The following is a 71,366-nucleotide window of genomic DNA, read 5'->3' as shown; positions in this document are numbered from 1 at the left end:
AAACGAGAGCAGGGCTATGAGGAAAGAGCCTGGGAGTGAGAATAATTGTATAGCTCTTTCAAAGAGCCAGCACAACAGGCACAAGGGGGCGGGGGGGGGGGGCAGTAATGGTAGTGGCACTGGACTACTAATCCAGAGGCCCAGGCTAATGTTTGAGACTCAGGGTTGAATCCCACCATGGTAGATGGTGAAATCTGAATTCAATTAATAAATCTGGAATTAAAAGCTAGTCGAATGGTGATCATGAACCCATTGTTGATTGTTGCAAAAACCCATCTGGTTCATTAATGTTTAGGGAAGGAAATCTCCAGTCTGGCTTCCAGACCCACAGCAACGTGGTTGACTCTTAAACACCCTTGCAAGCCATTCAGCTGTAACAAACCAAGGGCAATTCGGGATGGGCAAGAAATGCTGGCCTAGCCAACAACGCCCGCATCCCATAACGAATAATAAAAAAGGGCCAAGCGGCCTCCTTCCGTGTTGCACAACTGACCAAATAACACATTCAATGTTCAACTAGGATTGCGTACTACAATGAACAGAGGGACTAAGAGACACAATCACAGCTGTGACTGCGCAAGGACAGGGAGGGAGAAACGAAAATCAAAGCCATCAGTTCTAGAAAGCAGTTTCCTCCAATTTGGCCTCAAATAATGAGGGAATCCCACATCCAATTCCTGGTTTGTTTTGGTTACCTGCACTTGGCAGGATAGAAAATGATGATGCTACAACTGGCTTTAACACTCCCCATTACCATGGTTCATACATCAATAGAAGCTACTGTGTGCAAATCAACAGAAGGCACTAGAAGAACAGTATTCAAGGAAACAGAAAGCCGATCAGCTCCTCGAGCCTGTGCCATCGTTCATTATATCCAACTAGGGATCAGCACGCCTCAGGAGAACACTTCTTACCCTGCAATCTTGTTGCGGAGTTTCTTGCTGGGGATGATGGCGATCTCCTCGCAAACCCTCTTGTTTGTGTGGAAGTCATTGCCAAGGCGGGTGTAGTATTTCTCAATGATCACTCGAGCGGCTTTCTTGACCGTCTTAGTCCGGACACGACCCTGACCAGAAGAGAGACAGTTATAATAAGCATCCTCATTTTACAACCCTCATGCCCCCACCCCCCAGACTAACAGCTATTGAACAATTATAATTTAAAGACAATATATTGGCTTCAAAGGAGTTGGGCATCAGAGCCCTGAATACATAATCCTTCTAGCATCGGCCGCACATTAGTTTTCATACTGAATACCTTCTGAAGGCAGTAAAAGTACTGACACACACATTGTTGCGAACAGGCGTTAAGCAGAGATCAATAAACACAAACTACTGCATAGAATGATACAGCACATAGAGGCTGTTCAGCTCATCGTACCTGCGCTAGCTCTTTGAAAAAGTTATCAAATTAGTTCCACTCTTACTCCATATCCCTGCAAATATCTCCTTTCGAATGCATATCCAATTCCCTTTTAAAATTACCAGTGAATCTGCTTCCACCACCCTTTCAGGCAGTGCATTCCAGATCACATCAACTCTCAGCATTCAAAAAATTATTCTATCTTTCCCCCTCTGGCTCTTTTGCCAATTATGTTAAATCTGGATACTGACCCTCTTGCCCCTGGATCGAGTCTCTCATTATTCACTCCTTCAAAACCTCATTTAATTTTGAACACCTCTATCAAAATCCCTTTAACTTTCTCTGCTCCAAGGGGAATCCCATGATCTCCACCCTACTGGATGTACAAACTGATCTAAAGCTTCTCCCAGTCTGAACTCTCCAGCAGCCACGGTCTCAAATTAAGCCTTGACACTGAGTCTAGCCTCAGCTGGGACCCAGGCTCCAGGTTCGGCCTCCACCGCACCCGCAAGGTCGGACAGTAACTTGGGTGGGGTGGGGGGGGGGGAAGCCCGAATCCCCGCTCACAGGTACCACCTGATTTCAAGGGTTGTCCTCTTCCCCCCCTTCAACCGAACACATTGAACCCGGTGACGGGAAGCCTGCAGAAAAGCGCTAGCAGCCCGATCCACTTCCCGGCGCTCATCGCCTGCTTCCTTATCAGTTCCCCCCTCCACCCCACTAATGATGGCGAATAAAGATGGCCGGGCGAGTTATTAACGTGCCCGCACGGCTGCGAGAAGCCCTGCTGCCCGATTTGCAAACGGATGGCAGCAGATTGTCCCGCAGCAACAGATCATTAAACCCACCATCTTGGATTCCGGCCGATGGAAGAGAGCAAAGGTTGCTGGGAGCTGGAGGATGAGGACCCCAAGACCAGGCTGTCTAACGCGCTGCCTGAACCCAACCTCCACCAAACACCTGGACCTGAGACTGCAGGTTGATGCTGTGTTTTTAGACCTGCTTTACAACTAATGTATTTCCCTTTACAAAATAGTCGATAACCCCTCTCTACAGCAGAGTTGCAAAGTAGATACACAGGATTCTTTTTGGGCCTCCTTATCTCGAGAGACAATGGATACGCGCCTGGAGGTGGTCAGTGGTTTGTGAAGCAGCGCCTGGAGTGGCTATAAAGGCCAATTCTGGAGTGACAGGCTCTTCCACAGGTGCTGCAGAGAAATTTGTTTGTTGGGGCTGTTGCACAGTTGGCTCTCCCCTTGCGCCTCTGTCTTTTTTCCTGCCAACTACTAAGTCTCTTCGACTCGCCACAATTTAGCCCTGTCTTTATGGCTGCCCGCCAGCTCTGGCGAATGCTGGCAACTGACTCCCACGACTTGTGATCAATGTCACACGATTTCATGTCGCGTTTGCAGACGTCTTTATAACGGAGACATGGACGGCCGATGGGTCTGATACCAGTGGCGAGCTCGCTGTACAATGTGTCTTTGGGGATCCTGCCATCTTCCATGCGGCTCACATGGCCAAGCCATCTCAAGCGCCGCTGACTCAGTAGTGTGTATAAGCTGGGGATGTTGGCCGCTTCAAGGACTTCTGTGTTGGAGATATAGTCCTGCCACCTGATGCCAAGTATTCTCCGAAGGCAGCGAAGATGGAATGAATTGAGACGTCGCTCTTGGCTGGCATACGTTGTCCAGGCCTCGCTGCCGTAGAGCAAGGTACTGAGGACACAGGCCTGATACACTCGGACTTTTGTGTTCCGTGTCAGTGCGCCATTTTCCCACACTCTCTTGGCCAGTCTGAACATAGCAGTGGAAGCCTTACCCATGCGCTTGTTGGATTATTTTTCTAAAAAGAACAATCAACAGTTGTGAATGTGCACATCAACATGCACTTTCAAATGATGCAGAAGAAAAGTGCAATTTTTATCCACAATGTAGGAAGACCTTATTTCATCTGTGATGAGCTTCAAACTTATGCATGCAATTTAGGTGTTGGGGTCGGCAGTGTGTAACAGCACTGGCTTTTCTCTTCTGGGACCTGATTGGAATCTAACCAAGACTAAAGTAAAAGACTTACATTTATATAGCACCTTTCACGACCACAGGATATTCCAAGGCACTTTGCAGCCAATTAAGTACTTTTGAGAAGTGTAGTCACTGTTATAATGTAGGAAATATGGCAGCCAATTTGTGCACAGCAAGATCTCATAAACAGCAATGCCAGATAATCTGTTTTTGTGATGTTGATTGAGGGATAAACATTGGCCAGGAGACTATGGAGAACTCCCCTGCTTTTCTTCAAAACAGTACCATGGGATCTTTTACACCCACCTGAAAGAGCAGACACGACCTTGATTTAACATCTCACCTGAAAGATGATTCCTCTGATAGTACAGTCTGACAGTGCAGCACTCCCTCAGTACTGGACCAGAGTGTCAGCCTTGACTTTTATGCTCCATCCTGGTGTGGAATTTAAACACACAACCTTCTGACTTAGAGTCAAGACTGCTATCAAGTGAGCAGCAGCTGACACTTAAATTGTGACTATTTAATCTCTATTCTAAATTGTCCCCTCTGTCTTGCTGGCTGTAAGGGTTCTATAATAAATGTGTTTAGTAAAGCTGTATCCAATTGTTGCTACGGGCCCACCGAATAAAAATGGCCTCTAACCTGGCACTAATTGTCCATTAGCCAATCTCATTACATAGAATCTAAACTACAGAAACATTGTCACTTGGCCCAACTGGTCTATGCCAGTGTTTATACTTCACACAAATCTCCTCCCACTCGAATTTTTTTTTTATTCATTCATGGGATGTGGGCATCGCTGGCTATGCCAGCATTTATTGCCCATCCCTAATTGCCCTTGAGAAGGTGGTGATGAGCTGCCTTCTTGAACTGCTGCAGTCCATGTGAGGTAGGTACACCCACAGTGCTGTTAGGAAGGGAGTTCCAGGATTTTGACCCAGCGACAGTGAAGGAACGGCGATATAGTTCCAAGTCAGGATGGTGTGTGGCTTGGAGGGGAATTTGCAGGTGGTGATGTTCCCATGCATCTGCTGCCCTTGTCCTTCTAGTTGGTAGAGGTCGTGGGTTTGGAAGCTGCTGTCTAAGGAGCCTTGGTGTGTTGCTGCAGTGCATCTTGTAGATGGTACACACTGCTGCCACTGTGCGTCGGTGGTGGAGGGAGTGAATGTTTGTGGATGGTGTGCCAATCAAGTGGGCTGCTTTGTCCTGGATGGTGTCGAGCTTCTTGAGTGTTGTTGGAGCTGCACCCATCCAGGCTAGTGGAGATTGTTCCATCACACTCCTGACTTGTGCCTTGTTGATGATGGACATGCTTTGGGGAGTCAGGAGTTGAGTTACTTGCCGCAGGATTCCTAGCCTCTGACCTGCTCTTGTAGCCACAGTATTTATATGGCTACTCCAGTTAAGTTTCTGGTCAATGGTAGCCCCTAGAATGTTGATAGTAGGGGATTCAGCAATGGTAATGCCATTGAATGTCAAGGGGAGATGGTTGGATTCTCTCTTGTTGGAGATGGTCATTGCCTGGCACTTGTGTGGCGCGAATGTTACTTGCCACTTATCAGTCCAAGCCTGGATATTGTCCAGGTCTTGCTGCATTTCTACACGGACTGCTTCAGTATTTGAGGAGTCGCGAATGGTGCTGAACATTGTGCAATCATCAGTGAACATCCCCACTTCTGACCTTATGATTGAAGGAAGGTCATTGATGAAGCAACTGAAGATGGTTGGGCATAGGGCACTACCATGAGGAACCCCTGCAGTGATGTTCTGGAGCTCAGACGATTGACCTCCAACAACCACAGCCATCTTCCTTTGCGTTAGGTATGACTCGAACCAGCAGAGAGTTTTCCCCCTGTTTCCCATTGACTCCAGTTTTGCTGGGGCTCCTTGATGCCATACTCGGTCAAATGCTACCTTGATGTCAAGGGCAGTCACTCTCACCTCACCTCTGGAGTTGAGCTCTTCTGTCCTTGTTTGGACCAAGGCTGCAATGAGGTCAGTAGCTGAGTGGCACAGGAGGAACCCAAACTGGTTATCACTGAGCAGGTTATTGCTAAGCAAGTGCTGCTTGATGGAACTGTTGATGACACCTTCCATCACTTTGCTGATGATTGAGAGTAGACTGATGGGGCGGTAATTGGCCGGGTTGGACGTCCTGCTTTTTGTGTACAGGACATACCTGGGCAATTTTCCACATTGCTGGGTAGATGTCACTGCCGAAGCTGTACTGGAGCAGCTTGGTTAGCGATGTGGCAAGTTCTGGACCACAGGTCTTCAGTACTATTGCCGCAATATTGTCAGGACCCATAGCCTTTGCAGTATCCAGTGCCTTCAGTCGTTTCTTGATATCACGCGGAGTGAATCGAATTGGCTGAAGTCTGGCATCTGTGATGCTGGGGACTTCAGGAGGGGGCTGAGATGGATCATCAACTCGGCACTTCTGGCTGAAGATTGTTGCTTCTGCCTTATCTTTCGCACTGATGTGCTGGGCTCCCCCATCATTGAGGATGGGGATATTTGTGGAGCCACCTCCTCCAGTTAGTTGTTTAATTGTCCACCACCATTCACGGCTGGGTGTGGTAGGACTGCAGAGCTTAGATCTGATCCATTGGTTATGGGATCGCTTAGCTCTGTCTATTGCATGCTGCTTATGCAGTTTGGCATGCAAGCAGTCCTGGTTATAGATTCACCAGGTTGACACCTCATTTTGAGGTATGCCTGGTGCTGCTCCTGGCATGCCCTCCTGCACTCTTCATTGATCCAGGGTTGGTCTCCTGGCTTGATGGTAATGGTAGAGTGGGGGATATGCCGGGCCATGAGGTTACAGATTGTGGTTGAGTACAATTCTGCTGCTGCTGATGGCCCACAGCGTCTCATGGATGCCCACTTTTGCATTGCTAGATCTGTTCGAAATCTATCCCATTTAGCAGTGTGGTAGTGCCACACAACATGATGGACAGTTTCCTCAATGTGAAGGCGGGACTTTGTCTCCACAAGGACTGTGCGGTGGTCACTCCTACCAATACTGTCATGGACAGATGCATCTGCGGCAGGCAGATTGGTGAGGACAAGGTCAAGTATGTTTTTCCCTCGTGTTGGTTCCCTCACCACCTGCCGCAGTCCCAGTCTAGCAGCTATGTCCTTCAGGACTTGGCCAGCTCGATCAGTAGTGGTGCTACCGAGCCACTCTTGGTGATGGACATTGAAGTCCCCCACCCAGAGTACATTTTGTGCCCTTGCCATCCTCAGTGCTTCCTCCAAGTGCTGTTCAACATGGAGGAGTACTGACTCATCAGCTGAGGGAGGGCGGTAGGTGGTAATCAGTAAGAGGTTACCTTGCCCATGTTTGACCTGATGTCATGAGATTTCATGGGGTCCGGAGTCGATGTTGAGGACTCCCAGGGCAACTCCCTCCCTACTGTAGACCACTGTCCCGCCACCTCTGCTGGGTCTGTCCTGCCGGTGGGACAGGACATACCCAGGGATAGTGATTGCAGTGTCTGGGACATTGTAAGTGATTCCGTGAGTATGACTATGTCAGGCTGTTGCTAGACTAGTCTGTGGGACAGCTCTCCCAACTTTGGCACAAGCTCCCAGATGTTAGTAAGGAGGACTTTGTAGGGTCGACAGGGCTGTGTTTGCCGTTGTCGTTTCCGGTGCCTAGGTCGATGCCGGGTGGTCCGTCCAGTTTCATTCCTTTTTATTGACTTCGTAGCGGTTAGGTACAACTGAGTGACTTGCTAGGCCATTTCAGAGGGCCTGTAAGAGTTAACCACATTGCTGTAGGTCTGGAGTCACATGTAGGCCAGACCAGGTAAGGACAGCAGATTTCCTTCCCTAAAGGACATTAGTGAACCAGATGGGTTTTTACAACAATCAACGATGGTTTCATGGCCATCATTAGACTAGCTTTTCAATCCAGATTTATTAATTAAATTCAAATTCCACCTTCTACTGTCGTGGGATTCGAACCCATGTCTCCAGATCAATACCCTGGGTCTCTGGGTAGTCCAGTGATAATACCACGACGCCCCTGCCTCCCCTATTACTTCTTCCCGTCTCTCTATTCCCTTTCCCCTCATATATGCATCAAGCTTCCTCTTAACTGTATCAATGTTGTTTGCTTTAACCAATCCATGTAGCAGCGAGTTCCACATCCTCACACTACAGTTTGGGCAAAGAAATTCCTCCTATATTCTATATTTGATCTTACATTTATGTCCTCTTGTTCTAAAATACCCACAAGTGGAATCAGTTTCTCCACATACAGCAATCATTTTAAAGACTTCCATCAGGTGTCTGCTGAGTCTTATCTTTTCCAGGGAAAAGATCCCAACCTGCTTAACCTTTCCCTATAGTTATATGCTCTGAATTCTTATGACATCCTTGTAATATTTTTTCTCCAGTTCTTCAACACCCTCTCTAGTATGGCAGACTGTACACGGTACTCCAAGTATAATCTAACCGCAATGTTCTACATAAATTTAACTTTACCTTCCTGGTTTTGTATTCTTATATTAAGCACCTTGGGACACTTTACTATGTTAAATATGCTATATACTTAAAGTAGCCAGAAGCACTGCACAAAGAACAGCCAGGCGCTGTGCAAATGACTACTGGCAACACCTATACAGTCGTATTCAGCTGGCCTCCGACACCGGAAACATCAGAGGAATGTATGATGGCATTAAGAGAACTTTTGGGCCAACCATCAAGAAGATCGCCCCCCCTCAAGTCTAAATCAGGGGACACGATGACTGACCAATGCAAGCAAATGGACCGCTGGGTGGAGCACTACCTAGAACTGTAGTCCAGGGAAAATGTTGTCGCTGATGCCGCCCTCAATGCAGCCCAGTCTCTGCCAGTCATGGATGAGCTGGACGAACAGCCAACAAAATTGGAACTCAGTGATGCCATTGATTCTCTAGCCAGTGGAAAAGCCCCTGGGAAGGACGGCATTACCCCGAAATAACGAAGCCTGCTATACTCTCAGCACTCCATGAACTGCTTTGCCTGTGCTGGGATGAGGGAGCAGTACCACAGGACATGCGCGATGCCAATATCATCACCCTCTATCAGAACAAGGGTGACTGCGGTGACTGCAACAACTACAGTGGAATCTCCCTGCTCAGCATAGTGGGGAAAGTCTTCGCTCGAGTCGTTTTAAACAGGGTCCAGAAGCTGGCTGAGGGTGTCTACCCTGAGGCACAGTGTGGTTTTCGAGCATAGAGATCCACCAGTGACATGCTGTTCTCCCTTCGCCAGCTACAGGAGAAATGCCGTGAACAACAGATGCCCCTCTATGTTGCTTTCATAGATCTCACCAAAGCCTTTGACCTCGTCAGCAGACGTGGTCTCTTCAGACTACTAGCAAAGATCGGATGTCCACCAAAGCTACTAAGTATCATCACCTCATTCCATGACAATACGAAAGGCACAATTCAGCATAGTGGTGCCTCATCAGACCCCTTTCCCATCCTGAGTGGCGTGAAACAGCGCTGTGTTCTTGAACCTACACTGTTTGGGATCTTCTTCTCCCTGCTGCTCTCACATGCGTTCAAGTCTTCAGAAGAAGGAATTATTTTCGACACAAGATCAGATGGCAGGTTGTTCAACCTTGCCCGTCTTAGAGTGAAGACCAAAGTATGGAAGGTCCTCATCAGGGAACTCCACTTTGCTGATGATGCTGCATTAACATCTCACACTGAAGAGTGTCTGCAGAGACTCATCGACAGGATTGTGGCTGCCCGCAACGAATTTGGCCTAACCATCAGCCTCAAGAAAACGAACATCATGGGACAGGACGTCAGAAATGCTCCATCCATCAATATCGGCGACCACGTTCTGGAAGTGGTTCAAGAGTTCACCTACCTAGGCTCAACTATCACCAGTAACCTGTCTCTCGATGCAGAAATCAACAAGCGCATGGGAAAGGCGTCTGCTGCTATGTCCAGACTGGCCAAGAGAGTGTGGGAAAATGGCACACTGACACGGAACACAAAAGTCCGAGTGTATCAAGCCTATGTCCTCAGTACTTGCTCTACGGCAGCGAGGCCTGGACAACGTATGTCAGCCAAGAGCGATGTCTCAATTCATTCCATCTTCGCTGTCTCCGGAGAATCCTTGGCATCAGGTGGCAGGACCTTATCTCCAAAGCAGAGTTCCTCGAGGCAGCCAACATCTCCAGTATATACATCCTACTGAGTCAGCGGCGCTTGAGATGGCTTGGCCATGTGAGCCGCATGGAAATGGGCAGGATCCCCAAGGACACATTGTACAGCGAGCTCATCACTGGTATAAGACCCACCGACCGTCCATGTCTCCGCCTTAAAGAAGTCTGCAAACGCGACATGAAGTCCTGTGACATTGATCACAAGTCATGGGAGTCAGTTGCCAGTGATCGCCAGAGCTGACGGAAAGCTATAAAGGGGGGGTGCTAAAGAGTGGCGAGTCGAAGAGACTTAGCTGTTGGCAGGAAAAAAGACAGAAGCGCAAGGGGAGAGCTAACTGTGTAACAGCCCCGCCAACCAATTTTATCTGCAGCGCCTGTGGAAGAGCCTGTCACTCTAGAATTGGCCTTTATAGCCACTCCAGGCGCTGCTTCACAAACCACTGACCACCTCCAGGCGCTTATCCATTGTCTCTCGAGACAAGGAGGCCAAAGAAGGATTAAGCACCTTGGGACATTTTACTATGTTAAATTTGCTATATAAATGCAAGTTGTTGTTATTCGTCAAGAAGTGAACTCCAGCACTTTGCATTCTTTCTGGCCTTATCACCTTGTGTTGCTCCTTTAGTAATTTCTGTATCTGTATCCCCAGAGATCCTTGCTCTTTGACCTTAGGTAGTTTCTTACCTTCCAAAGAATAAATGGCATCCTCATTCCTCCTCCCAAAATCAACCACCTCACACTTTGCTAGATTGAATTGAATTTGCCATAATTCCAGCCATTCTGCAAGGGTCTTTATGTCTGCCTGTGCAGTGTTCCACATTATTAGATATATTCTCCAAATTTGGTATCATCTGCAAATTTTGACACCATACCTCCAATTTCTGAATCCTAACCATTTTTGTATATGGTGAACGACAGTGTTCCCAGCACAGATCCCTGAGGGACACACCGTCCCACTTGTCACTCCTTCCTCAGTTCTCTGTTTGGAGTCACTTTTCAATCCATTCTACTATCTGGCCCCTGACTCCTCACGCCCTGCCCTTTGTCATAAGTCTCTCATATGCCACCTTATTCAAAGGCTTTCTGAAAGTCCATATATCCCACATCCGGTGCATTATCCTTGTCTACTCTTTCTGTTGCTTCTTCAAATGAGTAAGTTTGGGTAAACATGATCATTCTTTTAGAAATATGTGGGGGCTGCTCAATTTTATATTCTCTATCTCTGGATGTTTTGTTCACTGGTCTTTTGAAAGTTGATGCTGGAAACAGAAAATTCAAACACCAGTAAACACTAGCTGCAGAATGTGATCTTCTGGGGTTAACACTGAGGCACATGGTTGATCCGGATTAGAGTAATCTATCACGGAGCGATTCGGGACTTCGACTTTCCAGTATGAATCCAGATCTAATAGCTGTTGTGTTCTGTTTCGATATTCTATATAGGGTAGACAAAAAGAAATAGTTTCCCACGGTGGGGAGTCTAGAACAAGGGGGCATAATATTAAAATTAGAGTTAACTGATGAAGGGTGATGTCAGGAAGCACGACTTGACACAAAAGGTTGTGGAAATCCAGAACTTTCTCCCCCAAAAGGCTGTTGAGGCTGGTGGGGGTGGGGGGCTAATTCAAAATTTCAAAAGTGTGATTGATTGATTTTAGTTAGGCAAGGATGTTAATGGTTACGAAATCAAGGCGGGTAGATGGAGAGAAGATACAGATCAACCTCATTGAATGGCAGAACTGGCTTGAGGGGCTGAATGGCCTCCTCCTTCCTCTATGCACTCTGTCTCTCCCTATTGCAAATAGGCACAGACATCAATCAATTATGCTTGAAAAGAACTTTTATTTGCCACTGAGATCATTTCGTGGATTTGATCAAACTAAAAAACTGAATATACGGATAGAAAATACACATTTCTTCATTGGAAGAAATTTCAAAATTGGAAGTCACAAATATTTTGCCTGGATCTAATCCCACACCATGTCCTACACATCCATCACCTGTCTTTGCTGACCTAGATTGCATCCTGATCGCCTAACACCTCCACATTTAAAATTCAAATTATCATTAGAAACCCAAAGCAGTTTTACTAATGACCCACATCAGTGTAGCTGACTCCTGAGAAAGTGCCCACTGAAGTAGCCGAACCAGTTGTCACTCAGTTGTATCAAACCTCAGGACAATTGGGAATTGGACAATAAATTCCGGCTTTTCCAGCAATGCCGAAACCCCAAGAATGGTTTTCTTATTAAAATCCCAAGCATGAGTCAGCATCTCATGGAAAAGAAATCAGTCATTAAAAAACATTGCTAAAAGACATGTTTCAGAAATCCTGTTCAGGTTATTGAGTGATGCGAGTCAAGCTCCCAAAGATGCTTCAATCAAATCTTTTGTGCTTTCTGAAGTGATTTCTGCACTGAAGTAGCTGAATTTTACGAAGGTTTAAGATGTAATATGGAGAACATTAGATTACAGCACAAGATCATATACTCAAACACATGCTTGAATATTGGGGGTATTTATATATACATACACTCACCGGGAAAGGCTAAATAAGCTGGAGCTCATTTCTCCAGAAGAGAGAAGGTTGATGGGTGACCTAATACAGGTCTTTACAATTATGAAGGAGTTTGTTAGGATGGACGTAGAGAAGATAAATTATGGGAGAGACCAAAATCAGGGGCCATAAACAATGTTCCCTCTAAGTCACAACCCAACAATTCCTACACAGGCCGCGCACAAGTTAGTGCCTTTAAGTTACCACACGTGTGCAATGGTGCAAGAAAAGTTTTAAGGGAGCGCACACTTAATCGAATCGCCCATGCACTACAAGATAAATTAGAAGGTATATCGGCCATAAATAGAAGATAGTCACTCATAAATCCAATAAAGAATTCAGGGGAAACTTCTTTACCCAGAGGGTAGTGCGAATGTGGAACTCGCTACCACATGGCGTAGTTGAGGCGAATAGCATAGATGTATTTAAGGGGAAGTTAGATAAACACATGAGGGAGAAAGGAATAGAAGATTATTCTGATAGGGTGAGATGAAGTAAGGTGGGAGGGAGCTCATGTGGAGCATACACACCAGTAGGGACCTGATGGGCCGACTGGTCTGTTCTTTGCGCAGTAAATTCTATGTAAGTTTGAGTTTGAAATATGGAGCCTTTTGCAGCTTGGATTTCTCCGAATATTTCTGCTCATTGTAAGAAAGACCTTCTTAACCAGACAGAGTCTCGTGCAATCTGAAACCTGCATCTTTATTCATGCCATGAGTGGCATAGCATTCTCCAAATTAGCATTCACCTCCAGTGAAATTATGTGTGATGTCGGCCATATTTCCCTGGTTCCATCAGAAGGTGGAAAATATTATGCCGTTATACCATTATACTGTATATAGTGCTGGGGAAACTATGAGGTGTGTTTCAGATATATACCAAGCAGCAATAAGGCATACAACAAGATTGACTGAACAATCCTGAAACACAACGAGGATAGAGTCAATCCACAGGGGGTTAAATACACTGTTTGAGGAATAGTGTCATGCCCAAATGATCACAATCAGCCTTTGCTTCCTATAATACAGCACTGACCACTCCCAAAACACTTCATTGGCTGTAAAGCACTTTGGGATGTCCTGAGGTTGTGAAAAGCGCTATGTAAATGCAAGCTATTTCTTTACAGAGCGGGTGTATTTTCCCCTGGATCTTCTGTTTTCAATTTGGGAGATAAATATCCGTTTTCATCTAGTTTTTTATTTTTTATTTATGTTTGGTGACAGGGGACTTTTGGATGAAAGCATACTGTAAAGAGTCATGACACCAAATTGTGCAGGGATGAGATGAATTTCCAGTCCTTGGAATTTGGATCTTATTAAACCGTGACCCCATTTGCCTGTTCCAGTGGCTCAGGCGGTTGTTAAAGACGTCACATTGAGAAAAGCAGTTTACTTCTCCAGTAGCAGAAAGTGAAAATGCTGGAAATACTCAGCAGGTCAGGCAGCATCTGTGCAGAAACCGGTCAGCCAGTCGGCATTTCAACAACCAGGCATTTTCCTTTAACATAACAAAACATCCCAAGTTGTTTAACTGCAGACTTGGAATGACTTAACTTTTGTTTGCACCACAGATGATGCCTGACTGGCTGAGTATTTTCAGTTTTTTCTCTTAATCTGATTTTGATTTCGGAGTTGGCAAGGCCATGCATTCCACTGAACTTTTCCCTCTAGTTATTAAATTAAAATTGATCAATTAATGTGGTAAAAACATCCCAAGGTGATTCATGTAAATCAGACAAGAAAAGTTGAAAACAAGTCAAAGGAGATATTAGGACAGGTGACCAAAAGCTTGGTCAAAGTGGTAGGTTTTAAGAAGCGTCTTAGAGGAGGAGAGACAGAGGTGGAGAAGCAGGGAGCTTTAAGAAGGAAATTCAAGAGCTTAGTGTCTAGACAGCGGAAGGCATGGCTGCCAATGGTGGAGTAAAGGAATTCTGAGATGCACAAGAGCCCAGAAATGGAGGAAGGTTGTGGGGCTGGACGAGGTTACAGAGATAGGGAGGGGTGAGGCCATGGTCGGATTTGAATACTGGATGAAAATTTTAAATTCAAAGCATTAGTGAACTGAGATCCAATGTAGATCAGGGAGCACAGGGTGATGGGTATTGGGACTTGGTGTGAGTTAGGTTATGGGTAGCAAACTGCAAGGGGTTCACAAGCATTTCAGTTTGTGCCTATTTTTGAAGGAACCACTAAAGGTCACTAACTGGGAAAAATGGCCCTTAAGTATAATTGAACACAAATATAACATTGTGACCATGAAGTCCAATCGAAACTAAAGAAGCTTAAAGCTAAACGATAATATTGTCATCACTGTTGATTAATCAGCGTAGGTCGCCTAGTGTCCAAGAGTCAGGCAAAGTCTTGCACCATATTTTCCCTCTCCAGGACCACCCGGACACGGACAACATTATGGAAGAGAGGCAGACGTACAGAGTGAAGTGTTTCAGGTTGTGTTTCAGCGGGGAGGGATTTGGTGACATTCACTCAATTTGACCCTACAAAACGTGGCAACAAATTCTTTAGGAAATGTGAGAGCAGTCCAATGGGACAGTGCCACTGTTGCATGATGTTGTGAGGTTAAAACAAGGAGCATCATGAACCTCACCCACAGCAGGTTCATTCATCCACTGTTGGGCTGAGTGTAGATCAGCATTCGTCAATGTGGATTAGCCTCGGGGACTGAGCATCCCCTTCAACCCAATTCAGGACTAACGCAGAGAGAGAGAGAAAATCAAAAATGTGCCCCAGGTTATTTGTGTGGTATCGGTGGGATAGATATGGGTGAATAGCAGGTGAGATATCTGGATGGAGATGGTGCCTGTTCACTGGTCACCCTAGTGTTGACTTCTCTCCTCACTGCCGCGATCTCCTCTGTTCTTGGACTTCATCGGAGCTTTCACCAGTCATCGAGCCTCCGACTTCTCTGCTGTGTACTTTCTTTCTACTTTTCTGTGGAAAACAGCAAAGATTTCACTTTATAATACAAATTCATACCAAATATTTTTGTAACTACATTGTATTCCAGGTGGTTACGCAGTTTGTTGCTGGAGTAATTGTGTAATTTAATTCCATACAATTATATCATAGAATCATAGAATAATAATAACACAGAAGGAGGCCATTCAGCCCATCATGCCTGTGCCAGCTCTTTGAAAGCGCCATCCAATTGGTCCCACTCCCCTGCTGTTTCCCCACTGCCCTGCAAATAGGTGATTAGATTGTCAATTATGATTATAAAAGTAAAATTGTTATAAATTGTATAATATATGAAATACATCTTTTCAAAAACTTGCTACAAAATGCTACTTTGGCCTAGCTCTGTTTATAGCACCCTTGTCTCTTCAGTCATAAGGGCCATGGGTTCAAGTTCACTTGAGCACTCAAATTTAGGCTAACACTTCAGTGCTGCTGTGTTAGAGGTGCCTCTTTCAGATGGGGACGTTAAACCCGCCTGACTGTTTATCAAAGATTCAATGGCTCTATTCCACAAAGAACGGGGGATCTCCCAGTCTCAACCAGAACCACCAATACGGCTTGACTGCTCACTGCTCAGTTCGGCTCTTCTCTCTGATGTCTTTAATTTACTGTCACTTCTCTTCCAGGAATTCCCACCTTGAAGAAATTATGCTCCTCACTCCCACATTACCTTTTTTTTAACCATTTACTTACACCCTGTCATGTATTCTTTATGTTATCTTATGCAACATAATGAGGTGCATGGATTCCAGTTCGTTGAAGATCTCTAACAGGTTTATTAACAGCTAAACTAGTATATACACTACAGAGCAGACTATATACAGAACCTTCATCTGGGTGTTACAGTTGCAGAGTGAGTATGGCTTCTGGTCACATGATGACAACCTGGTACTTAGCTCATTAGCATATTGAGTTCTTAAAGGGGCATCACTCTTAAGGCGATCATACAACACCCCCCCTCTGGACTGTAATTGGACATATTCTTGGAGGTATCATCACATGACCCTCTCACTGTCCTGCCATTGGTTGTCCGACACAAACCGTTCTCACATCACACATACCAAAGTAAACTGCTGCAGTAACTGGAGATCGGAAATAAAAACAGAAAATGCTGGAAATGCTCAGCAGGCCAGGCAGCATTTATGGAGAGAGAAACAGAGTTAACTTTTCAGGTCAGTGACCTTCTGTCTGATGAGAAAGAATTTTTTTTAATGCCCTGAATTATTTTGATCCAGGGTTGCTGGAAGAGGAGTCCAAGAGATTAATCTTTAATTCCAGACTCCAGAACAATTCTGTTCAGGACCCTTCTTTATTTCTTTGTCCAATTATCACTGCACATTTTGTCTTGCCTCATTGTCACTTTTGTCATTTAATCTCTCCTGCCCTCTAGACCTTTAAAGCCCTTATCTTCCTTTCCTGCCCCCTCTTTTCCCTGGCTCTGTATTTGTTTAAAAGCTACGCATCTCAAACATCTTACAGCTCTGATGAAAGGCCACCCACATAGGTAATGTTAACTCTGTTTCTCTCTCCACAGATGCTGCCTGACCTATTGACTATTTCCAGCACTTTCTACTTTCACTTACCACTGTTACGACCACATGGTATGGGGTTTAGGTAATTCCTGCTGTTCAGTTCCCACCTGACCGCAGAAAATGAGTTTTGCTATTAGGGTTTTAACCCCTTTGTGGTTTATTTGTCAAATAAACAGACAGTGACAGGTTTAAAACAGAAAATCAATTATTTATTGAGTAATTTGCCTTATCCTGCAATTGTCACAACCGTATCACTCACGCATGCACTTGCACACACACAGACACAAGAGACAGATGGACAGGAAAAGTGGTAAGCAGTTTTCAGGTGAGGTAGGGTTTCGGGGTTCATGGTAAACCTGTTGAGTTCTCTCAGAAGTCAAGTTCTCGTTAGTTGCAGGCCTAAGGCGTTTGTAGATTTCTCTCGTGGTTGGAAGTTCAGTTTGAAGACAGAAGATCACTTTCAATTTCACTGCTGCATAAGTTAAAAATGTAGAATTTTACAGCAGGGCAGCTCCCTTATGGCTTGCTGGATTTTTCCCAGCCCTTAGCTGGACAAGGTGTTTGGTGCTGTTTCTTTTTGGATGTCTCTCTGTCTCTCCAGGGTTGCCTTTTAAAGGTAAAAGTTTGTTACATCTCGCCTCTGCTGTGAGACAGGGATTTTCCTTCCTGTAGTGACCGATAATAGCCCATGATGTGGCTACTGCATATCTTCTTTGTTTCAGAAGAACCCATTCAATTCAGGAATGTTTCAGGATGGGTGCAATTGACGCCTCTCAAACTGGTTAGGCATCCTTTGTTCTAAATAGTGTGGCAATGTTTGAATGCACATCCAGCCATCTTTTGCAGCATTGTCCATTTTCTTAAAAAGTCAAAGTCAATTTTTATAACTCTTCAGTTTTAGTCTGTAATTTTTCATTGTTGCACTTCTCGTAAGTGTGACACCACTCAGTTGCTCTGTGTGGGATCTTCCAGAAGGGGGAGCAGTTATAATGATCAGCAAAGTCTGAGCAGTCTGGGACTATTTTCTCTAGAGAAGAGAAGGAAGGGGTGATCTAATTGAGGTACGTAAGATTATGAGGGAGTTTAATAGGGTAGACATGAAGAGGTTGTTCCCATTTGTATTGGAGTTCAAAACTATGGATCATAAATATAAGATAGTCACTATTAAATCTAATAAGGGATTCAGGAGAAACTTCTTTACTCAGAGTGTGATTAGAATGTGGAACTTGCTACCACATGGAATACTTGAAGCAAATAGCATAGATGCCTTTAAGCTGAATAAGCTCCGATTCTGGCCTCTTGAGCACCCCTGGTTTTAATTGCTCCACAGTTGGTGGCTGTGCCTTCAGCTACCAAGGTCCTAAGCTCTGGAATTCCCTCCCTAGACATCTCCAGCTCTTTACCTCTCTCTTCTCCTTTAAAACGCTCTTCAAAATCTACTTCTTTGACCAAGCTTTTAGTCATCTGTTCTAATATTGTCTTATGAGGCTCGGTGTCAAATTTTTACTTTATAATGCTCTTGAGAAGCATCTTGAATTGTTTTATTATGGTAAAGGTGCTATATAAATGGAAATCATTGTTATTATGGAGAAAGGAATAGATGGTTATGCTGGCTGTCAGAGTTAGATGAAGTAGAGTGGGAGGAGGCTTGTGTGGAGCATAAGTGCTGGTACAGAGCAGTTGGGCAGAATGGCCTGTTTCTTTTTTTTATTTGTTCATGGGATGTGGGTGTCGCTGGCTAGGCCAGCATTTACTGCCCATCCCTAATTGCCCTTGAGAAGATGGTGGTGAGCCATCTTCTTGACCTGCTGCAGTCCTTGGGGTGTAGGTACACCAACAGTGCTGTTCGGAAGGAAGTTCCAAAAGTTTGACCCAGAGACAGTGAAGGAATGGCGATATAGTTCCAAGTCAGGATGGCATGTGGCTTGGAGGGGAACTTGCAGATGGTGGTGTTCCCATGCATCTGCTGCCCTTGCCTTTCTCGGTGGTAGAGGTCATGGGTTTGGAAGGTGCTGTTGAAGGATCCTTGGTGAGTTGCCGCCATGCATCTTGTAGATGGTACACACTGCTGCCACTGTGCATCGGTGGCAGAGGGAGTGAATGTTGAAGGTGGTGGATGTGGTGCCAATCAAGAGGGCTACTTTGTCCTGGATGGTGTTGAGCTTCTTGAGTGTTGTTGGAGCTGCACCCATCCACGCAAGTGGAGAATATTTCATCACACTCCTGACATGTGCCTTATAGATGGTGGACAGGCATTGGGGAGTCAGGAGGTGAGTTACTCGCCACAGAATTCCCAGCCTCTGACTTGCTCTTGTAGCCAGGCTGGTCCAGTTCAGTTTCTGGTCAATGGTAACCCCCAGGTTGTCGATAGTGGGGGATTCAGCGATGGTAATGCCATTGAACATCAGGGGAAATGGTTAGATTCTCTCTTGTTTGAGATGGTCATTGCCTGGCACTTGTGTGGCAAGAATGTTACTTGCCACTTATCAACCAAGCCTGGATGTTGTACAGGTCTTGCTGCATCTGGACATGGCTGCTTCAGTATCCGAGGAGTTGTGAATGGTGCTGAACATTATGCAATCATCAGCGAGCATCCCCACTTCTGACTTTATGATGGAGGGAAGATCATTGATGAAGCAGCTGAAGATGGTTGGGCCTAGGACACTACCCTGAGGAACTCCTGCAGTGACATTCTGGGACTAAGACGATTGACCTCCAACAACTATAAGCATCTTCCTTTGTGCTGGGTATGACTCCAACCGGCAGAGTGTTTCCCCCCTGATTCCCATTGACTCCAGTTTTGCTAGGGCTCCTTAATGCCATACTCGGTAAAATTCTGCCTTGATGTCACTCTCACCTCAACTCTGGAGTTCAGATCTTTTGTTTGAACCAAGACTGTAATGAGGTCAGGAGCTGAGTGGCCCTGGTGGAACCCAAACTGAGCATCAGTGAACAAGTTATTGCTGAGTGTTATGACCAGCTGAGAAAGATGTCTAGGGTTCCCTTTCAGCCTTCACCTAGTCTTATGGTAATAGGGTTCAATTTTAAACACACCATGTTTTAGCTCCCCCTTGGTGAATCCTTGTTCACTGCTTTCCAATTATAAGGCAAAGAAACCAGCACAAACAGGCTTTCTTAGGTGTAAAGAAGAAAAGTTGAAATTTATTAAACTTAAGCTCTAATTTGGTTGACGCCTACGGATACATGACATGCCCACACTAGCATGCATATGCGATATGCACATGCAGATAGAGACAGAAAAGAGCATAAGAAAAATAAAGTGGAAAAGTTTGAAGCAATATCTGAAGAGTTTTTGTTACGGTTCTTTGAGTTCACTGTAGAGTCCTTGATTGTAGATAGATCTGGATTTTCATTGGGGCCCAGTATTCTTCTTGTGCGCTGTAGGAGACTTTTCTCTCTTGGGGTTCATGTGTCTTCAGTGGATTCAGAGGCTTGTGAGAAAGAGATGGGAGCAGACAGGAGAGATGTTCTCTGTCCAGGAGCAAACAGACACTCTGCCTTCAAACGCTCTGTGGCCAGTTCAAAAGAAAACGCTGGAATAGCCAGGTAGTCATGTGACCAGCTGGTCTAACCAGTCCTGGCCCTTGTGGATTGTATCCTCCATAGCAGGCCCTGGAATTCCTCACCTTCGATGTTTGTTAGTATATAAATATTTTTTTCCAGCCATGGCTGAACTGTTTAACAAGTCATTTCCTCGCTCCAACAACAGTTAAAAATCAGTGTTTATGACAAAATTGATGTGCATCATTCTTGGCAGGTGGGGGCCTAGCATGACACTGAGCAAGTGCCTCTTGATAGCACTGTCGGCAACCCCTTCCATCACTTAGCTGATGATCGAGAGTAGACTGATAGGGCGGTAATTGGCCGGGTTGGATTTGTCCTGCCTTTTGTGTACAGGACATACTTGGGCAATTTTCCACATTGCTGGGTAGATGCCAGTGTTGTAGCTGTACTGGAACAATTTGGTTAGGGGGTGTGGCTAGTTCTGGAGCCCAAGTAAGTATTCAGTACTATTGCTGGAATTTTGTCAGGGCCCATAGCCTTTGCAGTATCCAGTGCCTTCAGCCATTTCTTAATATCACATGAAGTGAATCAGATTGGCTGAAGTCTGGCATCTGTGATGCTGGGAACCTCAGGAGGAAGCTGAGATGGATCATCCACTCAGCACTTCTGGCTGAAGATGGACACAAATGCTTCAGTCTTGACTTTTGCACTAAAAACAAGAAATGCTGGAAATACTCAGCAGGTCTGGCAGCATCTGTGGGGAGAGAACTTTTGCACTGATGTGCTGGGCTCCCCCATCATTGAGGATGGGGATATTTGTGGAGCCTCCTCCTGCAGTAAGTTGTTGAATTGTCCACCACCATTCACGACTGGATGTGGCAGGACTGCAGAGCATTGATCTGATCCATTGGTTATGGGATCACTTAGCCCTGTCTATTGCATGCTGCTTCCGCTGTTTGGCATGCAAGTCTTGTGTTGTAGCTTCACCAGACTGAAACCTCATTTTTAGGTATGCCTGGTGCTGCTCCTGCACTCTTCACTGAACCAGGGTTGGTCCCCCGGCTTGATGGTAATGGTAGAGTGGGGGATATGCCGAGCCATGAGGTTACAGATTGTGGTTGAATACAGTTTTGCTGATGGCCCACAGTGCCTCTTGGATGCCCAGTTTTGAGTTGCTAGATCTGTTCGAAATCTATCCCATTTAGCACAGTGATAGTGCCACACAACACGATGATGGGTATCCTCAATGTGAAGATGGGACTTCATCTCCACAAGGACTGCGCAGTGGTCACTCCTACCAATACTGTCATGGACAAATACATCATGACAGGTAGATTGGTGAGGACAAGGTCAAGTAGGTTTTTCCCTCACCACCTGCCGCAGACCCAGTCTAACAGCAATGTCCTTTAGGACTCAGCCAGCTCGGTCAGTAGTAGTGCTACCGAGCCACTTTTGGTGATGGACATTGTAGTCCCCCACCTAGACTATATTCTGAGCCCTAGCTACTTTCAGTGCTTCTTCCAATTGCTGTTCAACATGGAAGAGTACTGATTCATCAGCCGAGGGGGGGCAGTAGATGGTAATCAGCAGGAGGTTTCCTTGCCCCATGTTTGACCTGATGCCATGAGAATTCATGGGGTCTAGAGTCAATAGTGAGGACTCCCAGGGCAACTCCCTTCTGACTGAATACCACTGTGCCGCCACCTCTGGTGGGTCTGTCCTGCCAGTGGGACAGGACATATTCAGGGATGGTGATGGTGGTGTCTGGGACGTTGTCTGCAAGGTATGATTCTGTGAGTATGACTATGTCAGGCTGTTGCTTGACTAGTCTGTGGGACAGCTCTCCCAATTTTGGCACAAGCCCCCAGATGTTAGTAAGGAGGACTTTGCAGGGCTGTGTTTGCCATTGTCACTTCTGGGTGGTCCGTCTGGTTTCATTCCTTTTCTTAGGCTTTGTAGCCATTTGATACTACATTGTCACTTGTAGGCCAGATCAGGTAAAGGTGGCAGATTTATTTCCCTCAAGAACATTAGTGAACCAGATGGGTTCTTACAACAATGAACAATGGTTTCATGGTCACCATTAGACCATTACAGATTTATTAATTGAATTCAAATTTCACCATCTGCCATGGTGGAATTTGAACCCATGTCCCCAGAGTATTTACTAGTCCAATAACATTACCACTACACCATCACTTCCCCTAAATGATGTCGTTTCTTTGTGAAATTGGATTTGTGCATTTCCAAAACAAATGACTTGATTTATATGTAATGCCTGAGTTACCAAGAGCTCTGGTGCTACCTGATAAGGTGCTTATCATAAATGCAAGTATTTTCGGCAGGAGGGTCACCAGCTGCTGGACACAGGTGCACTTTAACAGGTTATTTAACGGGCTGCATTGTTCCATCAAGATTATCTCAGGCATAACAGATTTATAAATTCCCAGTCCAGCCCCTCTCATGTGCTGCCCGATGGTTCCACCACTCGGGTTCTGCACCTGCCAGAACTTTTGAAACTTTCCCTGCACTTTCCTTGGCTGACTGCACACTTGTACACATGTGTAAGGGGCATTTTTTCCCATAAGGCAGAGTGACGCGTGCAATCGCTATGGCTATTTCAGTCTTGCTGTGCACTGTGGGAAATCCGGCTGCCATTAACAGAAGTGCACAAATCTGTGGAGGTTCCACTAAAGAGGAGAACTGTTGGTAAATGTGTAAATGATCGAATGAGAGTTTAAAGATGAGCGTAATTTGAATTGTACCCATGTATGTAGAGCACAATTGGTGGCGGTTTACATGCATGTGGAGCACCATGACATCTCACTATCTCTGATACAAAGCAGAAGCCATTCAATGGGAATTGTTTTCTTGATCATTGCTCCTTTCCTTTTTGGCCTCCATGTCTCGAGAGACAATAGGTAAGTGCCTAGAGATGGTCAATGGTTTGTGGAGCAGCGCCTGGAGTGGCTACAAAGGCCAATTCTAGAGTGACAGACTCTTCCACAGGTGCTGCAGGTAAAGTTGGTTGTCGGGGTTGTTACACAGTTGGCTCTCTCCTTACACTTCTGTCTCTTTTCCTGCCAACTGCTGAGTCTTTTCAACTTGCCTCTCTTCAGCCCCGCCTTTGTAGCTGCCCACCAGCTCTGGTGATCACTGGCAACTGGCTCCCACAACTTGTGGTCAATGTCGCAAGACTTCATGTTGTGTCTGCAAAAGTCTATAAAGCGGAGACATGGACGGCCGGTGGGTCTGATATCAGTGATGAGCTCGCTGTACAATACGTCCTTGGGGATCCTGCCATCTTCCATGCGGCTCACATGGCCAAGCCATCTCAAATGCCGCTGGCTCAGTAGGGCGTACAGTGGGGATGTTGGCTGCCTTGAGGACTTCTGTGTTGGAGATACAGTCCTGCCACCTGATGCCAAGGATTCTCTGGAGACAACGCGTTGAGACGTTGGTCCCGGCTGACATACGTTGTCCAGACCTCGCTGCCGTACAGCAAGGTGCTGAGGACACAGGCTTGAAACACTTGGACTTTTGTGTTCCGTGTCAGTGCGCCATTTTCCCACACCCTCCTGGCCAGTCTGGACACAGCAGCGGACGCCTTTCCCATGCATTTGTTGATTTCTGCATCGAGAGACAGGTTACTGGTAGGTGAACTCTTGAACCACTTCCAGAGCGTGGTCACCGATATTGACTGTCCCATGATGTTCATTTTCTTGAGGCTGATGGTTATGCCAAATTCATTGCAGGCAGCCGCAAACCTGTCGATGAGTCTCTGCAGACGCTCTTCCGTGTGGGATGTTAATGCAGCATCGTCAGCAAAGAGGAGTTCCCTGATGAGGACTTTCCGTACTTTGGTCTTTGCTCTAAGACAGGCAAGGTTGAACAACCTGCCCCCTGATCTTGTGTGGAGGAAAATTCCTTCTTTGTTAAAGGCCTGTACACTGTTCCTGTCCAGGGCTCTAGTCATTACCTGTCTCTAAAATAAACCTTGCAGTTTTCAGAGGATATATTAGAATTGCATATGTAGAATCTACAGCACAGAAAGGGGTCACACGAGCCTCTTCCACTCTAAATTTCCCTTCCCATCCTATCCCCATTTCTTTCTATTTCCTTCTCCCTCATTTATTAATCAAACCTCCCCTTAAATGCATCAATGCAATCTGCTTTGACCACTCCAGTTGGATGTGAGGAGCTTCAGTAGCAATTACCTGCCATCAGCTTAGTCAAGGAAGGACTGAACCATGATTATATAAATATGGGGCCATATCTAGCTAACACTTTCCAGTAACTGTTGTTAAAACATCAGACTTTCTACATCAGCTACAAATGAGCATCTTCCTTCAGTGAACCACTTTGAGTTTCTAAATGTCCATGTCCAAGGCTACGTAGCAAACGTGTTCATCTTCAACCACTTAATCTAGGTCCTCATTTTAACAGTTTTGGCAAGGAGAGATGTCAGTATCTGTATAACACCCTCTCCAGTATTATAAATGACTAGAGTTCACTCTCTCATTCGTTGCTGGACATGTCACGCAATCTCAGGCTTTTTCTCTCCCTCCTCTCTAAAACTGCCGTGCGATCTTAGATCTCAGGATCTCACTCTCTCAACCTGCTGGAGGATCTCAGAGTCTCACAGTTGCTTAGAATTTGCAGCACAGAAACAGACCATTTGGCCCAACTGGTGCTCCACATGAGTCTCCGCCCACCCTATTTCATCTAACCCTATCAGCATATCCTCTCCCTCCCTCCCTCATGGAGTCATCTAGCTTCCCCTTAAGTGCATCATTCCTTTTTAAAAATTCTTTTATGGGATATGGCCGCCACTGGCAAGGCCAGCATTTGTTGCCCATCCCTAATTGCCCTTGACAACTGAGTGGCTTGCTAGGCCATTTCAGAGGGCAGTTAAGCGTCAACCACATTGCTGTGGGTCTGGAGTCACATGTAGGCCAGACCAGGTAAGGACAGCAGATTTCCTTCCCTAAAGGCCATTAGTGAACCAGATGGGTCTTTACAGCAATCAATGATAGTTTCACAGCACCATTACTGAGACTAGCTTTCAATTCCAGATTTTTATTAATTAGAGTCATAGAGCTATACAGCACAGAAACAGGGGCCTTCGGCCCATCGTGCCTGTGCTGGCCATCAAGTACCTACCTATTCTAATCCCATTTTCCAGCACTTGGCCCGTAGCCTTGTATGCTATGGTGTTTCAAGTGCTCATCTAAATACTTCTTAAATGTTGTGATGGTTCCTGCCTCTACCACTCCTTCAGGCAGTGTGTTCCAGATTCCAATCACCCGTTGGGTGAAAAAAAATTTCCTCAAATCCCCTCTAAACCTCCTGCCCCTTACCTTAAATCTATGCCCCCTGGTTATTGACCCCTCCACTAAGGGAAAAAGTTTCTTCCTATCTAATCTATCAATGCCCCTCATAATCTTGTATACCTCAATCATGTCCTCCCTCAGCTTTCTCTGTTCTAAGGAAAACAACCCTAGCCTTTTCAGTCTCTCTTCATAGCTGAAATGCTCCATCCCAGGCAACATCCTGGTGAATCTCCTCTGTACCCTCTCCAGTGCAATCACATCCTTCCTGTAGTGTGGTGCCCAGAACTGTACACAGTACTCCAGCTGTGGCCTAACTAGTGTTTTATACAGCTCCATCATAACCTCCCTGCTCTTATATTCTATGCCTCGGCTAATAAAGGCAAGTATCCCATATTCCTTCCTAACCACCTTATCTACCTGTGCTGCTGCCTTCAGTGATCTATGGACAAGTACACCAAGGTCCCTGTGACCTTCTGTACTTCATAGGGTCCTATCATCCATTGTATATTCCCTTGCCTTGTTAGTCCTCCCAAAATGCATCACCTCACACTTCTCAGGATTAAATTCCATTTGCCACTGCTCCGCCCATCTTACCAGCCCATCTATATCGTCCTGTAATCTAAGGCTTTCATCCTCACTATTTACGACACCACCAATTTTCGTGTCATCTGTGAACTTAATTAATTACACCTATTAATGAATTCAATTTGAATGCCACGGTGGGATTTGAACCCGTGTCCCCAGGGCATTAGCCTGGTCTCTGGATTACTAGTCCAGTAACATTACCATTACGCCACCGTCTCCCCCCAAAGCATGCCACGTAGTAGCACATTTCACAATCTAACCCAGTGTCTTTATTACTTGCCCAGTTTTTAGCCCACGTGGATAACGTGCGATATCTTTTTGCACTCTCTCCACTTTCTCCCATGCCTCTTTGAGTCTGCTGCGGCTGTATTCCGATTCACAATGCATGATGCGGTGTAGAATGGCTTGGTTCTCATGTGATATCTGCATGAGCTCCCTCTGACGCTTCTCTGCATTCAAACTGTGTGGAAGGATACTAAAAGATATCAGTTCAGGGATGACATCAAAACAGCCCAAGGAAAAGAAAATCAAATAAGAAGGTAGCAACATGCAGGATGCATTGCAGAAACTCACTAAAGCTTCTTCAGCAGCATCTCAAACCTGCCACCACCACCATCTAGAAGGACCAGGGCAGCAGGTGCATGGGAACACCAGCACCTCCCAGATAAGTCACCCACCATCCTGACTTGGACATATATCACCAATCCAGCTCGGCGGTGGGTCAAATTCCTGTCTCTCCCTGGCTTACAGCACTGTGGGAGCATTTTCACCATACGAGTCTCCGTGGTTCAAGAACCATAGAACCATCGAAAGGTTACAGCACAGAAAGAGACCATTCAGCCCATCGTGTCTGCGCCGGCTGAAAAAACTAGCCGCCCAATCTAATCCCACCTTCCAGCACCTAGTCCGTAGCTTTGCAGGTTACAGCACTTCAGGTGCATGTCCAGGTACCTTTTAAAAGTATTGAGGGTTTCTGCCTCCACCATCGTTCCTGGCAGTGAATTCCAGACACCCACCACCCTCTGGGTGAAAAAGTTTTTCCTCATGTCCCCTCTAATCCTTCTACCAATCACATTAAATCTGTGCCCCTTGGTAATTGACCTCTCTGCCAGAGTAAACAGGTCCTTCCTGTCTACTCTATCCAGGCCCCTCATAACTTTGTACACCTCTATTAAGTCACCCCTCAGCCTCCTCTGTTCCAAGGGAATCAACCCTAGCCTATTCAAACTTTCCTCACAACTGCAACTTTCAAGCCCTGGCAACATTCTTGTAAATCTCCTCTGTACTCTCTCCACAGCAATTATGTCCTTTCTGTACTGTGACCAGAACTGTACGCAATACTCCAAGTGTGGCCTAACCAGGGTTTTATACAGTTCCAGCATTACATCCCTGCTTTTGTACTCCACCACCATCTCAAGGGCAACTAGGGATGGGCAATAACATCTGGCCTTGCCAGCAACACCCATATCCAGTGAATTAATTGAGCAAAATTATTTTAGGCCATCCATCTTGGCATTCTGGTCCTTTTACATTGCCCACATCAACCTTTGTCACTCAACTGTCTTATCATCATTCCATCAGGAGTCTGTTCAGTATCTTATGCTGAAATCTATAACTACCACATGAGCTGTTAACAATTGGTAAAGCTGACAGGTACCTGTTCATAGAATCATAGAATACTGCAGCATATAAAGAGGCCATTCAGGCCATTGTACCTGTGCTAGCTCTCTGAAAGAGCTGTCAATTAGTCCCACACCCTTTGCTCTTTCCCCATCACCCTGCAAAGGTTTTAAGTAGAGATCCAGTTTCCTTTGGGCAATTACTATTGAATTTGCTTCTACCACCTTTTTGGGTAGTGGTGTCTAGATCAGTAGTTTAAATAATCTTCAAGGAACTAAAGCCGATCCACTTTGTATAATCTATTTATCTACAAGTCTTATATCTAATGTCCATTCATCATACTTTAGAAACCCATCAGCTAACATCACAAAAACAAATTATCTGATCGTCATCACATTGCTGTTAGTGGCAGCTTGCTGTGCACAAACTGCCTGTTGTGTTTCCTAAATTGCAACTGTGACTACACTTCAAATGTGTCTATTTGGCTGTAAAGTGCTTTGGCTTGTGCTAAGATTGTGAAAGGCGCTATATAAAGTGTACGGAATTGGACGTTAGGGGTTGTCAGTGAACACTACTCAGTGCAAGCGTGCAGGCAAAAACTTTCTGACTACCTTAATAAGAACAACATCAACTTGCATTTATATAGCCCCTTTAATGCAATAAAAGTCTCAAAATTTTACACTGAGCCACATGAAGAGATTAGAGCAAATGACTAAAAGCTTGGTCAAAGAGGTAGATTTTAAGGAGGGTGCTCAAAGCAGAAATAGAGGTAGAGAGGTGGAAAGGTTTAGGGAGGGAGTTCCAGAGCTCAGAGCCCAGGCAGATGAAGGCATGGCCACCAGTGATAAAACAATTAAAATCAAGGATATTCAAGAGGCCAGATTGGTGGAGTGCAGAGATCTTGGAGGATTGTAGGGCTGGAGGAAATTACAGAAATAGGGAGGGGCGAGGCCATGGAAGAATTTGAAAGTAAGGGTGAGAATTTTGAAATTAAGGCGTTGCTTAACCAGGAGCCAGTATAAGTCAGCAAGCACAGGGGTGATAGGTGAACGGGACATGATACGAGTTGGGACACGGGCAGCAGAGTTTTGGATGACCTGAAATTTACGGAGGGTAGAATGTGGGAGACCAGGCAGGAGTGCGTTGGAATAGTCATTTAGAGGTAACGAAGGCAGGAATGAGGGCTTCAGCAGCAGATGAGCTGAGGTAGGGGCGGAGTCGGGCGACGGTGAAAATAGTGCGGATACTTGGTAGAAAGCTTAGCACAGGGTCAAATATAACTCCAAGCACCCAAATATTAAGCCTCTTCTGCCTCCCCTTAACTTCTGTACCTTTTATATGTGTAGTTATTCCAATTCTCCACCGTCCCGTTGGATCTCATGATGTCAGCTAATTTGGAGGAAAGGATCTGATTGTCTCTTGTTATAACGGCCAAACGCTCTTCCTGTAGCTGAGCAAAGGACAGTCAGTCATCAGCTGCAATTGGTGCATCTGTGGTCTCTATAGACTCTGGGCTAATTACCATTGAGTTCACCAACAAAATATACTAGTCAATCTGCAGCACTAGCTCGATAAGACTTTACTTCTGCGTTTGGAAATTGCTTCCTCCCCTGTTCTAGTCCCCCCACGTACTGACTGAGCAAACAGGCTCCCAGCTCCAAAGGCTTCTCTTTACTGTCTCCATAGGACAGCACAGTTAAGGATGGGAGTTCAACATATAGGATGCCCTGGGTGTGCACCTAGGTACTCCACTCCACGACATAACATGCTGGTACAGTATTTCACCGTCCTGTCCATGTTTATATTGAATTTTGCCTGACTTTTAATTCTGTCAACCGCAATCAGAAGAAACAGCCTAAGTTCCCAACTGGTCCACTCTGTGAGGCACCTTGCACTCTTAAAGTCACTTAGTTGGCCAATGCAGGGAGTAGTTAAGCCATACAACAACAAAAACAAAAACTCGCCTTTATATGGCATCCTTAGCATAGTGAAACATCCCAAGGCACTTTATAGGAGTGCAAGCAAAATTTGACACCAAGCCACATGAGGAGATATTTGGACAGGTGACCAAAAGCTCAGTCAAAGGAATGTCTTGAAGGAGGAGAGGGAGTCGGAGAGGTTTAGGGAAGGAATTCCAGGATTTAGGGTGTCGGCAGCTGAAGGCACCGCCGCTGATGCTGGAACGGAGAAAATTGGTGAGGCACAAAAGTCCAGGATTGGATGTGCACAGAGATCTTGGAGAGTTACAGGGCTGGAGGGGATTACAGAGCTAGGGAGGGGCGAGGCCATTAAGGGATTTGAAAACAAGGACAAGAATTTCAAAATTGAGGCCTTAAAATAGCTCAGGAAGATCCCAGTTACAGTCCCGTGTCTCTCAGACAGGGTGATAGCAGCAACACTGATATACAGCATAGTGCCCTGGCATTAAAGAAGGAAAAATCTGCTACCAGTGTGGAACCTCTCTAGATGGCAGGACAGGTCACAGACTGAGTCTTATTAGATTACAGCCCAATCTCCGACATGGATGATGCATTCCCTATTATGGCTCCACATTGATAGAAGAGCCTTTCAAAATGACTTCGAGGTCTGTTGTCTGTGACATTCGGAAATCTGTACTGGAGATGGGATGTGGTAATATTGTGATTATGTTACTGGACTAGCAATGCAGAGAATATGAGTTTAAATCCCACTATGACAGTTTGAGAATTTAAATTTAGTTAAAAATAACTGGAGAAATTTTTTTTTTAAATGCTGGTTACGGGAAAAGTGACCATGAAACTCTTGGATTATTGCAAAATCCCAACTGTTTCACTTTGCGGAATGAAACCTGCCGTCCTTACCTGGTTTGGGCCTATGTGTGGCTTCAGTCCCACGCCAAAATGGTTGAGTAATACTTTCCCTCTGAAGTAGCTAGCAAGTGACTCAGTTGTGTCAAATTAACCTCAGAGCAACTGCGGATGGGAGAATAAATGACGGTCTTGCTCGTGAAGCCCACAACCCGAGAATGAATTTAAAAAAAGATGACACACGGTTATACCTGTAGTTTTTTTAGCTTGACTTGAAGATGTGCCGGGGTCTGAGGTCCCTTTGTATCCACAACTGCTGAGGCCTTTTGCACCTATGGATGGAAGACACTTATAATATGGTGTTAGACATTTCATTTCGAAGAAAAGTTCACGTACAGCTTTAGTGTGGAGAATGTTCCTGCAGCTGAACTCGTTTGAGTGGAAGATTACACCTTTAGTGGAAAAAGAGTTTCTCCCGTAATCTTCCGCCAGCCAATGTTTGAGCTGTTGTGACCGGTTCACAGCCTCAGGATGCCAGTGTCAATATTTATGTGTTTATATGTTTTTTTAATATATTCTGACCATGAATGTATATTTGTGATTCTACTATCCTGCCTGCTTGTATGTATTTCTGTTCAAGTATGCAAATGCACAAGAATGCAGTATTTTCCCTGTAATTGTATGCGTATATGTATATAGACATATCTCTGTGGGATATGCATCAACGCTTTTCTGTCCATATATGTGTACTTGACTGTGTGAGCATGCATTTTTTTCTCTCTCAGAGTCTCCGTGTGCATAAGATTTGAATGGGAATGACCAGTCCCTTATCAATTTAAATATTAATTTTGTATTAAGAACCTTGCGTGGGGCACTCACTGCAATAAACTTTACTTCCTGCCGGGGACAATACAATAAATGGACAAGAGGTAAGCAGGGGGTTGGGGGGGGGGATGCAACAACAACAACTTGCATTGATGTAGCAGCTTTAACATAGTAAAATGTCCCAAGGTACTTCACAGCGGCGTTATCAAAACAAAATTTGACGACGAACCACATAATGAAATGTTTGGTGACCCAAAAGCTGGTCAAAGAGGTAGGTTTTAAGCAGTGCCTTAAAGGATCAGAGAGAGGCGGAGAGGTTAAGGGACAGAATTCCAGAGCTTAGGGCCTCGGTTACTGAAGGCATGGCCACCAATAGTGGAGCGATTAAACTCGGGGGATGCGGAACAGGCTAGAATTGGAGGAGCGCAGAGATCTGAGGAGAGGGCGCGGAAAAAAATTACTAGAATGATACCAGGGATGAGGGACAGAGTGGAGAAGGTGGGGTTGTTCTCCTTAGAGCAGAGAGTGTTAAGACGAAATTTGATAGAGGCGTTTAAAATCATCTGATAGAGTAAATAAGAAGAAACGGTTTCCAGTGACAGAAGGGGTCAATAACCAGAGGAAACAGATTTGAGGTGACTAGCAAAAGGACCGAGCGACATGAGGAACCATTTTTTTACATAGCAAGTTGGTGTGATCTGGAATGTGCTGCCTGAGAGGATGGTGGAAGCAGATTCAATAGTAACTTGCAAAAGGGAATTGGATAAATACTTGAAAAAATTGCAGGGATATGGGGGAAGAGCAGGGCAGTGAGATTAATTGGATAGCTCTACCAAACAGCTGACACAGGCACGATGGGCCGAATGGCCTCTTTCTGTGCTGTGTCATTCGATGATTCTAGGATCTCTGAGGGGTGCAGGGCTGGAGGAATGCAGCAATAGCTCAGGAAAAAGAGACAGGATTATGAGACAGTGAGGGAAGGACATGATGAGTGACAGAAGGTTTGGGAGGGGAAGGAGATGATTGTAACACAGCAGAGACTGACTGGGTAACATCATGGGAGATAGACTAATAGATAAAATGCAACAACATTCAGAGAGTTTAGAAACACACCAGTAATAAGACATTAAAGCTTTAAGATGAAATGTCTTTTTTAATATAGCATTTATATCTTCTACTATGTTCGACACCACCTGACCTTTGTCCTATGCCTTTGGTAATCATCCTTGTCCCATTTCTGCTGCAGGTACTTATTAGTGGTCGGAATGATGGGTTGGTAAGCTCGGTGCATCTTGAAATGTCCAGAGATGTGAATGTGATCCTGGAGTGTTGAGTTACTAAATAGATCAGAATGGATGCGCTGCCCAGTGAGTCAGAACATTACCACACACGGAGCTACTTCTCCTGGGTCCTAGTGCTGCGCTGTGCCCAGTTTAATATGCATAACAAATTCAATCAGCAATATCGCACAACAAAATCTCGTAGCATCCTGCCGCTCCAAGTGCGGGAGTCAGGACGAAGACAACAGGTAGACTAAAGCCGTTATTTTGATCCAAACGCAACAATGCAATGTCTACAGATTTCCCCAGGGATGAACTGCCATTTCTGCAGGTCACTGTGGTACCACTGGACCTATCGAAGACATATCTGGTGGGATTCCTAGGTGAATCAACCAGCCGCACTGCTAGCAACATGAGTCAGCCACTTAGCCCTTCAAGCCTGTTCCGCCATTCAATGAGATCATGGCTAATCCCATCAATATGCCCTCAAACTGCTACCAGGAGATAGAACAGATGCGCCAGATTCCCAAGTTGGAATATACTATACTTATTGTCAAACAGAAGATGTGAGTTTCCCTCCAACTTCTGGAAACTCTGCTGATTCTTCACTAGAATTCCGCCCCGGAAAGGCGTGGAATTTTTGCTTTTCGATCTGTGGTATACTGCTCTAAAGGCACACTGAGGAAACACAGTGGGTTACATCAGAAACACAAAGGGTACACCAAAAATCACCCACTTTGAATTTGAGAAAGACGGATTGGAACATTACCTTAATGGTGAGAGACAACAAGCTGTAGAGGTCCAAAGAGATTTAGGTGTCCATGTTCACAAATCACTAGAAGCTGGTACAAAAAGTAATCCAAAATTTCTGAAGAAAAGTTCAAATTGAGGGAGTGACATTTCAGTTGTACGAACTTAGTCGGACCCCACCTGGAGTACTGCATTCCGTTTTGGGCACCCCATCTCAGTCAAACTTTGGAGGAGGTGCATTGCAGTTTCATCAAAATAATACCAGGCCCTAAAGGGTTAAATTATCGGGACACGTTGCATAAAATTGGCTTGTATTCTCTTGAGTTTAAAAGGTTGAGGGGTGATCTAATTGAGATATTTAAATCGATTAAGAAATTCGATTGAGTAGGAAACAGAGAATATATTTCCTCTGGTGGGGACATCCAGAACAAGAGGGCATAACCTTAAATCAGAGCCAGGCTGTTCAGGAGTGAAATCAGGAAGCACTTTTTCACACGAACAGTGGAACTCTGGAACTTGCTCTCCCAAAAGGCTGTGGATGTGGAGGGTCAATTGAAATTGTCAAGACTCGGACACGTCCACAGGATGGAAGACAGTCGCCTACCCAAAGACCTTCTATATGGTGAGGTAGCCAGGGCCAGATGACCAGTGGGGCACCCAAAGCTCCACTTCAAGGATGCTTACAAGCATGACATGAAGGCCTTAAATGTCAACTTTTGCACCTGGGAGTCTCTAGCTGGTGAAGGAGGGAAATGGTGACACATCCTGTGGACTGGCATGCACTGCCACGATAACCAGTGGCTACAGCAGCTTGGCACGGGCTCCAACGTCAAAAACAACAACTCACCGTCACTTGGCAACTTCACGTGCGGCACCTGTGGCAGAACCTGCCTCTCAAGGATTGGCCTTAACAGCCATCAGCAAAGGTGCACCAAGAGAAGACACCCCACCGAAATGGATTGTTTACTGCATGTCCATCATCTTTCATAGATGGAAGGATGCCAACCAGATCAATTGATTTTTGTTATGTTAAGGTGCCACAGGATATGGAACAAATGCAGGTAAATGGAACTGAGGTACAGATCAGCCATGATCCAGTCGAATGGTGGAAATGGTGCATTGAGCTGAACGGCCTCTTTTTGCTCTTATATTTCACACACGCACACACTGGGTTCTGCCATAAATCTTGCTCATGTAGTTGAACTCTTGAATTCCAACTTTGAGCTACCTTTGTCTCAGGAATTGTGCCAGTTTTTGGCTGTCTTGATAGCCGAAACGCCATACAAAGGAATCCATCTCGGGCAAAGGGGACAAGAGGAAGAAATACTGACATCCCATTGACGCTAATGTATCCTGTGGTTGGTTCTTAAATTAAATTCATGGTTTCCCTCAGAGGATAATCAGTAATCAGGGGAAAATGGAGAGAACAAAGTCCAGGGATTGTAAATTAGCAGGGTGAAACGGAACATGGTTGCTATATTATGTGTGATTCCTTGCAGTAGGGCATGGAAATGGCCCCACCTATGTTAGGAGAGGTGAGAAGTGGAGACTGGGATATTGGACAGAAATGACAGTGAAATACTCTTATCACCCAAGTCTTTGGAACAAAGACCTTGCTGTTAAATGTAACAGCTTGGTGCAAACAACGCATTGTTTAATTTTGTTTTCTACTGTCTCTTCACCAAGCTTCCCTCCATCTGCTTTAAGTAGGAACATAAGAGCGGGAGTAGGCCATTCAGCCCGTCAAGACTGCTCTGCCATTCAATTAGATCATGGCTGATCATCTCCCTCAATGCCACTTTCCTGTGCTATCCCCATGTCCCTTGATGTCATTAGTATTCAGAAATCTATCGATTTGTCTTGAACATGCTCAATGATTGAGCTTCCATAGCTCTCTGGGGTAGAGAATTCCAAAGATTCACCACCCTCTGAGTGAAGAAATTCCTCCTCATCTCAGTCTTAAATGGCCTTCCCCTTATTTTCTGAGATTATGTCCCCTGGTTCTCACCAGCGAGGGGAAACATCCTGTCACACCCTGTAAGAATTTTGTACGTTTCAACGAGATCACCTCTCATTCTTTGAAATTCTATAGAATACAGGCCCAGTTTCTACAATCTCTCCACATAAGACAATCCCGCCATCCCAGGGATTAGTCTGATAAACCTTTGTTGCACTCCCTCTATGGCAAGTATATCCTTCCTTAAATGAAGAGACCAAAACTGTACACAATACTGCAGGTGCAGTCTCACCAAGGCTCTGTACAATTACAACAAGACATGTTTACTCCTGTTCTCAAAACCCTTTGTGATGAAGGCCAACATACCATTTGCCTTCTTTATTAATTGTTACACCTGCATGCTATCTTTTAGCGACTCATGAACAAGGACACCCAGGTCCCTTTGGACAACAGCACTTCCCAACCTCTCACCATTTAAGAAATATTCTGTCTTTCTGTTTTTTTCGACTAAAGTGGATAAGTTCACACTCATTCACATTATATTCCATCTGCCATGTTCTTGCCCATTCATTTAGCCTGTCCAAGTCCCCTTGAAGCCTCCTTGCATCTTCCCCACAACTTACATTCCCTCCTAGTTTTTTTGTCATCCACAAATTTGGAAATATTACATTTGGTCCCCACCTTGCGGTACCCTACTAGTAACAGCCTGCCAACCTGAGAATGACCCGTTTATTCCCACACTCTGCTTTCTGTCTGTTAACCACAGTGGCACAGTGGCGCGCACCGCAGCCTCACAGCTCCAGCGACCCGGGTTCAATTCTGGGTACTGCCTGTGTGGAGTTTGCAAGTTCTCCCTGTGACCGCGTGGGTTTTCTCCGGGTCCTCCGGTTTCCTCCCACAGCCAAAAGACTTGCAGGTTGGTAGGTAAATTGGCCATTATAAATTGCCCCTAGTATAGGTAGGTGGTAGGGAAATATAGGGACAGTTGGGAATGTGGTAGGAATATGGGATTAGTGTAGGATTAGTATAAAGTGGGTGGTTGATGGTCGGTACAGACTCGGTGGGCCGAAGGGCCTGTTTCAGTGCTGTATCTCTAAACTAAACTAAACTAAACCAATTCTCAATCCATACTAGTGTAATACCTCCAATCCCATGTACTCTAATTTTGTTTACTAACCTCCTGTGTGGGACCTTATCAAAAGTGTTAAATATCAGGGAAAGAGGGATGTTCCATCTGTTATGACCGCTCAGGACAAAGCCCCCTATCAAAATATATGATTCTGATTGCGGTGGGAGCAACGCACTGTCAATTCAGTTCCGTTACTCCACAGGTCGTCTCATATATCTTTAAGCTTTCCAAATCGGAGAAAGCAGCAGCCGAATTGAAACAATCTAGTAACCCCCGAATGAGGCGAAATAAAACCAGGTATCTTTAGATATCAACAAATTAACTATTTATTAAAAAAAACTAAAATCTTAAACACTACTAAGATAAACCAATATCCAAAGACCTTAAAACTTCCTATTTAAAAAAAAACAACTCCCGCACTCACATACATATACTCAAACTAACAGTAGTTTGGTTTTTAATTAGCTGCCCGAAAAAAAAAATAAAGTCTTCGCAGATCATGCTTCCGACGAATGGTCTTCTGATACAACACAGTCAAAGTTCACTTGCAGTCTTCCAAGGTCCGATGAGAAAAGGGTCCTTCTGATAACCGTTATCTCTGCTAGCCAGTTTCAAAGTCAAAATGGATATATTGAAGCCCTGTTCTCCCTCTCTGTGTGGTTGTTGCTGGGCAACTAGAATACACTTTGGCTTACAGTCTCTGGAGCTTGCTGCCTTAAAGAAGTACTGATCTTTTACAGCCTTAAAGACGCACCGCAATATTTCCTGAGGAGAAGAAAAAGCATAGGATTGTGACATATCTCACAGGAAACTCCATGAATCCTGCCATTGCTACCTCCTCTCCAATCCTTCTCCTGCCCACTCTAGAAGGTGCTTGATGTTCTGGAAATGGACCATTTACAGACCTCTGACTGCACCAGCCCAACTGACATGGTCCACCTCAACTGGTTGGGTAGGAGTGGTGATTAACTCAGGTCATGCTGAGAAGTTTCCGAGATTTCACATGGAAAATCTATATTGTTCCAGCACTTCTGCTTTCTGTCTTCACTGAACCTCGTCTACTGTATCAACAACAACAACATAACATTGTTATAGCATCTTCAATGTTGTAAAGTGACCCAAAGCACATTATAGGAATATTATTAAGCAAAACTTGAAGTTGAGCCGATATTAGGATCAGCACCCAAAAGCTTGGTGAAAGAGGTAAGTTTGATGGAGCATGTTAAAGGAGAAGAAAGAGCTAGCGAGGCAGAGAGCTGTGGGGGGGGAATTCCAGAGCTTAGGACCTAGGCAGCTGGAGGCACGGCCACCAATGGTGGAGTGATTAAAATCAGGAATGCGCAAGAGGCCAGAGATGGAGGTAAGCGGAGATCTTAAAGGGTTGTCAGGCTGAAGGAGGTTACAGAGATAAGAAAGGGGAGGCCGTGGAGGGGTCTGAACACTAGCATGAGAGTTTTAAATTTTGAGGCATTGCCGGACTGGAAGCCAATTTAGTTCAGCAAGCAGAGAGGTGATGGGTGAACGGGACTTAGTGCAAGTTAGAAAATGGGAATCAAGTTTTGGGTTAACTGAAGTTTACGGAGTGTGGAAACTGGGAGAAACTTAGAGGGTTGTAGGGCTGGAGGGGCATATATAGATATAGCGGGGAAAAGCCAATGGGAGCAATGGATGAAGAGGTAGGAATCCTAAAGAATATTCGTAGTGCCATTAATGAGGATGAAGGTAATAAAGTCAATACAATAAAGGATCCATTCTCGATGTATTCACTAGGAAGGACATCAGGGACTTAATCTCCATAATAACAATCCAATAAGATTTTAGAGGCAAATGAGATGCTAAACAGGCTAAAAGCCTCAGGGATAAATAGTATTTACTTTAAGAGACTAAGACAGACAATAAGTGAGATGAGTGAGCTGCATTATCAGGTTCAGTGGATGCTGGAGCGACCCCATAAATTGGAAACAACCTAACATGATGCACATTATCAGAAAAGTGACACACCAGACCCAGGCAAGAGCAGAGCCATCTGATTCACATCAATACCAGGTAAAGCAATGGAACTGATTATCAGCGTTCCCTGTGTGACCCAGTAATTAGCAGCCAACACAAATTTCGAAGGAAACGAACAACCAGTATAGCTGATTTTACAAAGAAGTGACATCCAAGTGGAAGTCCGATAATGTGGTCCATCAAAAGGCCTTTGACAAAGTTCCACACAAATGCCTAATTAAGGGTAGTAAAGAAAAAATAAAGACTTGCAATTATATAGCACCTTTCATGACCTCAAGACACCCCAAAGTGTTTTACAGCCAATCGTGTACTTTTGAAGTGTAGTAAGGTAGGAAACATGGCACCCAATTTGCACATAACAAGCTCCCACAAACAGCAATGTGATAACTAGAAAATCTATTTGAGTGATGTTGGTTAAGGAATAAGCATAGGATAGGAGAGCTCCCCTCCTCTTCAAATAGTGCCATGGGATCTTTTACATCCACCTAAGAAGGCAGATGGGGCCTCGGCTTAATGTCTCATCTGAAAGATGTCCCTTCCGACTGTGCAGCAATCCCTCAGTACTGCACTGGAGTGTCAGCTTAGATTTTTGTGCTCAGGTCCTGGAGTGGGACTCGAACCCACAACCTTTTGGCAAGAGTGCTACCCACTGAGTCATGGCTAACACAATAGGATAAAGTAGTGAAAGACTAATTTAGCAGCGATATCAGGAGGTTCTTCAAATAGCGTGACGGACACATGGAATAGGCTGTTGGCTAGGGCAGTGGAAATGAAAACCCTGGAATAACTTAAGAAACATCTGGATCATGTGATTGGGAGGGAAGCTCCCAAGACAAGTAAATATTAAGTATTGTTGAAAATGGAGACATGTTGTCGAAGCTTTTCGTCTTACACTCATCAGGACAATCCGCAAGAGTACCAACATAAGGGAAAACAATAACTTTATACTGTATGAGAAGAGTGCTGATTTGTTGACAAGTGAAATCTGATTGGTGGAGGCGTTGCCATGGGGAATGCACCAGTTTATGGTGACTGACAAGCTTTGTTTGAAATTTAAACCAGGCAGTTTGACTCTGATTAGTCAAGGCTTTGCCCTGAAGAATGAAACAGCTGTCACTTATTTTGTTTAGCTGAAACAGGCGCAATGTTTGTACATGCTCTTTCTGTCTGCAAAGGACAGGGCTCTGTGTATTAATATATGTAGCTTCCAGTACGCACAAATGCGCCACACTGCAAGCCCTACTGACAATCTTAAATTGGTTGTCATTGTAATTCTTAGCACACCGAGGATTATTTAGAAAATATTGTCCAATTGCAGAAGCACATCTAAAGTTGGACACTGTTTTGAGTTTTGCAAGCGCGGGCTGGTTGGGTACAGCCTGTGCCTTGCCCATTGCGAAGCTCGTAAATAGGGCCTGAGTCATTTGCTCACCATGCAAGCTTGATGCTGAAATAGGGCGAATCAAAGATACCCTGCATGACAATGGCTACTCTGATCAGATCATTTCTCGCTGTATGTCGCACAAACTTATGAACGGGCCTAAGGCCATCATTTTCGGCCCTGAAAAGTGCCCAGTGTACATCAAATTACCCTGGAAGGGTAATGTATCCCAAACATTTGAGCAACAGGTGAAGCTAGCTGTTTCTCGCTGCTACTATGCAGTAGCAACACGTGTGGTATTCGCCACTAACTGGATTCTGCCATTGAGCCAAAAAGACATTCTGCCGATCACAAAATGAGTAATGTGATATATGAATTTCAATGCCAGTGTGATGCTAGGTTTATAGGCCGTACATCCCAAAGACTGGCGGATCGTATCAAACAACATGTCCCTTCCGCTGTTTGCAACAGGCAAGGTATAGGCTGTACCCAATCAGCCCATGCTTGCAAAACTCAAAACACAGTGTCCAAGATTAGATGTGATTCCGCGATTGGACAACATTTGCTAAATAATCCTCAGTGTGCTAAAAATTACGATGAGAATCAATTTAAGATTGTCAGTAGTGCTCACAGTGTGGTGTATTTGTGCGTACTGGAAGCTACAGATATTAATACACAAGGCCCTGTTCTTTGCAGACAGAAAGAGCATGTACACACATTGCACCTGTTTCAGCTAAACAAAATAGCTGGTTCATTCTTCAGGGCAATGCCTTGACCAATCAGAGTCAAGCTGCCTGGTTTAAATTTCAAACAAAGCTTGGCAGTTAACTGTCAGTCACCATAAACTGGTGCATTCTTCATGGCAACGCCTCTACCAATCAGAGTTCACTTGCCAACCAATCAGCACTCTCTTCTCATACAGTATAAAATGGTTGTTTTCCCTTACATTGGTATTCTTGCGGATTGTCCTGATAAGTATAAGATGAAAAGCTTCGACAACATGTCAAGTTCTGTACTACCAAACAACTACAAGTAAATGTGTTAAATGAAGGGTCTCCACCTGAAACATAAAACTGTCTCTTATCTTTCCAGATCTGGTGATCTCCTCACCCTCAAGATCAAATCCCTCTTTGGTCTCACCTCTCCCTATTTCTCTAACCTCCTGCAGATCTATAAACCTCCTCGAAATCTGCGCTCCTCCAACTGTGGCCTCATGGTCATCCCTCACTTCCTTCGCCCCACCATTGGCATCTGTGCTCTAGCCCTAAGTTCTGGAATTCCCTCCCCAAAACTTCTTTGACTCTCCACCTCTTGTAAAACACTGTTTACAACCTACCTCTTTGACTAAGCATTTGGATGCGTGTCCGAAAGTCTGCTTGCTTGGCTTGGTGTCAATTTTTTGTCTGATTCCATTCCTTGGGATGTTCTTTACTATGTTAAAGGTGCTACATAAATGCAGTTTTTGTTTTATTCCAGATTTCCAATGTTCACAATTTCTGTGCTGTTCTCAGTACTCGGCAACATTGTCTGTGTGGCAGCCGAGTTTAGATGCTGCACACAGCCAGCACTAGGACACAGAGAAGATCGTCAACTGTTCCTGCTGGAGGTAAGATCGAGCCACTGTATTGGATTAAGTGTCAGTTTCTATGGTACCAGTTGTACATTTTTGCAATGGTTCCTAGTCTATTAAAATATTCCACGGTTTTAGAATATCGCTATAGCAACCAGGGCCCTCCAAGGGATTAAAAGTGAACAGGCATTGACCCAAGTCAAGAAGAGAGTCATTTGAGTCATTGGATTCACTTTCCTCTTTTGTTCTTTATTATTTATTTCTGGATGCGGCTACTTTATTTATTGTCCGTTCTCACATGCTCTTCAATAGTGGGTTTTCCTAGTGAGTAGCAAGCACTTCACAACTGTGTAACTTGCTGGGTCACTTCAGAGGGCGTTAAGTGTCAACCAAAAAGAAAGAAAGACTTGCATTTATATAGCACTTTTCGTGAAGTGCTTTGCGGCCAATGAAGGACTTGTGAGGTTCCTGTAGTGAAGGACACGTGGCAGCAAGATCCCACAGAGAGATCATCTGTTTTCTGTGATGTGATGTTGGTTGAGGGATAAATTTTGGCCAGGATACCGAGAAGAACACCCCTGCTCTTTTCTGAAATAGTGCCGAGGGATCCGTTAGGTCCATCTGAAAGGGAAGGCGGAGCAGACAGTTTAACATTTCTTCTCAAGTGCGGCATCTCCGACAGTGCGGTGCTCCCTCAGTACTGCACGGGGAGTTTCGGCCTCATGTGCTCAGGTCTCTGGAGCGGGACCTGGACGCACAGCTTTCTGACTCAGAGATGCGAGAGCTATGGCTGGCACCCTCCAGTATTGGGCTGCCAGACAAGGGAGGGGTGATAGGTTCCCCTCCCCGAGGGGCATTAGTGAATTAGTTGTGTTTCATACAATGGTTATCAATTTCCATGGTAATGATCTTTTCATGGCTCACAAATGACCGAATTTCATGTGGCAAACCCATGCACAGTTGAAGCCTAAGATCAGCCATGATCATTTTCAATGGCGAGGCAGGTTGGATTGGCCATATGGTCGACTCCTGCTCCTATTTCTTGTGTTCCTGCATGTGCCTGTTAATTCAATACACTAACCAGGCTAATAGCTCAGGCTGAGTTAAAGAGAGGGGAAGAAAATAAAAATATAAATTGCAGGAGGTGCAATGAGTTAGCAATGGCCTTTCACTTTGGAAACCTTGATTAAAATCCAATCCTCATCACCAACAATAAGCACAAGGAGCACATGAGCTTGTTCATCATTCAGATTGAAACCATCTGATCATCGGCCTCCGTCACTTCCCTCCCTTACCTGTGTCCACTGGGACAAACTCCCTCTAAATCTCCTCCCACCACAACACTGAGACAAACTCCCTCTAAATCTCCTCCCATCCCCCGACACTGAGACAAACTCCCTCTAATTCTCCCCCCATCCCCCCCGACACTGAGACAAACTCCATCTAAACCTCCTCCCACCCCGACACTGAGACAAACTCCCTCTAAATCTCCCCCCATCCCCCGACACTGAGACAAACTCCCTCTAATTCTCCCCGCATCCCCCGACACTGAGACAAACTCCCTCTAAATCTCCTCCCACCCCAACACTGAGACAAACTCCCTCTAAACCTCCTCCCACCCCGACACTGAGGCAAACTCCCTCTAAATCTCCCCCCATCCCCCGACACTGAGACAAACTCCCTCTAATTCTCCCCCCATCCCCCGACACTGAGACAAACTCCCTCTAATTCTCCCCCCATCCCCCCCGACACTGACAAACTCCATCTAAACCTCCTCCCACCCCGACACTGAGACAAACTCCCTCTAAATCTCCCCCCATCCCCCGACACTGAGACAAACTCCCTCTAATTCTCCCCCCATCCCCCGACACTGAGACAAACTCCCTCTAATTCTCCCCCCATCCCCGACACTGAGACAAACTCCCTCTAAATCTCCCACCATCCCCCCCACACTGGAACAAATTACCTCTAAATTGCCCCAACCCCCCGACACTGAGACAAACTCCCTCTAAATCTCCCCCCATGCCCCCGACACTGGGACAAACTCCATCTAAATCTCCCCCCAATCCCCCCACGCTGGGACAAATTCCCTCTAAATGTCCCCACCCCCCGACACTGAGACAAATTCCCTCTAAATCTCCCCCCATCCCCCCCGCACTGGGGCAAACTCCCTCTAAATCTTCTCCCACCACGACACTGGGACAAACGCCCTCTAAATCTCCTCCCATCCCCCAACACTGAGACAAACGCCCTCTAAATCTCCTCCCATCCCCCAACACTGAGACAAACTCCCTCTAAATCTCCTCCCACCCCGACACTGAGACAAACTCCCTCTAAATCTCCGCCCCCCACCCCCCACCCCCTGCACTGAGACAAACTCCCGCTAAGTCTCCCCCCCACCGCACTGGGACAAATTCCCTCTAAATCTCCGCCCCCACCGCACTGAGACAAACTCCCTCTAAATCTCCCCCCCACCGCACTGGGACAAACTCCCTCTAAATCTCCGCCCCACCACACTGGGACAAATTCCCTCTAAATCTCCGCCCCCCCCCGCCCCCCCCGCACTGCGACAAACTCCCTCTAAATCTCCCCCCCACCGCACTGGGACAAACTCCCTCTAAATCTCCCCCTCCCCCCACCCCGCACTGAGACTAACTCCCTCTAAATCTCCCTCCCCCCCACCGCACTCGGTCAAACTCCCTCTAAATCTCCCCCCATCCCCCCGCACTGGGACAAACTTCCTCTAAATCTCCCTCCCCCGCCCTAGTCCTGAACTCACATCTTTCTCTAGTTTATCTCCGATCTCCCCTCATGCCCTCTCTGAGCTCACCTCGCTCCTGCTGTCTTCACCCCTCTTTCCCAAAATAAACATCCCTGACTCCTCCGCCCTTGCAAACTACCACCTCATCTCCAACCCCCTTTTCTTCTCCAAAGTCCCTAACTCCATGCCCAACTTCCCTGGAACTCCATGTTTGTATCCATCCAACCAGGTTTACACCCCTGCCACAGTACTGAAATGGCTCTTATCAAAGTCACAAATGGCATCCAATGTGATAGTGACAGAGCATACTATCCCTCCTTGTCCTTCTCGACCTGTCTGCAGCTTTTGACACAGTTGACCACACCGTCCTCCTCCAACGCCTCTCTACTGTCGTCCAGCTGGGTGGGACTGTTCTCACCTTGTTCTATTCTTATCTGTCTAATGGTAGCCAAAGAATCACTTGCAATGGCTTCTCTTTCCCGCGCTGTTACCACTGGTGACCCCAAGGATCTATCCTTGGACTCTCCTATCGGAAAACTCATCAGTTTCCACATGTATCTTGACGACACCCAGCTCTACTGCACCACCACCTCTCTCAATGCCTAAATTATCAGACTGCTTGTCCAATGTCCAGTACTGGATGAGCAGAAATTTCCTCCAATTAAGGATTGGGAAGACTGAAGCCATTGTCTTTGGTGCCCGCCACAAACTCCACTTCCTCGCCAACGATTCTATCCCTCTCCCTGGCAACTGTCTGAGGCTGAACCAGACTGTTCACAACCTTGGCATCATATTTGAACCCAAGATGAGTTTCCGACTGCACATCTGGGCCATCACTAAGACCACCTATTTCTTCCTCCGTAATAACGCCCAACTCTGCCCCAGTCTCAGCTCGTCTGCTGCTGAAACCCTCACCCATGCCTTTGTTAGCTCTACACTTGACTATTCCAACACACCCTGGCTGGTCTCCCACATTCTACCATCCATAAACTTGAGATTGTCCAAACATCTGCTGCCTGTGTCCTTACTCCCACCAAGTCCCAATCACCCATCACCCGTGTGCTTGCTGACTTACATCAGTTCCCGGTTAAGTGACACCTCAACTTTAAAAATTTCAATCCTGTTTCCAAATCCCTCCATGGCCTCACCCCTCCCTATCTCTAATCTCCTCCAGCCCCACAACCCTCTGAGATATCTGCGCTCCTCTAATTCTGGCCTCTTGAGCATGACTAATTTAAATTTCTCCACCATTGGTGGCCATGCCTTCAGGTACCTGGGCCCTAAGCTCTGGAACTCCCTCCCTAAACCTCCCCGCCTATCTACCGCACTTTCCCCCTTGAAGACGCTCCTTAAAACCTATCACTTTGACCAAGCTTTTGGTCACCTGACCTAATATCTCTTTATTGGCTCGGTGTTAAATTTTATTTTATAATGCTCTTATGAAGTGCATTGGGGTATTTAAATACATTAAAGGTGCTATACAATAGAAGTATTGTTGCTGACTAAGAAATGAGTTTTGGGCAGCTTTAATCTCATTCCGAGCAAAGGCTGGCTCCACAAAAATGTCCTTAATTCTGCACTAATAAGCAATCTCTTTCAGAGAGGCCGCGGGATGGGCAGCTAGTGTGGAAAATATGTTCTACTCTATGGTTAACTTTTGATGTTTGGGTGGTGGCTTGTTGCTAGGGCAGAGTAGAAGTGACTTTACTTTCCATCCAGCTGTGTTGTACCTCAGTGGTTAAAAGTTCCATTCTCCTTTACTAAGGCTTCACAAATTGGAGAATCATACAGCACAGTAGGAGGCCATTTGGCCCAACGTGCCTGTGCTGTCTCTATGAAAGAGCTATCCTATTACTCTCGCCTCCCCTGCTCTTTTCCCATAAAGTTGTATAACCTTTTGATCAATATGAGAAATCGATGAGTAGTTAGGCCACAGCTGGAGTATTGTGTACAGTTCTGGTCACCACATTAAGGGAAAGACATAATTGCTCTGGAGAGAGTACGGAGGAGATTGACAAGAATGTTGCCATGCAGCTATCAGGAAAGATTGGATAGGCTAGGGTTGTTTTCCTTAGAACAGAGGAGGCTGGGAGTGACTTAATAGAGGTGTACAAAATTGAGGGACCTAGATAGAGTAGATAGGAAGGACCTGTTTCCCCTAGCGGAGAGGTCAATTACCGGGGGCACAGGTGATTGGTAGAAGGATTAGAGGAGACATGAGGAAAAACTTTTTCACCCCAGAGGGTGGTTGGTATCTGGAATTCACTGCCAGATCGGTGGTGGAGGCAGAAACCCTCAACTCATTTAAAAGGTACCTGCACCTGCAAGGCTACGGACCTGGAACTAGATTGGGCAGCTAGTATTTTCAGCTGGCGCAGACACAATGGGCTGAATGGCCTCCTTCTGTGTCATAACTTTTCTATGGTTCTATGGCAGTAAAGATAGAACTTGCTGGTTGGAAGGCAATAACATCAAATCAACAATACTGGAAGCAAGTGAAACATGATTTACGAAAGAGGTATTCAATTAATATTCGTGCTGCTTTGGTGTATTTCTGACATTGGCTGATGCAGCTTTAGTAATTCCCTGTAGCTGTTTGACATTTAGCATTTGTGCTGCTTCTCTGCTGCTATTTATTTACATTGCTGTTACCCTGATATTGACTTGCTGTACCACCTGTACCCCTTTTGTCCCAGGTACTGCCCTGTTCTCCTGGGTGTTGTCCTGCTCCGGGTATTGCCCTGTCCCAAGTATTGTTCAGTCTCAGGTATTGCCCTGTCCTGACCTGCAATTCCAGGTGTTTCCCAATCCCAGAAGATGCCCTATCCAGCGTTTGCTGCTCCGTTCCCCTATCCCGGGTTATGTCATATTCCAGATTATTGCCCTATCATGGATTTGTTGTTCTGTTCCGGATTGTTGCTCTGTTCCTGGTTATGTCCTGTTGCCCTATCCCGGGTTTGTTGTCATGTTCTGGATTATTGCCCTATCCCGGGTTTGTTGGTCCATTCTGGATTGTTGCTCTGTTCCTGGTTATGTCCAGTTGCCCTATCCCGGGTTTGTTGTCATGTTCTGGATTGTTGCCCTATTCCAGGTTTGTTGCCCTATCCCAGATTTGTTGTTCTGTTCCAGATTGTTGCCTTATCCCGGGTTTGATGTCCTGTTCCGGATTGTTGCCCTATCCCGCGTTTGCTGCTCTGTTCCGGATTGTTGCCCTATCCCAGGTTTACATAGAAACATAGAGAGATACAGCACTGAAACAGGCTCTTCGGCCCACCAAATCTGTGCCGACCAACAACCACCCATTTATTCGAATCCTACATTAATCCCACATTCCCTACCACATCCCCACCATTCTCCTACCGCCCACCTACACGAGGGGCAATTTATAATGGCCAATTTACCGATCAACCTGCAAGTCTTTGGCTGTGGGAGGAAATCGGAGCACCCGGCGGAAAACCATGCGGTCACAGGGAGAACTTGCAAACTCCGCACAGGCAGTACCCAGAACCTAACCTGGGTCGCTGGAACAGTGAGGCTGCGGTGCTAATCACTGCACCACTCTGTTCTGGATTGTTGCCCTATCCCGGGTTTGTTGCCCTATCCCGGGTTTGTTGCTCTGTTCCGGATTGTTGCACTATCCCGGGTTTGTTGCTCTGTTCCGGATTGTTGTCCTATCCCGGGTTTGTTGCCCTGTTCCGCATTGTTGCCCTATCCCGGGTTTGTTGCCCTGTTGTGGATTGTTGCCCTATCCCGGGTTTGTTGCCCTGTTGTGGATTGTTGCCCTATCCCGGGTTTGTTGCCCTGTTGTGGATTGTTGCCCCATCCCGGGTTTGTTGCCCTGTTGTGGATTGTTGCCCTATCCCGGGTTTGTTGCCCTGTTGTGGATTGTTGCCACATCCCGGGTTTGTTGCCCTGTTGTGGATTGTTGCCCTATCCCGGGTTTGTTGCCCTGTTCCGCATTGTTGCACTATCCCGGGTTTGTTGCCCTGTTGTGGATTGTTGCCCTATCCCGGGTTTGTTGCCCTGTTGTGGATTGTTGCCCCATCCTGGGTTTGTTGCCCTGTTGTGGATTGTTGCCCTATCCCGGGTTTGTTGCCCTGTTGTGGATTGTTGCCCCATCCCGGGTTTGTTGCCCTGTTGTGGATTGTTGCCCTATCCCGGGTTTGTTGCCCTGTTCCGCATTGTTGCCCTACCCCGGGTTTGTTGCCCTGTTCCGGATTGTTGCACTATCCCGGGTTTGTTGCTCTGTTCCGGATTGTTGCACTATCCCGGGATTGTTGCTGTGTTCCGGATTGTTGCACTATCCCGGGTTTGTTGCTCTGTTCCGCATTGTTGCCCTACCCCGGGTTTGTTGCTCTGTTCCGGATTGTTGCCCTATCCCGGGTTTGTTGCTGTGTTCCGGATTGTTGCCCTATCCCAGGTTTGTTGCTCTGTTCCGGATTGTTGCCCTATCCCGGGTTTGTTGCTCTGTTCCGGATTGTTGCCCTATCCCAGGTTTGTTGCTCTGTTCCGGATTGTTGCCCTACCCCGGGATTGTTGCCCTATCCCAGGTTTGTTGCTCTGTTCCGGATTGTTGCCCTATCCCAGGTTTGTTGCCCTGTTGTGGATTGTTGCCCTATCCCGGGTTTGTTGCTCTGTTCCGGATTGTTGCCCTATCCCGGGTTTGTTGCTCTGTTCCGGATTGTTGCACTATCCCGGGTTTGTTGCTCTGTTGTGGATTGTTGCCCTATCCCGGGTTTGTTGCTCTGTTCCGGATTGTTGCCCTATCCCAGGTTTGTTGCCCTGTTGCAGATTGTTGCCCTATCCCGGGTTTGTTGCCCTGTTGTGGATAGTTGCCCTATCCTGGGTTTGTTGCTCTGTTCCGGATTGTTGCCCTATCCCGGGTTTGTTGCCCTGTTCCGGATTGTTGCCCTATCCCAGGTTTGTTGCCCTGTTGCAGATTGTTGCCCTATCCCAGGTTTGTTGCCCTGTTGTGGATTGTTGCCCTATCCCGGGTTTGTTACTCTGTTCCGGATTGTTGCCCTATCCCGGGTTTGTTGCTCTGTTCCGGATTGTTGCCCTATCCTGGGTTTGTTGCTCTGTTCCGGATTGTTGCCCTATCCCGGGTTTGTTGCCCTGTTCCGGATTGTTGCCCTATCCCGGGTTTGTTGCTCTGTTCCGAATTGTTGCACTATCCCGGGTTTGTTGCTCTGTTCCGGATTGTTGCCCTATCCCAGGTTTGTTGCTCTGTCCGGATTGTTGCCCTATCCCAGGTTTGCTGCCCTGTTGTGGATTGTTGCCCTATCCCGGGTTTGTTGCTCTGTTCCGGATTGTTGCCCTATCCCGGGTTTGTTGCTCTGTTCCGGATTGTTGCACTATCCCGGGTTTGTTGCTCTGTTCCGGATTGTTGCCCTATCCCGGGTTTGTTGCTCTGTTGTGGATTGTTGCCCTATCCCGGGTTTGTTGCTCTGTTCCGGATTGTTGCCCTATCCCGGGTTTGTTGCCCTGTTGCAGATTGTTGCCCTATCCCGGGTTTGTTGCCCTGTTGTGGATAGTTGCCCTATCCTGGGTTTGTTGCTCTGTTCCGGATTGTTGCCCTATCCCGGGTTTGTTGCCCTGTTCCGGATTGTTGCACTATCCCGGGTTTGTTGCTCTGTTCCGGATTGTTGCCCTATCCCGGGTTTGTTGCTCTGTTCCGGATTGTTGCCCTATCCCGGGTTTGTTGCTCTGTTCCGGATTGTTGCCCTATCCCAGGTTTGTTGCCCTGTTGTGGATTGTTGCCCTATCCCGGGTTTGTTGCCCTGTTGTGGATTGTTGCCCTATCCCGGGTTTGTTGCCCTGTTGTGGATTGTTGCCCTATCCCGGGTTTGTTGCTCTGTTCCAGATTATTGCCCTATCCCGGGTTTGTTGCTCTGTTGTGGATTGTTGCCCTATCCCGGGTTTGTTGCTCTGTTGTTGATTGTTGCCCTATCCCGGGTTTGTTGCTCTGTTCCGGATTGTTGCAGTATCCCGGGTTTGTTGCTCTGTTCCGGATTGTTGCACTATCCCGGGTTTGTTGCTCTGTTCCGGATTGTTGCCCTATCCTGGGTTTGTTGCTCTGTTCCGGATTGTTGCCCTATCCCGGGTTTGTTGCTCTGTTCCGGATTGTTGCCCTATCCCGGGTTTGTTTCCCTGTTGTGGAATGTTGCACTATCCTGGGTTTGTTGCTCTGTTCCGGATTGTTGCCCTATCCCGGGTTTGTTGCCCTGTTGTGGATTGTTGCCCTATCCCGGGTTTGTTGCTCTGTTGTGGATTGTTGCCCTATCCCGGGTTTGTTGCTGTGTTGTGTTGTTGCCCTATCCCGGGTTTGTTGCTCTGTTCCGGATTGTTGCCCTATCCCGGGTTTGTTGCTGTGTTCCGGATTGTTGCCCTATCCCGGGTTTGTTGCTGTGTTGTGTTGTTGCCCTATCCCGGGTTTGTTGCTCTGTTCCGGATTGTTGCCCTATCCCGGGTTTGTTGCTGTGTTCCGGATTGTTGCCCTATCCCGGGTTTGTTGCTCTGTTCCGGATTGTTGCCCTATCCCGGGTTTGTTTCCCTGTTCCGGATTGTTGCACTATCCCGGGTTGGTTGCTCTGTTCCGGATTGTTGCCCTATCCCGGGTTTGTTGCTGTGTTGTGGATTGTTGCCCTATCCCGGGTTTGTTGCTGTGTTGTGTTGTTGCCCTATCCCGGGTTTGTTGCTCTGTTCCGGATTGTTGCCCTATCCCGGGTTTGTTGCTCTGTTCCGGATTGTTGCCCTATCCCGGGTTTGTTGCCCTGTTGTGGATTGTTGCCCTATCCCGGGTTTGTTGCCCTGTTGTGGATTGTTGCCCTATCCCGGGTTTGTTGCTCTGTTGTGGATTGTTGCCCTATCCCGGGTTTGTTGCTCTGTTGTGGATTGTTGCCCTATCCCGGGTTTGTTGCTCTGTTCCGGATTGTTGCCCTATCCCGGGTTTGTTGCTCTGTTCCGGATTGTTGCCCTATCCCGGGTTTGTTGCTCTGTTCCGGATTGTTGCACTATCCCGGGTTTGTTGCTCTGTTCCGGATTGTTGCCCTGTCCTGGGTTTGTTGCTGTGTTCCGGATTGTTGCCCTATCCCGGGTTTGTTTCTCTGTTCCGGATTGTTGCACTATCCCGGGTTTGTTGCTCTGTTCCGGATTGTTGCACTATCCCGGGTTTGTTGCTCTATTCCGGATTGTTGCCCTATCCCGGGTTTGTTTCCCTGGTTGGATTGTTGCACTATTCCGGGTTTCTTGCTCTGTTCCGGATTGTTGCCCTATCCCGGGTTTGTTGCTCTGTTCCGGATTGTTGCCCTATCCCGGGTTTGTTGCTCTGTTCCGGATTGTTGCACTATCCCGGGTTTGTTGCTCTGTTCCGGATTGTTGCCCTATCCCGGGTTTGTTGCTCTGTTCCGGATTGTTGCACTATCCCGGGTTTGTTGCCAGGTTCCGGATTGTTGCCCTATCCCGGGTTTGTTGCTGTGTTCCGGATTGTTGCCCTATCCCGGGTTTGTTTCCCTGTTCCGGATTGTTGCACTATCCCGGGTTGGTTGCTCTGTTCCGGATTGTTGCACTATCCCGGGATTGTTGCTCTGTTCCGGATTGTTGCACTATCCCGGGTTTGTTGCTGTGTTCCGGATTGTTGCCCTGTCCCGGGTTTGTTGCTCTGTTCCGGATTGTTGCCCTCTCCTAGGTTTGTTTCTCTGTTCCGGATTGTTGCCCTATCCCGGGTTTGTTTCCCTGTTCCGGATTGTTGCCCTATCCCGGGTTTGTTTCCCTGTTCCGGATTGTTGCCCTGTCCCGGGTTTGTTGCTCTGTTCCGGATTGTTGCCCTATCCCGGGTTTGTTGCTGTGTTCCAGATTGTTGCCCTATCCCGGGTTTGTTTCTCTGTTCCGGATTGTTGCACTATCCCGGGTTTGTTGCTCTGTTCCGGATTGTTGCCCTATCCCGGGTTTGTTGCTGTGTTCCGGATTGTTGCCCTATCCCAGGTTTGTTGCTGTGTTCCGGATTGTTGCCCTATCCCGGGTTTGTTTCTCTGTTCCGGATTGTTGCCCTATCCCAGATTTGTTGCTGTGTTCCGGATTGTTGCCCTATCCCGGGTTTGTTGCTGTGTTCCGGATTGTTGCCCTGTCCCGGGTTTGTTGCTCTGTTCCGGATTGTTGCCCTATCCCGGGTTTGTTGCTGTGTTCCGGATTGTTGCCCTATCCCGGGTTTGTTGCTCTGTTCCGGATTGTTGCACTATCCCGGGTTTGTTGCTCTGTTCCGGATTGTTGCCCTATCCCGGGTTTGTTGCTGTGTTCCGGATTGTTGCCCTATCCCGGGTTTGTTGCTGTGTTCCGGATTGTTGCCCTATCCCGGGTTTGTTGCTGTGTTCCGGATTGTTGCCCTATCCCGGGTTTGTTGCTGTGTTCCGGATTGTTGCCCTATCCCGGGTTTGTTTCTCTGTTCCGGATTGTTGCCCTATCCCAGATTTGTTGCTGTGTTCCGGATTGTTGCCCTATCCCGGGTTTGTTGCTGTGTTCCGGATTGTTGCCCTGTCCCGGGTTTGTTGCTCTGTTCCGGATTGTTGCCCTATCCCGGGTTTGTTGCTGTGTTCCGGATTGTTGCCCTATCCCGGGTTTGTTGCTCTGTTCCGGATTGTTGCACTATCCCGGGTTTGTTGCTCTGTTCCGGATTGTTGTCCTATCCCGGGTTGGTTGCTCTGTTCCGGATTGTTGCACTATCCCGGGTTTGTTGCTCTGTTCCGGATTGTTGCCCTATCCCGGGTTTGTTGCTGTGTTCCGGATTGTTGCACTATCCCGGGTTTGTTGCCAGGTTCCGGATTGTTGCCCTATCCCGGGTTTGTTGCTGTGTTCCGGATTGTTGCCCTATCCCGGGTTTGTTTCCCTGTTCCGGATTGTTGCCCTATCCCGGGTTTGTTTCCCTGTTCCGGATTGTTTCCCTGTCCCGGGTTTGTTGCTCAGTTCCGGATTGTTGCCCTATCCCGGGTTTGTTGCTGTGTTCCGGATTGTTGCCCTATCCCGGGTTTGTTTCTCTGTTCCGGATTGTTGCCCTATCCCGGGTTTGTTTCTCTGTTCCGGATTGTTGCACTATCCCGGGTTTGTTGCTCTGTTCCGGATTGTTGCACTATCCCGGGTTTGTTGCTCTGTTCCGGATTGTTGCCCTATCCCAGGTTTGTTGCTGTGTTCCGGATTGTTGCCCTATCCCGGGTTTGTTTCTCTGTTCCGGATTGTTGCCCTATCCCGGGTTTGTTTCTCTGTTCCGGATTGTTGCCCTATCCCAGATTTGTTGCTGTGTTCCGGATTGTTGCCCTATCCCGGGTTTGTTGCTGTGTTCCGGATTGTTGCCCTGTCCCGGGTTTGTTGCTCTGTTCCGGATTGTTGCCCTATCCCGGGTTTGTTGCTGTGTTCCGGATTGTTGCCCTATCCCGGGTTTGTTGCTCTGTTCCGGATTGTTGCACTATCCCGGGTTTGTTGCTCTGTTCCGGATTGTTGCACTATCCCGGGTTGGTTGCTCTGTTCCGGATTGTTGCACTATCCCGGGTTTGTTGCTCTGTTCCGGATTGTTGCCCTATCCCGGGTTTGTTGCTGTGTTCCGGATTGTTGCACTATCCCGGGTTTGTTGCCAGGTTCCGGATTGTTGCCCTATCCCGGGTTTGTTGCTGTGTTCCGGATTGTTGCCCTATCCCGGGTTTGTTTCCCTGTTCCGGGTTGTTGCCCTATCCCGGGTTTGTTGCTGTGTTCCGGATTGTTGCCTTGTCCTGGGTTTGTTGCTGTGTTCCGGATTGTTGCCCTATCGCGGGTTTGTTTCTCTGTTCCGGATTGTTGCCCTATCCCGGGTTTGTTGCTCTGTTCCGGATTGTTGCACTATCCCGGGTTTGTTGCTCTGTTCCGGATTGTTGCCCTATCCCGGGTTTGTTGCTGTGTTCCGGATTGTTGCCCTATCCCAGGTTTGTTGCTCTGTTCCGGATTGTTGCCCTATCCCAGGTTTGTTGCCCTGTTGTGGATTGTTGCCCTATCCCGGGTTTGTTGCTCTGTTCCGGATTGTTGCCCTATCCCGGGTTTGTTGCTCTGTTCCGGATTGTTGCACTATCCCGGGTTTGTTGCTGTGTTCCGGATTGTTGCCCTATCCCAGGTTTGTTGCTCTGTTCCGGATTGTTGCCCTATCCCAGGTTTGTTGCCCTGTTGTGGATTGTTGCCCTATCCCGGGTTTGTTGCTCTGTTCCGGATTGTTGCCCTATCCCGGGTTTGTTGCTCTGTTGTGGATTGTTGCCCTATCCCGGGTTTGTTGCTCTGTTCCGGATTGTTGCACTATCCCGGGATTGTTGCTCTGTTCCGGATTGTTGCCCTATCCCGGGTTTGTTGCTCTGTTGTGGATTGTTGCCCTATCCCGGGTTTGTTGCCCTGTTGCAGATTGTTGCCCTATCCCGGGTTTGTTGCCCTGTTGTGGATAGTTGCCCTATCCTGGGTTTGTTGCTCTGTTCCGGATTGTTGCCCTATCCCGGGTTTGTTGCCCTGTTCCGGATTGTTGCCCTATCCCGGGTTTGTTGCTCTGTTCCGGATTGTTGCACTATCCCGGGTTTGTTGCTCTGTTGTGGATTGTTGCCCTATCCCAGGTTTGTTGCTCTGTTCCGGATTGTTGCCCTATCCCAGGTTTGTTGCCCTGTTGTGGATTGTTGCCCTATCCCGGGTTTGTTGCTCTGTTGTGGATTGTTGCCCTATCCCAGGTTTGTTGCTCTGTTCCGGATTGTTGCCCTACCCCAGGTTTGTTGCCCTGTTCCGGATTGTTGCACTATCCCGGGTTTGTTGCTCTGTTGTGGATTGTTGCCCTATCCCAGGTTTGTTGCTCTGTTCCGGATTGTTGCCCTATCCCAGGTTTGTTGCCCTGTTCCGGATTGTTGCACTATCCCGGGTTTGTTGCTCTGTTGTGGATTGTTGCCCTATCCCGGGTTTGTTGCTCTGTTCCGGATTGTTGCCCTGTCCCGGGTTTGTTGCTCTGTTCCGGATTGTTGCCCTATCCCAGGTTTGTTGCTCTGTTCCGGATTGTTGCCCTATCCCAGGTTTGTTGCCCTGTTGTGGATTGTTGCACTATCCTGGGTTTGTTGCTCTGTTCCGGATTGTTGCCCTATCCCGGGTTTGTTGCTCTGTTCCGGATTGTTGCCCTATCCCGGGTTTGTTGCTCTGTTCCGGATTGTTGCACTATCCCGGGTTTGTTGCTCTGTTCCGGATTGTTGCCCTATCCCGGGTTTGTTGCTCTGTTCCGGATTGTTGCCCTATCCCGGGTTTGTTGCTCTGTTCCGGATTGTTGCCCTATCCCAGGTTTGTTGCCCTGTTGTGGATTGTTGCCCTAACCCGGGTTTGTTGCTCTGTTCCGGATTGTTGCCCTATCCCAGGTTTGTTGCCCTGTTGTGGATTGTTGCCCTAACCCGGGTTTGTTGCTCTGTTGTGGATTGTTGCCCTATCCCGGGTTTGTTGCCCTGTTGTGGATTGTTGCCCTATCCCGGGTTTGTTGCCCTGTTGTGGATTGTTGCCCTATCCCGGGTTTGTTGCCCTGTTGTGGATTGTTGCACTATCCCGGGTTTGTTGCTCTGTTCCAGATTGTTGCCCTATCCCGGGTTTGTTGCTCTGTTGTGAATTGTTGCCCTATCCCGGGTTTGTTGCTCTGTTCCGGATTGTTGCCCTATCCCAGGTTTGTTGCCCTGTTGTGGATTGTTGCCCTATCCCGGGTTTGTTGCCCTGTTGTGGATTGTTGCCCTATCCCGGGTTTGTTGCTCTGTTCCAGATTGTTGCCCTATCCCGGGTTTGTTGCTCTGTTGTGAATTGTTGCCCTATCCCGGGTTTGTTGCTCTGTTCCGGATTGTTGCACTATCCCGGGTTTGTTGCTCTGTTCCGGATTGTTGCACTATCCCGGGTTTGTTGCTCTGTTCCGGATTGTTGCCCTATCCCGGGTTTGTTGCTCTGTTCCGGATTGTTGCCCCATCACGGGTTTGTTGCTCTGTTGTGGATTGTTGCCCTATCCCGGGTTTGTTTCTCTGTTCCGGATTGTTGCCCTATCCTGGGTTTGTTGCTCTGTTCCGGATTGTTGCCCTATCCCGGGTTTGTTGCTGTGTTCCGGATTGTTGCCCTATCCCGGGTTTGTTGCTGTGTTCCGGATTGTTGCCCTATCCCGGGTTTGTTGCTGTGTTCCGGATTGTTGCCCTATCCCGGGTTTGTTGCTCTGTTCCGGATTGTTGCCCTATCCCGGGTTTGTTGCTGTGTTCCGGATTGTTGCCCTATCCCGGGTTTGTTGCTGTGTTCCGGATTGTTGCCCTATCCCGGGTTTGTTGCTGTGTTCCGGATTGTTGCCCTATCCCGGGTTTGTTGCTGTGTTCCGGATTGTTGCCCAATCCCGGGTTTGTTTCTCTGTTCTGGATTGGTGCCCTATCCCGGGTTTGTTGCTCTGTTCCGGATTGTTGCCCTATCCCGGGTTTGTTTCTCTGTTCTGGATTGGTGCCCTATCCCGGGTTTGTTGCTGTGTTCCGGATTGTTGCCCTATCCCGGGTTTGTTGCTGTGTTCCGGATTGTTGCCCTATCCCGGGTTTGTTGCTCTGTTCCGGATTGTTGCCCTATCCCGGGTTTGTTGCTGTGTTCCGGATTGTTGCCCTATCCCGGGTTTGTTGCTGTGTTCCGGATTGTTGCCCTATCCCGGGTTTGTTGCTGTGTTCCGGATTGTTGCCCTATCCCGGGTTTGTTGCTGTGTTCCGGATTGTTGCCCAATCCCGGGTTTGTTTCTCTGTTCTGGATTGGTGCCCTATCCCGGGTTTGTTGCTCTGTTCCGGATTGTTGGCCTATCCCGGGTTTGTTTCTCTGTTCTGGATTGGTGCCCTATCCCGGGTTTGTTGCTGTGTTCCGGATTGTTGCACTATCCCGGGTTTGTTGCTCTGTTCCGGATTGTTGCCCTCTCCCGGGTTTGTTTCTCTGTTCTGGATTGTTGCCCTATCCCGGGTTTGTTGCACTGTTCCGGGTTCTGTCCTGTTGTCCGAGCCCGGGTTCGTTGTCATGCCAATCGCGGTGACGTCAGACGCAGCGTGCCCAATTGGGGATGGCCCCGCCCCCTGGTTCTGAGGTGACGGCCGTTGGGAAGCGGCAGCTGCGGAAGTCGGGCTGAGTGCAGGATGTCGCTTCGGGACCGGGAGCCGCTTTTGCGGCTCGAGGAGTCGGAGAGCGAAGGTAATCAGTCTGGGAGAGGGGGGAATGGAACCCAATCCATCGCCGATCTCTGATCCAGCTCTGGTCCTCCAGTCCACCGTCACCTGGGTCCTCCAGTCCACCATCACCCCCTGGGTCCCTCAGTCCACCGTCACCCGGGTCCCTCAGTCCACCATCACCCTGGGTCCTCCAGTCCACCATCACCCCCTGGGTCCCTCAGTCCACCGTCACCCGGGTCCTCCAGTCCACCGTCACCCGGGTCCTCCAGTCCACCGTCACCCGGGTCCTCCAGTCCACCATCACCCGGATCCTCCAGTCCACCATCACACCGTTGGTCCCTCAGTCCACTGTCACCCGGGTCCCTCAGTCCACCATCACCCTGGGTCCTCCAGTCCACCATCACCCCCTGGGTCCCTCAGTCCACCATCACCCTGGGTCCTCCAGTCCACCATCACCCCCTGGGTCCCTCAGTCCACCGTCACCCAGGTCCTCCAGTCCACCATCACCCAGGTCCTCCAGTCCACCATCACCAGGGTCCTCCAGTCCACCATCACCCTGGGTCCCTCAGTCCACCACCACCCCCTTGGTCCCTCAGTCCACCGTCACCCAGGGTCCTCAAGTCTACTGTTCGCCCCGCCGCTCTTATCCCTCTTCCCACTTGTCCCTATATCTCCCCTCTGTCATTCCCTTTACCCACTCTGCAGCCACCCACCGCCTCATCTCCAATCTAAATTATATGTGCATTTGTATCTACTTTTTCCAAACATTTTGGTTGTTGGACCCCTTTTCAAATGGAATGGTAATCGCAGACCCCTTTAAATGACAATACTCAAAATATGAAGGTGCTTCACGTAAAGAGTTTTTAAAAAATAATGTTTTTAAGAAAATAGGAATTTACTTACAGATATCATTGAGATGGGTTTGCCTGCTTCTCATGGCAGTTTGTCTATCCTTGGTGTGATGTTTGACATAGCTTGTATGTGAATATTTTTGAAAGAGCTCCCCTTTCTTGAACAAGGCTGAACTCACCAGGCACCCACCTTGGTAATTGCAGCTCTGCCTGTGATATTCAAACTGCTCTCAGTGATCCTCCATGCCTGCTCACCTTCTAGATGAGACAACCAACCAGCCTACACTGGACTTGCTGCACACAGAATCATTGAATGGTTACAACACAGAAGGAGGCCATTCAGCCTGTGTTGTGTCTGTGCTGGCTCTCTGCAAGAGCAACTCAGTGAATCCTGCTCTCCCGCTCTTTCTTTGCAGCCCTGCAAACTTTTTCTCTACGGGGGCTTATCTAATCCCCTTTTGAAAGTTATGATTGAATCTGCCTCCACCACACTCCCAAGCAGTGCATTCCAGATTCTAACCACTCGCTGTGTTTAAAAAGTTTTTCCTCTTGTTACTGTTGCTTCTTTTGCCAACCGGTCTTAAATCGGTGTCCTCTGGTTCTCGACCCTTCCGCCAAAAGGAACAGTTTCTCTCTATCTACTTTGTCTAGACCCCTGGTGATTTTGAACACTTCCAGCAAATTTCCTCTCAACCTTCCCTTCTCTAACAACAACTACTTACATTTAAATAGTGCATTTAATGTAATAAAACGTCCCAAGGCATTTCACAGGAGCATTATAAAACAAAATATGTCACCGAACCGCATAAGGAGACATCAGGTCAGATGACCAAAAGCTTAGTCAGTGTGGTAGGTTTTAAGGAGTGGGGACCGAAAATGATAGCTTCAGTCTTCCCAATATTTAATTGGAGGAAATTTATGCTAAACGTCATCCATCCATCCTCTTATTGCATGGGCTTTAACTTTGTTGACAAGTCTTTTTTGTGGCACTTTATCAAATGCCTTTTGGAAGTCCATTTACACCACACCAACCACATTACCCTCATCAATCCTCTTTGTTACCTCATCAAAAACTTGATCAAGCCAATTAAACAAGATTTGCCTTTAACAAATCCGTGCTGGCTTTCCCTAATTAATCTGCACTTGTCCAAGTGACGATTAATTTTGTCCTGGATTATTGTCTCCCAAAGTTTCCCCACCATTGAGGTTAAACTGACTGGCCTGTAGTTGTTGGCTTTATCTTTACACCCTTTTTTTGAACAAGGGTATAACATTTGTAATTTCCCAGTCATTTGACACCACCCCCAATTCCACGGAGGATTGGAAGATTATGGCCAGTACCTCCGCAATTTCCACCCTTACTTCCCTTAGCATCCTTGGATGCATCCCATATGGTCTTGGCGGCTTATCAACATGAAGTACAGCCAACCTTTCTAATCCATCCTCTTTATCAACATTTAGCCCATCCAGTGTCTCAACTACCTCCTCTTTCACCATGACTTTGTCAGTATTTTCTTCCTTGGTAAAGACAGATGCAAAGTATTCATTTAGCACTTCTGCCATGCGCTCTGCCTACAGGCACAGATCTCCTTTTTGGTCCCTATTCAGCCCCACCTCTTCTCTTACTACCCTTTTACTATTTGTATGCTTATCAAAGACTTCTGGATTCCCTTTTATGTTAGCTGCCAGTCTCTTCTCATATTCCTTCTTGCCTCTCATTTCCTTTTTCACTTCCCCTCTCAACTTTCTATAGTTAGCCTGGTTCTCACTTGTATTATCAACCTGACATCTGTCATACCCCTCCCCCCCGCTTTTTTCTGCTTCATCTTACTGTCTATTCCGTTTTTCATCTATGGAGCTCTGGCTTTGGTTGCCTTACATTTCCCCCTTGTGGGAATGTACCTTGACTGTACCTGAACCTCCTCTTTAAAGGCAGACCATTTTTCCATTACATCTGCAGTTGCATTCACATCTGGCAGCTACACTCCGCCACCGCCTCCTTGCTCGGACTAAATCCATGACCGTTATTTTGCGGACCCCCGGAAAGTTTCTGTGGACCCCCAGGGATCTGTGAGCCACAGTTTGAGAACCACTGGTCTCTATAATGGAAGTTGCCTATGTAAACTTTTCATTGCCATTGATGGATTTTTCTATTGAATTGTAAATAATATAAAATCAAATAGTCTATATTTTTTTGAAAAAAAGGTGCAGAAGGTATTACGTTGAACTTGTGACCTAACTGTGTGTCCTGTGACAGTTAAACTCTGACTCTAACCCAGCTCCACCTGAAAGCTACACTTGGTCGTAACCTCCTGTGTGCAGATGGATGTCCTTACCAAAAACTCCGATAGACCCAAGTGTTAAGCTCTCCCCTCCTACTCACTGTGAGGAATGCTATGGAAAGATGCCATATAGTGTCTTTCACCATGTTCCAAAGCGCTGTACAGCCAATTAAAACAATAAAACAATTAATTCCATCCTTCAGGATTTGATCTACATTATCTTGCACTTTTTCCTTCTCAGCCAGTTCAATTCCTGCAGCTTTTGTTGTTGCATCTACTCAGACACGAGAACCAACGACCTTAATTTTGTCTGCAAACACTAGTATAGATACAATCAGAGTTGTAATTAGTCACCATAGTAATGTAGAAAATGCAGCAGCTAATCTGAGCACAACAAGCTCCCACAAACACCAATGAGATAATGACCAGCACATCTGTTTTTGAGAGGTTGATTTGAGGGATACATGTTGGCCAGGATATCGGGGAGAAATCCCCTGCTCTACTTCAAAAATAATGCCATCAGATCTTTTATGTTCACCCGAGAGGGTTCGGTTTAATGTCTCATCCAAAAAATGGCACCTCCAACAGTGCGGCACTCCTTCAGTACTGCCCTGGCACGTCAGCCTCGAGTTTGTGCTCAACTCTCTGGCGTGGGACTTGAACCCACAACCTTTTTGACCTGGGTGACACTGAAGATCAGCTATTTGAATATTAAAATAAAAACTCCAGCGTTTAAAAAAAAAAACAAGCTGCTCGGTGATCAAATGGCATCTCCCATCATGACCTTGGGAAGGTTGAGGCCTCTTAATGAAACTTGCTTAAAAACAGGGAGTCGTGTTGCTAGGAAATGTCACATGAGGATCATTTAAACTGCTTTAGTCAGGCTTCTGAAATATGCCAAGTTGTGGTTTCAAATCATTTCACGCACGAGTCAAGTTTCAGTATGATTTTTTTTTGCTCTGATGATTCTCCAATGTGTTATGGATCCATGTCAAATTCTGCTCCCTATGTAGCCCTGGTTCTTCAGCTGGGATCTATCTTGATGCTAACCATCTCCTTGTATGTAATTCAGCCCTACCTCCCCCTCTTAACTCATGTATTTTTAAGATAAAATATTAAAATTGCTGCATGGGTCATGTGTTCCCTTGAAAGAACTTATATTGAAATTAACGTCTTTCACGGTCTCCAGGATGTCCCTCAGCACTTCACAGTCAGTGTATTTTTCAAATGTAGTCACAGTTATAATGTAGGACAGGGAGGCAGCTAGTTAGTGTACATTAAGCTTCCCCAAAGAGCAGTGATATAAATGACCATTATAAAATAGGTCACAGGAATGGTGGAGCAGACCTGAGGGTCAAAATGGCCTCCTCCAAAAATCTGTTTTGGTAATAGTTGAGGGATAAAGATTGGTCAGGGCACAGGGAGAACTCCACTGCTTCATTTTGAATAGGTCACATTTAGAACTGGACAAATGCTTGAAGGATAAAAGATTGCAGGGATATTGGGAAAGAGCAAGGGAGTAGGACTAACTGGATTGTTCTTCAAAAGAGCCAGCACAGACTTGATGGGCTGAATGGCATCCTTCTAGAACATTCAAACATAAGAAATAGGAGCAGGAGTAAGCCTTTGGGTCCTTCAAGCCTGCTCTGCCATTCAATATGTTCAAGACTGATGTACCTCAACTCCACCATCCCAGTATCCCTTAATATCCAAGAATCTATTGATCTCCATCTTGAATATGTTCCAACGATTGAGCATCCTAGGCTGTCTAGGGTAGCGGATTCCAAAGATCCACAATCCTCTGAGTGAATACATTTCTTCTCATCTCCTTTCTAAATGGCTGATGCCTTATTCTAAGGTTGTGACTTCTAGTTTGCGACACCCTCCCAGCATATTCCTAATCGAGCCCTTTAAGAATTTTATGTGTTTTAATCTGATCACCTATCATTCTTCTAAATTCCAGAGAATAGAGGCCCAGTCTACTCAATCTCTCCTTGTAGGACAATCCCCTCATCCTAGGAATCAATCTGGTGAACTTGTGCTGCACTCCATCTAAGGCAAATATATCCTTCCTTGGGTAAGGAGACCAAAACAGTCCCCATTACTCCAGGTGTGGTTTCACCAAGCTCCTATACAATTGCAGTAAGATTTCTTCACTCTTATATTCTATTTCCTTTTTAATAAAGGCTAATATACCATTTGCTTTCCTGGTTGCTTGCTGTACCCACATGTTAACCCTCTGTGATTTGTGTACAAGATCACCCAGGTCCCTCTGAATACCAACATTTCCTAGTCTCTCATCATTTAAAAAATATTTTGCGTTTCTAGTTTTCCGACCAAGCCAGCTGAACGTGAAGCCCTACATGGGACTGATGTCACCAAGCAGTGCTATTCTTCCTGTTAATTCTGATTAGTTTTCTTCGCGGTGGCAAGTGAAAGCGGGTGGGGTGAGACTGGTAGGTGCTCCGCGGAGTCTTTTGCCTTGGCTAAGTGGTCCACGGCTGAATAAGTTATTACTTTGTGGGTGTGGAGGATGTATGCAGAATTCTAGTCAAAGCAGCTTCACACCTGGACATTTCAAAAAATGAAAAATCTATGCAAATTAAATCTTTTCCTAACACTTTCCTCGCTCTAAAAGAAAAAGCACAGTTGTTTCAAGACCTTTCTGTTTAGTAGTGATGCGACACAGTGGTTATGTTTTGGTGAGTTTGTAACTAAAACACATTTTAAGAACATTTTCCCCTCAAACCAACTGCACACCCCATTAATTAATCTGCAGTTGTTCTTTGGTCTCCAGTCGTGCTTTGGTGGCCTTTAGTTCTCTTCTCCATCCCCCTTTCCAAAACCTCTAATTCTTCCCTGACGTTCTCTCCTGCCTTCATTATGGCTCAGTGGGTAGCACTCGCATCTCCAAGTCAGAAGGTTGAAGGTTCGTGTCCAACTCCAGGCTAACACTGCAGTGCAGTCCTGAGTACTGCACTGGCAGAGGTTCCATCTTTCAGATGAGACATTAAACTGTGGCTGCTCAGGCGGACGTAAGAGATCCAATGGCATTATTTCGAAGATGAACAGGGGAGTTATCCTCCGTGTCCTGGGCAATGTTCATCCCTCATCACTAAACACGGTAGGGGTAGGGTTAGGGTTAGGGTTAGGGTTAGGGTTGTGAGAACAGTGCTGAATGTGGAACCTTGCTGTGTACAAATGGGCTGCTGTGCTTCCCAGCATTACAACAGCGTCTACTCTTCATTGGCTGTAAAGTTCTTTGTGACGATCTGAGCTTGTGAAAAACGCTATATAAACGCCAGTTCTTCCTTTCTCTGCTCCAGCCGCTAACCCTGACTGCACTTGGTTTGAACTCCCAGTGAGCAACACCACAGAAAATTGTTTAGTGATATCTAAAATCATGTTTGTAATGTCGGGACACCCCCTGTAAGTACCTGCAACATGTGCTAAGACCCCTCAAAACTGGAAGTAATAAATAGATGTAATGGACCTGTTCCGAGTTCAATAATAGAGTTGATATTACTTCATGTGTAGGAAAGATTTTAAGAGCGGTTCAGATGGACCTTAATCTAGTTAACCTCATCCTTCCAGAATACTAACTGTTTTACCTCGCCTTTCCGCTGTTCCTTGCAACCAGTGGCCAACCTGACAATCAATAACTGCTGTTGTTCACTCTCTGTGTATGGTACTTACAAACACATCTTTTGCTCACAGTCCTAAACTTTTACCCTCGTCGAGCTGCCCTGGTAGATCTGAAAGTCCTATTAAGTATCCTATGTCCCCTCTGAAGTGTCTCCTTTCTGAGGCTGATTAAACCTGGTTTGACCAGTCATTCTTCATGGCTTATGCAGTCATTTCTTGCAGCTGATCGTTCCAACACAGGGCAACATTCTTACCACATTCCTCTGTACCACCTCTCAACTCTAGATCGTCCCCTTAAATGATGCTGATTGAATCAGAGAATCATAAGGCTGGATATTACGGGCACCCCCGAGGTGGGATCGGAGGCGGGGGGCATGGAGTGTTGTGGCGTGGCGGAGGGTGGAAGCGATCGTGCTTGGGGGGGTGTCCCTCCTCCTTGGGCAATTTGTGGCCCACGGAGGCGCTCCACTGGGACTCAATTCATCCCTTGGGATCCCCGTCTCCCAGAACCACAAGACCACCCCCCAGCACCCCCCTTGCTGGGGCTTTCCAGACCGACCCCAGCGACCTCGTGTCACCTACCTCTGGTTCCAGTGCTGGGTCCGAGGCCTCTGCAGTACTGGCAGTGGCCACTGCTCCCAGTGGCGCTGCTGATACTGCTGAGCTGCCAGCCCTCTGATTGGCCGACAACTCATGGAGGCGGGATCCATATCTTTAACGAGACAGGGAGCCTGCCTCCTTATACTTACATTTAAAAGTACCAGAGGATCGCTCTGGTGGTCGCAAAAATGCAAAGGCGTTAGGAGCCCTGCTTCTAACACAAAATTCAGCCATAGGATGGTTACATCACAGAAGGAGGCCATTTGGCCTGTCATGTCGATGCTGGCTCCCTGAGAGAGCAACTCAGCTAGTCCCACTCCCCCACCATTTCTCAGTCGCCCTGCAAATTTTTTCTCTTCTGATAATTATCCAATTCTCTTTTGAAGGTCACGACTGAATCTGCTGCCTGCACTATGAGGAATATACCAGATTCAGACTGACCAGAACGCAACAACTTCAGCATGACTTCTGTCACTTTGAGCCATATGAATTTGGCTATTGTGGCTAAGAACTGTTTGTTTCGTTGTTGCATCACTCTGTTTACAGCTGGTGAATGATAACTAAAATAACATTTATAGCTTACTTTCAACTTCCCCCTTGTCAAGTGCTGTCTCACATGTGATTTACACATGCCTGCTTTTTTTCTACTTTCAGAGTGATGTACTTTGTATTTGATGTAACCACTGATCAGCCATGTCATGCTCTCTTTTTATTCATGCATGGGACTTGGGCATCACTGGCAAAGCCAGCATTTATTGCCTATTCCTAAATGCCCCTTGAGAACGTGGTGTTGAGCCACTTCCTTGAATTCAACTGAGTGGCTTGCTAGGACGTTTCAGAGGGCAGTTAAGAGTCAACCACATTGCTGTGGTTCTGAAATCACATGTAGGCCAGACCAGGTAAGGACGGCAGATTTCCTTCCCTAAAGGACATTCATGAACCAGTTAGGTTTTTACAATAATCTGGTAGTTTCATGGTCACCATTACTAACGTTAGCTTTTTATTTCAGATTTATTTAATTGAATTTAAATTCCTTAGCCAGCATTGTAGGATTTGAACTCATGTCCCTGGATCATTAGTCCAGGCCTCTGCATTGTTAGCCCAGTAAGATAAACACAATGCTACCATACCCTCCTGCCAGATGTTGGCTGTCGCCTGCAAGCCCACAATTCCAACTCCCCTCTCCACCTCCTCCATCTAGGTATCATCTGTGAATTTAATTAGCATGCAATGTGACTGAAAATTCAGGTCCTTTACGTATCTCAAAACAGCTGGTGACCTAGCATGACACCCTGGTGTGCTCCCTTAGTATTTCCCCTATTTCAGTGGAGATTCCTTTATAGCTACCCTTGGCTTCCTTTCCTTTATCCAATTACTAACCCAATGACCTTACAACAACACTAACAACCTGGATTTCTATGGTGATCCTGAGCAGCAGAAAGATATCAAGTGCTTTACAGGGCAGCACACAAAGAGTGCTCACTGACCAGGGAACAGCAAGGGTTGGATTGGAAAGGGTGGCAAGAGCACCATCAAAGAGAAGTGTTACAGACAGAATTGAGAGAGAACTGAAACTCCAGTTCCCTTCCCTTTACTGTCCGTAATCAGTGTGTTTTTGACAAGGGAATGTGCGCGTGTTTCTTAACCCCTGAGTGTGTGGCCAATCTGAATAACCAGCAGCATGCTTTTTGTGGGTTTAAATAAAGAGGATTATTTTTATTCACACGTTCATCCCAAAAGTTTAATGCTACATTACTCACTCACCACACACACACACACACGAGAAAGAAAGCCGTAAAAGAGGATAGTGCACTTTGTAGTATGTCTTCTCTATCTATTCATATCCTGTCCATAACTTCCCTTTCCTCTTTTAGTGTAACCTTCTTATCACCCCTTTCATTTGTGAAGACTGATGCAAAGTACTCATTTAATACTTTAGCCATATCTTCTGCCTTTACATGAAGATTTCCTGTTGGGTCTTTAATAGGTCCAATCTCTTCCCTAGCAAACTACTTATACTTTATATGTTTTAGGCTTCAATTTAATGTTGCCTGCTAATTATTTCTTGTAACCTCTCTTTGCTTCCTGTATTAACTTTATCAATTCCCTCCTGTACTTTGCATAATCTTACTGGTTATTAATTAAATCTTGCATTAAACAAGAAATTATTGGAACTTGTTAAAAACGCAATGTAATAATTGTGGGGGACTTTAATACTCCTATCAATCAAATTAGCAAGGGTGGTCTAGGAGATGAGTTTGTGGAATGTTTTCATGACAGTTTCCTGGAGTAATGTGTGCAGAAACAACTGAGGATAAAGCTATTCTAGATCTAGTATTATGTAATGAGGTAGGGTTAATTAGTAATCTTATAGCAAAGGATTCGCTGGGAAATAGTGATCATAATACAATTGAATTCCATGTTCATTTTGAAAGTGACATATTCCACGCACAAACAAGAATCTTAAAGCCAATTACATAGGAACGAGGAGAGAGCTGGCTAAGGTTAAATGGGTAAATAGACGAAAAGCTATGACAGTAAATAAACAGTGGGAAACATTTAAAGAAACAATTTAAAATATTCAACAAAAATACATTCCATTGAAAAATAAAAACTCAGCAAGAAATATCCATCCATGGCTTACTCAGGAAGTTAAGGATAGTATTAGATTAAAAGAAGAGGTTTATAATGTTGCAAATAATAAGTAACAAGCCTGAGGATTGAGAGTATTTTAGAAACCAGCAACGAGCCAACAAAAAGTTGATAAAAAGGGAAAAACAGAATACAAGAGTTAACTAGCTAGAAATATTAAAGCAGATTGTAAGAGCTTTTACAAGTATATAAAAAGGAAAGGAGTAGCTGAAGCAAACATTGGTCCCTTGGTAGCAGAGACAGGAGAAATGAGAAACAAGGAAATGGCAGAGACATTGAACAAATATTTTGTTTTTGTCTTCACAGTCGAAGTTGCATACCAGAAATATAGGGTAACCTAGTGGCTAAAAAGAGTGAGGAAATTAAGGTAGTTAATATTAGTAGAGAAGAAGTATTGGAGAAACTTAAGGGACTAAAATCCGGCAAATCCCAGGACCTAATGGCCTACATCCTAGGGTTCTAAAAGAGATTGCTGCAGTGATTGTGGATGCACTGGCCAAGATTTTCCAAAATTACCTGGATTCTGGAATGGTCCCAGCAGATTGGAAGTTAGCAAATATAACACTGCTATTCAAGAAAGGAGGGAGAGAGAAAAAAGGGAACTATAGGCCAGTTAGCCTGACATCAGTTGTCAGGAAAGTGCTGTAATCTATTATTAAGGAAGTCTTAATAATACACTTAGAAAATCATAGTATGATCAGGCAAAGTCAAATGGTTTTGCAAAAGGAAAATTGTGTTTGACCAACTTATTAGAGTCTTTTGAGGATGTAACTAGTCGGGTAGATAAAGGGGACCCAGTAGGTGTAGTTTACCTGGATTTCCAAAAAAGGTGCCACACAATAGGTTAAAAGGCAACATAAGAGCTCATGGAGTTGGGGGTAATATATTAGCATGGATAGAGGATTGGTTAATGGACAGAAAGCAAAGAGTGGGCTTAAATGGGGCATTTTCAAGTTGGCAGGCTGTGACCAGTGGAGTGCTGCAAGGATCAATACTGGGGCCTCAGCTATTTATAATCTATATTAATGACTTAGAGGAAGAGACAGAGAGTAATGTATCTAAGTTTGCTGATGATACAAAGGTGTGAGAAGGACACAGAGAGACTACAAAGAGATGTAGACTGGTTAAGTGAGTGGGCAACAAGGTGGAGTATAATGTGGGGAAGTGTGAAGTTATTCACTTTGGTCGTAAAGGCATGACATGTGTAAATGTTGATGTTCAGAGACACTTGGGTGTGCTGTACAAGGAACACAGAAAGTTAGCATGCAGGTACAGCAAGCAATTAGGAAGGCAAATGACATGTTCGCCTTTATTGCAGTACAAGAATAAAGAAGTCTTTCTACAATTGTACAGGGCTTTGGTGAGACTACATCTGGACTACTGTGTGCAGTTTTGGTCTACATACTTAAGGAAGGATATTATTACGGTCAAGTGAGGAGAGGTCGAAGGATTTCCCTCTTTTTCCTCTTCTTGTTTGGCCATAACAGGTTTCATTCTAAAATGGATTTACTAGCTAATTCAGTTGGTGTTTGATTACTTGCTTGTTTTGATCATAACAAAAACCAATCGGACAGGTTTCCTTGAGTTAACAAAGAAAGAGGTTAAACTACTAAAATAACAAACAATGTGCTAACTTTCATTCTCACACACACACACTGGAGATTTACACACATACAAATAGGTTACTGGTGAGGAAAGGTAGATTGGTTGAGTTAGAGTCCATAGGTAAAAAAGGGTATACAGTGTGTGAAGTTTGGTGACTTGGCTGGTTTCCAGCTGAATTCAGTGGTCCTAAGGCTTTTAGTTTGAAGAGGTAGATGACTGGTTTGGTGAGTCTCTTGGAGATAGTGATGCGGATGATTTCCACCAATGGAGTTTCTGGTTGTAGCTGGAATATGCAAAGGTGGTCGGTCAACAGCAGGATCTGAAAGCTTTCAATCTGGAATGGAGAGACAGAGAAAGAGGGACTTCCACTTAGTGTCTTCTCATGTCAGAGTCCAGTTGCTTCTCCTCTGCTGCAGAGAAAACACCATCTTAAAACCACAGATGGGGAGGAGCTTGTCACATGACCATCACTCAGTGATTCAAGCATAGCAATTAGCAATATTTCTTCCTCTTGCTGAAAGAACAGGTAGTTCCTTTAAATGTTGTTTCCGCTGAGTGGGGAATCTAAAACATGGCACAGTCTCATGATAAGGCGACTTTAGGACTGAGATGAGGAGAAATTTCTTCACTCAAAGGGTTGCAAATCTTTGGAATCCTCTACCCCAGAGGATTGTGAATGTATTTCAGGCTGAAGTAGATTTTTGGTCTCTCAGGGAATCAAGGGATAAGGGGAGCGGGCAGGAAAGTGAAATTGAAGCGCAAGATCAGCCGTTCTCCTGCACATCAGAAATTCCTTTCCTTTCCTACGCATATGTTTTTCATGATCTATGTTGGAGTAATTAAAGTCTAATGTTAATACTCTATTTTTGTTACACGCCTTTGAAATTTGCCGACAAACCTGTTCCTCTATCTCCTACTCACTATTTGTATCTCTATAAAATGCAACAGCTTCCCCTTTGTTCCTTAACCCAATTGATTCAGTTCTAGACGCATCTCGTAAATCCATCAACATTGAAGCCTAAAACATATAAAGTTTGTAACATCGTCCTTAATCTATACCTCCACACCTCCTTCTCTCTTTCCTTCTCTGTCATTTCTGAATACCATTATCTACTTGGTAACCAGAAATATTAACCCATTCCTAGCCTTGTTTGAGCTGTGTCTCTGTTAATGCAACCGCACCATAATTCCATGCAGTAATTTGTGACTGCAGCTCACCAACCTTATTAGTTACCTTACAGACACTGATGTACATACAATTCAATGATTCCTTTGTCACTTTTGCTATTTTCCTCAATCTGAACCCTGGAATTTTTGGGATATTTCTAATTTAGTTTTTATCTCTCTGTTTATCTCTCTGTCCTCTCTCATTGCTGCTGTTTTCTGTGATCTAATTCCTCACTGCCTAATTAGTTAAACCCTCAGTGAGAACATTGGTCCTGGCAACCTGTCCAACTTTTATAGGTGCCCCTTTCCCCAGAACTGATTCTAATGGACCAGGAATCTGAAACCCTCCCTCCAGCATCACTTCTTCAGCCCTTTAATACATTTATCTGTATTATCTTCCTGTTTCTATACTCACTGGCATGTGGTACTAGGAGTTATCTGGAGATCACTATCTTTTTAACCTTTTTCCTAGGCCTTGAATCTCTACCTGAAGGGCCACAACACTTTTTCTACCTAAGTCATTGATAATATGGACTACGAATTCAGGCTGTCCCCCTTTTCCTCACAGAATATCCTGCACCCTCTCCAGCACCAGGGAGGCAAGAGACCATCTGGAAATCATGTTAGTGGTTATAGAACTATTCCCCTAATTATCGATTTTGCTATGACTATAGCATTTCTATGTTTTCCCGTGTGCTGCCATACCTCCTGTGGTATCCCAGGTCTGAATCTTGCTGCATTCCTCCAAGGAATCATCACCCTACCCTGAAGGATTGGAAACTGGTTAGCGATTGTCACTGGCTTGGGGGATTCCTGCTCTACCCGTGTCTTCCTACTACCCTGTCTGGTGGTCACCCATTCACTCACCTCCTGAACCATCTCAAGCTGTGACCACATCCTGGAATGTATGTTCAGGGAAATTCTCGGACTCCTGGATGCACTGCAGTGACTCTAGCCACTCCTCAATCTCCGACCCTTGGAGCTTGAGCGCAAGCAACTGCTGACACTTCCTGGTTATCCAGGACAGATGACTTGCCCTGGAGTTCCCATATAGAACAGGATATGCATGCAATGAGTCCCAGCTAGCTTGCCATGGTAGTCAACTCAGTTTGCACTAGGACTCTCTCGCTGCATTCCTGCTGACTCTCTCTGCTGTTGCACTGTTGCCACTCTGGAGAACTCTCACTGCTCTCCCTCTCCATATTGAAATGTGTCACAAGCACTGATGGTGCTCTGGACCACTCCA

At 46.1% G+C, this 71,366-nt stretch overlaps 3 protein-coding genes across 5 annotated transcripts in view; 1 reads left to right on the top strand and 2 right to left on the bottom strand.

Annotated features, from left to right (window-relative positions):
- LOC137350621 (small ribosomal subunit protein eS17) overlaps positions 1–2,280 on the bottom strand; it is a 7,533-nt gene extending 5,253 nt beyond the window's left edge. The window contains exons 1-2 of the mRNA XM_068015369.1: positions 2,211–2,280; positions 915–1,066 (exon numbers count right to left, since the gene is read on the bottom strand). Of these exons, the coding sequence (XP_067871470.1) occupies positions 915–1,066; positions 2,211–2,213 (155 nt within the window). The 5' untranslated portion in view covers positions 2,214–2,280. The remainder of the gene's footprint in view (positions 1–914; positions 1,067–2,210) is intronic.
- Positions 2,281–11,412: 9,132 nt separating this feature from the next.
- LOC137350480 (uncharacterized protein CFAP97D2-like) lies at positions 11,413–32,606 on the bottom strand. 2 transcript variants are annotated; one of them, XM_068015132.1, is made up of 5 exons: positions 32,498–32,606; positions 30,726–30,806; positions 29,020–29,138; positions 26,345–26,528; positions 11,413–15,066 (listed from the first exon to the last, which is right to left on the bottom strand). In XM_068015132.1, the coding sequence occupies exons 1-5, from the start codon at positions 32,588–32,590 to the stop codon at positions 14,971–14,973; spliced, it is 573 nt and encodes a 190-aa protein (XP_067871233.1). In that variant the 5' UTR covers positions 32,591–32,606; the 3' UTR covers positions 11,413–14,970. The 2 variants fall into 2 exon arrangements, with proteins under 2 accessions (XP_067871233.1, XP_067871232.1); XM_068015131.1 differs by having other exon boundaries at positions 26,349–26,528.
- Positions 32,607–57,222: 24,616 nt separating this feature from the next.
- Positions 57,223–71,366, top strand: part of sv2 (synaptic vesicle glycoprotein 2) — an 86,871-nt gene continuing 72,727 nt past the window's right edge. For both annotated transcript variants that reach the window (XM_068015368.1, XM_068015367.1), the window contains exon 1: positions 57,223–57,340. In XM_068015368.1, coding sequence (XP_067871469.1) covers positions 57,286–57,340 — 55 coding nt within the window. In that variant the 5' untranslated portion in view covers positions 57,223–57,285. The remainder of the gene's footprint in view (positions 57,341–71,366) is intronic.

Source organism: Heterodontus francisci, chromosome 35, assembly GCF_036365525.1.
Source record: "Heterodontus francisci isolate sHetFra1 chromosome 35, sHetFra1.hap1, whole genome shotgun sequence".
NCBI lineage: Eukaryota > Metazoa > Chordata > Chondrichthyes > Heterodontiformes > Heterodontidae > Heterodontus > Heterodontus francisci.
This window is presented reverse-complemented; position numbering and strand designations above follow the sequence as displayed.

What these genes read in the sequence shown, in the direction of transcription:
- LOC137350480 (XM_068015132.1), bottom strand. Translation starts at nt 32,590, where the DNA reads ATGCACCGAGCTTACCAACCCATCATTCCGACCACTAATAAGTACCTG. An exon ending in ACCAAAGGCATAGGACAAAG is followed by an intron (nt 30,807 to 32,497) that starts GTCAGGTGGTGT and finishes TTCCATCCATAG; the next exon opens with GTGCAAAAGGCCTCAGCAGT. An exon ending in TCAAGCTAAAAAAACTACAG is followed by an intron (nt 29,139 to 30,725) that starts GTATAACCGTGT and finishes TCCTTTGCTCAG; the next exon opens with CTACAGGAAGAGCGTTTGGC.